Below are 72,089 nucleotides of genomic sequence, written 5' to 3'. Positions count from 1 at the left end.
ACATTTTTTACTTGGATGGCACCGTGCTCAAGCATTAAGAACAGCTGGTCTTTAAGGGAAGCCAAGCTCTTTAAAATAATGTAAATGCAATGGTTTGCATGCTTGGCTGGTTTAACATCAAGTGACAGCGTGTTGGGATCATGGAATACAGAATCCGAAAGAAGAGAAGATTTCTCTTTATAACTTAATTGGTGTGATGTAATAGTATGGTTCATAGCCTGGTCATTGGATTTACATGTCGATCCTGCTCTTTAGGGTATTCTGTTCATGAGACTTGCTCTCTGGCTTTTTTTTATTTAACTTTTACCATAAACTGACAACCCCGTTCAATCTAGAAAGCTGCCTTTTCATTGTATAATTACTAGGCTGAGGCACATATAAGATTTGAATGCATATATTTCTCTGAAACATATCCCCTGGTAGAGGACTTTCTTAGTTCCTGTAATTATAACAGGCTAAACCAGTAAATTTATTTCAGTCTTGCACAAGTCTTATATGGCTTATTAGGAAAGTTATTATTCCATGAATCCAAAACAGGATCTGTGACCTGTGTGGACATGAGTAAGTCCAGGATAAATACAGGATTTACAGCCAAAAACAGAACAAAATAAGGTGCTGATAGAGGCCTTTGTAAATTTTTGTGTCTGGGGAATGGGACTGGAGTCTCCCTTGCATGTTTTCCAGCTAAAAACAGGGAGTGATGGGGGGGGTAGTCATGTAATGGGGGTTGGTCACATACTGTATTGCCCCTAATTTAACTCATGGATTACTTGGGATTACTTTCAATAATTATTTGTGAATTATTTCTCCTTCTAAACACAGGAGTCTCTTTATAATTCAGCATTGCATTGTCAAGTTCCTGGTCAAATGCTTCCTGAAATTCTGGAATGAATGATGGATTCATACATTATATGATCATCCAGTTTGAAGCCTTAATTATGGCGTTTTCCTTTATCAGAACTGCTGAAATAGCAAGCAAGAGGCAGGCATGCTCGATGGAAATATTCTGCATTATCTTGGCATGTCAAGGTGTCTCTGTATAAATGGGGACCCTGAAACTTTCATGCTCTACTTTTGTTTGTCCCCAATGGCAGGAATTGGCACCAATAGTAGTGAACTCCCAGAGGAGTTCATTGAAAGCCCATCTAATGTGAACCAAGGATAGATCTACCTCTAGGAACAAATGAAACTTCATGCACTGAAATCACCAGGGATATCCACCACTAAAATGCTCAACCTTAAACCATCAGCAGATATCACTGGTACTGTTTTCTAGAATTTAAAGGGCATTCTCAAGCCTTGATAATTACATCGTAGTAGTGTGATTATTTGTTTGAAATAGAATAAAGCAAACATGAGACAGAAGATGAGAAGAAATTGAACAAAGATGCACTTATGGTTCAGAGAACTGCAACATTTTGACATTCCACACTGACCGGCTAACAAGTTTAGGAATTGAAGTTTTCTGTAGTGTTATTATTCCTTCCATTAATATAGTGCTTTTCTGGACACTCCACTCAGGTAATGGGGACTCTCCTCCACCACTACCAATTTACAGCCCCACCCAGATGATGCTATGGCAGCCAAAGTACACCATTACACTCACCACACACCTGCTGTCAGTGGGGAGGTGAACAGAGTGATGAAGCCAATTCATGGATGGGGAATTATTAGGAGGCCATGATTAGTAAAGTCCACAGGGAAATTTGGCCAGGATGCCAAGGTAACATCCCCTACGCTTTTCAAGAAACACCCTGGCGTTATGACCACAGAGAGCCAGGACCTCAGTTTTACCTCTCATCTGAGGGACACACCCTTTTACAGTGTAGTATTCCCGTCACTATACCAGGACACTAGGACAACACAGGCTGCAGGGTGAGCACCCCCTACTGGCCCCACTAACACCTCTTCCAGCAGCAACCTTAGCTTTCCCAGGAGGTCTCACATCCAGGGACTGGCCAGCCTCACAGCTGCTGAGCTTCAGTGTCAGATGTGAGATACAGGGTGATATAGCTGCTGATATCGGTATGGGTTCATTGATGTTTCTGATCTTTTTCATTCATTTCACCTACTTTTAACAAATTGTATACATCAACAGAAGATTGTCAACAGACTGTCAAAATTGTCCTAAAATAAATTTTACTATCGCAAGTGGCATGCACAGATCTTCTGAAAAGTCTCTTTGGAGACTGATACAATCATTAATATGCACAAATATAAATAAATTTGGTTTTAGAAAAATAAAATGTACATGGATAAAATTTTCTTTCAATCTGCTATTTCATGGATGATACCCGAGTACTTTGTCTAAATATGGAAAAAAATAGCCAAGCCTTTAGCATAGATTTCCGATTTAACCACTAGGTGGAGTAAAGAGACGAGCTTTGAGAAAACCAGGTTAATGATAGTCATGATTACAGTACCAGAGAACTAAAATGTGAAAGTGATATTGATAAAAAGTATATATGTTTGCATATACTTTCCTAATTCAAATAGAAAACTAATAATGTATACACTATAGGCCAAATCTGAAGGCAGAAGTGAAAAATTGTAATTTAAAGACGAGTGTTTTTTTAACTTTTGTTCGTTCTTTTTCAACTTTTAATTTAAGAAAATACAGACACTGTTAAGGCATTGTCACAACTGTTTCATTCTTTGCCTCGTATGCTTTCCTATTGAGTCTAATCCACAAGATCATGATAGATGAGACAGACCCAGGCACTTAAGTGGTCAGATTGCATTTTGCAGGACACTGTGGTTTTGCTTGTTTTCCTCACTGTCAGGGTATACTCTTTAGTGTGTGTGTTTTTTCTCATTTATATTTTTTTCTTTTAGACTTGGCCTGGGCTGTATGTGCCTTTTTCTCTTGGGACAGTAAAATCAAATAGCAATAGTGCACAACTCCAAACCTTCGGTTTCAATACTGTAAAAGGTCTCTGTTGCCTAACCTTTCCTATTATACTTAACTGAACAAATTGAACACCTCTAGGCATTAACCATACCTTTCATAGGATTATTTGGGTAATTGATTTCTAGTCATCTGAGATCAAACAGTCTTCAGCAAAGTGTCACTTGTAGTGTAATTTTTGTAATTTTAGAACACCATAACAACAACATCTTAACAACCCTTAAGACAAGATTGTGTTTGTTTATACATACTGTACAAGTAAGATACCATGCCTCTTCAGAAATACTACTGTGTGTTAATTTAAATAAGCACTCCTGTATAACAAAACCATCACTGAACCTTCTACTGCTTTCTCTCAAACTGCATATTGTTAGATATTTGTTTTCCATTTCCTGCTGATACTAACAAAAGTCTGAACATTTTATTTCTTTGATTGTACCGACCAGCAGGAACAAGGAAGGAGACAGCGCTGCTGGAGCTGGAGTCTGAGGAAAGCTGTGTTTATGGTGTCACGTGGTGGACTTACTTGTAGAGTCAATGGTAAGTGATAGAATTCAAGGTCAGAAGGAGCAGAATTAAGATGAGGTTCTTGGCCACAAAAAATACATTAAGGCCCTTTTAGTATGAAATGAAGAGTAGGATTCCCCACCCCCACACCCATGAATATACACCACCTTTCCTGTCAGGAAATGAAGTCTTCTGAAAGAATTCCAACATCTACTGGAGCGGTTCTCTGTTACAGAGCTCATTTGTATAACCTGATGTTTCCAGGGTTTTATGGACTGGGAGTCATTTTCAATGACAACATCTACAAAAAAATGTGCAGTACTGAGAAAACGTTTGTGAATCTTAAAGATAAATATGCAAATAACATAGTTTCACCATGATGGCCTTCTTGAATCAAAACCAGTATTTGTGGGAATATCCAATAGTGCTTTGAAACAAAATAATGTGTGAATTAAACACAATTGAACAATAAGTAATTAAGGAACAGGAGATGTGAAAACATTTTTTATTAGCTCAATTGAGGGAATAATTAGAATCGGGTGTTTAAATAATTAGGCAGATCTTGGCGGATGAGTTTGGAAGGGCCAACACAGATCAGAAAGGTTGTGAGTTTGTTCTTAATCAAGTGTGTGGAAACAAGTCATGTTACAATCTCTGAGGACCTGAGAAAAAGAGTTATTATTGCGCATCAGTCCAGAAAGAAATATTAAACATTTCAAGGCTTTGGGCTGCACCAATCCACTGTCAGATAGTGTTCAAATGTAGACCGTGAGACCACAGTGACTTTACCCAAGAGTGGTTGTCCTACCAAAATCTCTCTAAGAACAAACTGGAAAATTATTAGGGAAAGTATGAAGAATCGCAGAGTAACAAGTTCAAGGAACGCAGGTAACTCTCACAATGGCTAATGTGACTATTTAAGGCCCAACTATAAGAGAAAAAAAACAATGGTGTTCATGGAAGGATAGCCAAGAAAAAAACACTGATCTCCAAAAAGAACATTCTTGCCTATCTGAAGTTCACTAAGGAGCACATAGGTGATTCATGGAGCTTTTGTAACAATTTTCTTTGGACAGACAAGTCAAATGTAGAATACATTGGCCTTAATGAGAAACTTTGTTTAACAAAAATCAAAAACTGCTTTCAAACACATTACCTCTTTCAAACACACAAACTTAGTGAATTCAAGGATGGTGGTGGAAATGTGATGGTTTGGGTCTGCTTTGCTGTCTCAGGACCTTAATGGCTTTTCATCATTAACACAGCCATGAATTCTGGATTGTATCAGAAGATTCTAGAGGAGAATGTAAGGCCTTTCCTCTGTGACTTTAAGTTGGACAGAAAGTGGTTCTTGCAGGAAGAGAATGAGCCTAAACATACAAGCAGATCTACAAAAGAATGACTACAGAAGAACAAATTCTGCATTTTACAGTGGTGTAGTCAAAGTCCAGATCTAAACCCCATGAAAATGTTGTGGCAGGACCCAAAAACAGCTGTCCGTACAAGGTAGCACTCCTATGACAGAGTTGAAGGTTTCCTGTAAGGTGGAATGGGACAAAATTCCTCTAAACCGCTGTGAGAGTCTGATCAATGGTTAGGGGAAAAGTTATTCTGTAGCCATTGCTGCTCAGGGCTTTGTCACCAGTTACTGAATCTAAAGGTTCACATACATGGATATTGAATGTTGCATCATTTGAGGATAAACAAATGGTGAAAGTATCATTATTTATTTAATCACTTTAACACGATCTATTATTAAGATTTAGATTAAGATCTAATTTTAGGTTTCAAATCTGAAATATATGAAAATCCCAAGGGGTTCACAAAATTTTTCTCAACAGTGTATATCTTATGTCTTTATATTATGCATTGTATCAGGTTATCTTTATCTTTTACAAAGATTTTCCTGAAAATTATGTTTAAGGTCTAATATATAAGAATACAGACTAGCCAAGGGGGTTCGCAAATCCTTTCTTTGCACTGTAGTTACTGAAACCAAATGAGATAGGTAGAGTGAATGGTCTCCTGTTTTGTAGAAATATTGCCATGTTCTGAATAAATAATGGGTAGAATTTTTCAGTGGCCTGTACTAAATACCCTGCTTTTGGAGAAGGCTGTTAAACTCCTAGATTACAGTAAAGTCAGACTAAACTAAAGTTTAAAAAGACCTACAGAGGACAGAGAGTCACATATTGCATTTCTAAAATAAATTGTAGTGCAGACATTTGGTCCAGCTCCTTAACGAAATGCATACATTTTTTATCTTTAATAAAAAAGCAGAGAACTAGTGGTGCCAACATCCTGCAATGAAAGAGAATGGAACTATTGTGTGGGGATGGTTCTGCTTTAGAAAACATGTCAAATTGTTAGCAGAAAGAGGCCTGGTTTCAGAGACTGCAGTACTGAGATTCAGACCCATATTTTTCCTATCTGTAACTGTCACCCTGGCAAGTGGCCATACACATTCTGTCATTAATTCCTCAAGCTGTCCGTCCACCCCCCACAAATGTTTACAGCACAAGCCATGAGGCAGCAATATTTGAAATGCCAATGTTTAAAATTCTTGCTGAACGAATTTGGAATCATGTTGTCAATGCAATACTAGAGAATATTTTTTGGCACATTGTATGTTTAAAATATTAACTGAAATTGGTCTCCTTTCTTTTTGATCATAAATAAAATTCAGTAACCTACCCCTGCACATAACACAATTCAAATCAATTTAGTCTAAAACATGTTTTTGTCTGGGACTCAAAGAAGTGAGAAGAAAAAAATTAAGTCCAGACAGTATTCCCTGTGTTAAATATTATTAGTGCTGGATTAGGCTCCAGTTTCCTCAGGACCCTGTATAGGAAAAAGCTGTGAGAAAATTGATGGATGGACTTCTTTTCTTAATTGGGAGTTCCACTGGAATCATAACTTCCCTCATGGAGATGAGGGAAGGTTTATTGGTGCTCACAATGATGATAGGGAAGTCTGTGCAGAAGTGAAGGGTAGGTATCCATTGCAACAAATCCAGGGAGGTCCACAGGAGAATCAGGAAACAGTCCATATGTCCATTATCAAGAGATCCATCTGGAGACAAAACAGGAAAAAACAAGAACCAGGAATACGGGGCTTCATCCCAGGCCCCGGGCTCAGAAGGTCAGGGTGACTACTACTCGCCTAGGCCCTCAGACTTCCCCGTGAAGCCTGGTGATAGGTGGGCCATGAAACAACCATTTTCCAAAGCTGAGCATTGAAGGCTGGGGGAAGAAAACTTAAATAAGCGGCTTAACTAGGCACACCAGGAAGTAATTAAAAGGACTATCTAGAGAGGATAAGAGTGCCCTCTGGAGGAGGGGATGTTGACAATGACAATCTGTCCAGAGAATATTTTTCCAGTAGTCTTGTGGATTGTCCAAGTGCTCTTTGGAGATCTTGAGATCAGCAGAAGCAGAGATTTTTTAGACAGCAATGGTTTCTTATTTACTAACCTACCATGAAAATCACTCTCATTCAATCTTTTCCTGATGGCCTGATGGTGGACTCATGAACATTGATATCATTTACAGAGAGAAAGAGGCCTAAAATTCTCAGATTTTATTCTAGGTTTTTTTCAGTGAATTCCTGGATGATTTTCTAGGTTCTTTTGTGAAAGGTCCTTAGCAGGACAATCGGTTCTGGGTAGAGTCATCATGGTCTTTCGTATTTTACATTCTTAGACTATCTGACAGTGGACACTTAACAAGGATTTTTCAGTGCTTTTTCTCTATCTAATCCTAAAAGAGGATGAAAGAGAACATACAAGTCAAGTACATGTGACAGGTGATTGTAATTGAGTAGCCATTCTGTATGAGAAAAAAAAAATTGGATATAAGTCTGTTGTTTTTAAATATTTTATACATGTGTGATAGCAGCAGACTTTAGGCCTACATGGAAAAAAATGGATTGGACAAATGGAAAAGGCATTGAGAAGCTACTTTTGAGAATGAGCAAAATAGAAACCAATGCCCTCAGGCAGCGGAAGTGGGGCGACCTGGATGCTAGGCGGGTCTCAGGACATCTGAACGTCAATGCTGAGTGAAGGTGAATGAGAGACTTGGAAATATATAGCCCCAGAGAGAGAGACACCGGAAGGACAGCAAAGCACAGGAAACTAGGCACAGGACAGAGTAGGAGCGCCCTCTAGCTGCAGAGGGCGTGACACTAATGACCTGTGAACAACATCTGGTTGTTTCTTTATGTACAATTTGCAGGATAACATCAGCCTCTTCTATGCTCATATTATTTCTTATAGAACTCTGTCTTTCCTCAGCCTAAGGAATGTTATTGATTTCTTCCTTGATGAACACATAAGCGAAATATTCAATTAGTAATTTCCTTTTAATCTTTTGAAGATTATCATTTTCAAATCTAAGCACCTTACTTGATCCTTACTTTTCATTAGCTCTTGTAATGCTGAAAAAATATTATTTTATAATATCTTTATAATATAATATATAATTTATAATTATAATATAATTATTTTTTATATATTTTAGCTTTGGAATTTGGCTCTTCTTTAACTTGATCCTGATATTTTGTACTCATTTTATATGGTGATTTCTCTTTCTGGATATTTTTCTTTAATATATTTAAACAGTTACTGATTTCATGTATATCCTATCTCATTTTAGTTTTTTTTTACCAGCATAGTCTGCTTTTCTTGTATCTAAAATGTATTTCAAAATCTTATGAATGCAGTTCCTTAATGGTTCTCTCTGTTTTATTTTCTTTATTTAGTGTTGATTGTAAGTAAAAATGTCCAATTAGACTTAACATTAATGTCTGGCTTGTGTGGTTTGTAGCATACTCCTCACATTATTCTTTTTGAAAGGTTTTCTTTGTGAACCTGTATAGATTCTGATTCTCTGGATTCATCTGTGTTAACTTAATGTGCCTGAATGCTCATTTTTAAGTATAGTCTACATCAACATTTCTTTTATCATAACACTAATGATTTGTCACCACTTGCTATTAGCCATGTTTCATAGACTCCAGTTACAGCACACTGTGAATCCAGCATCTTCTGTTTCCTGTATTTGTTTCATACTACTCCTGGCATTTAGCTATAAGCATTAAATTACCTGGCCATTTATTTTATGCTTGGGTTTTGTTTTTGACTGTGCTCTGTGTTTATCTCTTTTCCATATTTTCTTAGGATAATGCTTCTCTTCTTCACTAATGTTTTTGAAACCACGTCATGTCTGTACAGATGACCTCTGCCATTGAAAGCTTTCCTTCTTCCCCATGTCCTCAGCAATGTGATGTACAGTATTCACGCCCATTCTTCACCTTTCTGGGAAAAATACAGACTTAGAGCAGCTCTTCAGTGATTTCTAATTTCTTTGAATGTTTTACATATTTAAAGAGTGCTGTTTATGTTCAAATCCCTTGTCCAGCATCAATTGTGTCTTCACTTGTATTTGCTACTGTTGCTATTCCCTTGTATTTGTCCAGTGTCCTCTGGACAATGTTAGCCACTTCAGTTGCAGGGAAACACACTCTGTGGTTGACTCAGGATCCTTTATGATATCTTAGTTAAAGTGTTCCTGAGAACAGCATAACCACAAACCACCACCTCTTAGTTTGCATTTTTGGCAGCACTGGCATTCTCTGAAATAGTGACTAGTAAATGAACTATTGTGGTGGTAGGAGTCTCTAAATTATAATTAAAGTTACTGTATTTCATTCCTTGCTTGTTACAAATCCATTAAGTGTTTAAAAAAAGATGACTCTCTTGTTTCATTTAATTTGCTATAAATACTACTAAGATATTGCTACAAAGACTTAATTTGCATAAGTGTTTATATGGATCACACAGCTTTTGAACTTCAAATGTCATATTTTACATCCATTTTCATTGCCACATACACTCAAAAGTTTTTTTTCCTCCAAAACACAACATTGCTTTGGAGCACGTTGTATGTTAAGTTAAAAAAGATATAAAGCAGCATTCCATAAAACATACTTCTCTTGTTTGCCAAATATAACAAATATTTATCACAAATAGACATTTGATTGTTGTTATTGAAAAAAAAGATTGCTTTTGTCCTTCTATAAGCTTATTTCCATGCTTATTTGTTCCACGTGTGAAGCTGCTCAGCATTTAAATAAAAAAATGACTGCTATTATGTAAATGTTTTTATTCTTATTTCAGGACCAGAATTTGTAAAAGAGTGGTCAAGCAGGAATTGGAGAAAGACAGCTGGGTAGGAAACTGGTTTGACCAGATGCATTTTGTCATTCCAGATAGAAAGATATATACTTTATAGTGTTTAGAAACTTCAAAGAGAACTTAAAGGTGTTATTGCTGTCACAGACTTTGAAAACTAATTATAGAACTATGTATGACATGCAAGAATATAAGGCATGTCTTTGGGAGAGGTTAGACAATTTTTCACGGTCGTCATCCCTCCTCTACCTTTCTTGTTGTGTTCCCAGTTTTATTTGTCCTAGCTGTGTCTTATACCTTTTTCCCTATTTAACCCTGGCGTCTCCATAGTTCTACACAGATGTAAAATATCAGCTTCTGTGCTACCTAAACTCTCTACATTTCAGGATGCCCCTAACACACCCAGGGTTCAGCATGCCAAGAACAGTGACAGACACCCTAGTACACACTTCTAACCTGGTGATATGCAGACTCTAGGTTACTTGTTGTCACTTGGTGACACATAGATCACCAATTTCTAAAGACTGGGAACAACAAATTGTGTCTAGTGCCAGGTTACACCATATCCGAACTCCAAAGTAAACTGTAAACTGTAGATTAAGTCATTGGGTAACCTAGAGAACAGCTGGATGTCATAAGTAAACCCATCCCCATACAACATACACTTCAAAATCCCACACCAAACTGTCAGGCAATTGTGGAGCTTGGTCATTTAGAAATGGCAGCCCACAATACATTAGTTTAAGAAAATTGGAACTGAACTGGCAGCTGTTTTTAGTCAGCTTTTGTTGTTGATTCATTTTGTCTAGTGAAAATAAAAAAAATAAAATTGAAAAGTAATTTTTGCTTGTGGTAACTGTTTTACATTCTGGTTAAAATTCACAAAAGGAAATACTGTTTCCTTTTTCATTAGTTTTTGAAAACAACAACTTTAACTTTCAAAAGAAACTGAAAAGTAATGATGCTGTTCTCATCTTCTGCTATGGAGGACAAGTGATAGGGATGTGACTGAGTCCTACTCCTGATACAGTATATTAGATCGTCCTCTTGGACTGCTATGTGTTTAGCCTGCTATTTTGTTACCTTAATTGGGCATTTTCCACTGAGGTGTCCACCTAATTGTTCCTTGGGTGGGCACTTGGAGGTGCCCCCCTCCAAGGAAGGAGTGTTAGCACACCGCATGTGTCCAGGGATGGTCAGCATCAAATTTCTATTTCTAGCTCATGACAGCTGACCCCTTAAGCCATTGCAATGTCCAGTCTGTCTCCTATCCTTCTGTATGATATTCAAATGAATGTGTGCGGGCAGTTTTCAGATATATTATTATCCACACATTTTCTAACTGTTTTATCCAATTCAGAGTTGCAGCCGAGCCAGAGCCTATCCCAGCAAGCAATGGGTGCCAGGCAGGGTACACCCTAGATGGGACGCCTGTCTAGTGCAGGACACTCACCAACAAAAACACGCACTCACACCAGGGCCAGTTTTCCTGGAGGTCAATTAACCATCCAGCATATCTTTGGACTGTGGGAAATCCATGCAAACATAGGAAGAACCTGCAAACTCCCTGATTCTCATTCAGTTGTGCTCTTCTTCATAGTGCACCAAATCATCAATATTTGTAATCATCCCATCTGGACACAGTATCTTTCAGCTACCTACATTAAGAGAATCAAACACACAAAACCTTCTCCTCTGATATATAGTAGATGCTGTCAGGCTGATTTCCTATTTGACATGAACTGTATATATAGAATGGTTGTAAAAAAGTGATACGGACCTCAGCAATGCCTCCCAGTAATGGTCGTGAACAAGAGCTGTTGTGCAACAAAGTGGCAAACCTCTAGTTACATACTATACATGTCAAGCAATTTGGCCAGAGTTGATTTAGTTTAGCATGGCCACTGAAGAGTTTTGTGCCTTAAGGAAGGAATGACAAGTTTGTGTCCGTGAGGGGTGCTATTCGATATAACACTGACTGACTGAAAGATGCAGTCTAGATTCAAACCAGTATGATCCAGGTTGCAAAACTCTTCCGGCCAAAGGCTTTTACCTGATAAATAGAGTGTGAGTATCAAGGACATTGTTATCAAGTCAAGTATTAGTGACAGTTTAACAGTACAGTGTACAACCATCGACAAATATTATTGAATAAATTAGTCATTATTGTGTTAAGTTCACTTTTATTATATTAAGCGAAAGTAGGAACCCAGTTACACCACTGACGTTTATGCATAATTATATAATTCTAGAATTAAATAGTATTCACTTTAAATTCATTTACAAAGCAGGAATATGTTTTCAAAACAACAAGAATGGAGAACTAACAGTTCTAGCAGTGCTAGTATATATTGTACTATAGTTCAGGTGGGTAGCTGCGTCAGCATGTGTAGGCTGCAAGGAACAAGAAATAGATTTATTCCATGCTTTCTTCTCTTTTCAGCATGGAATAAACCTATTACTTGTTCCTATGTTATACTCTATGTTATGGATAATGTAAACTACCGCCACAAAAGGTGGTCACTGCCTATGGTCCTATGTTCTGTGTATTTCATTCAACTATGTGCCCAGCTATAAAAAGCACAATCCATTAATTGGTCAGACTTAAGACATAATGTCAGCATATACTTACATCCTCATGATCATGCATTATAGTGATAAAGTTCAGTGTAACTCAGCTCAAATATTTGAGGCATTTGTTAAGTCCCATTTTAGCCAACCTGCTTACTCTTTCATACTTTAGCTCTGAACCACAGAAAATTGACATTGACAAATACAACTGACAGTCACTTCCAGACTGGTTGCTTAAAACTTCCCAAGTGTTCATGCGACACTCTGCGGGAAGGAAAGGATGATTAGAATGCAAGAATCCCACCCACCACTCACACACATTCAGACAGTGAGAGAAAAAAACAAAACACCCAAAATGAAAAAGAAAGGCTGGAATCGTTCTAGCAGTTAGCGTTCTACCTATACGGAGCAAAAGGCAAAACAAGTGCACATACTGTAAATGCAGGCTAGCTGCTGCACGCACATCCGCAGTCCCCTTGAATACACTACACTGCAACGGCATTGCTCAAAAGCTCATAGCATCAATTACAGTTCTTCGTCCGTGCTTATCGAACACTTCTGTTCTAATGACAGCATGAATGGCTAATAAACTTGTTTTCGCAACGGTTGACTAGCTTATGTTTTGGCAATGGGAGAAGGGAGTACGAAATAGTGCTACTCCACAAATCACAAATGCATCCCTTCAGCTTTCAGGTTGCAGTACTGCGGAATGGGAAGTATTTCCTTGCCTGGGAGCCGTAGTGAAGAGTGAGGGGAGGGGCTCCACGGAAGAACTGGCAATCAGAAACCAGCAATCGCTTCGGTCTTCTTTTTGTGGTATCTGCCACATTCAACAAGAGGCATTTCGCTGTTTCACGGGTCAGTCTGGGCTTCTTTTAATGTGAAATTTGCCTCGCCATCCGTGGGAAGGCACTTAGGAGCAAGGGGGGAGAAGAGAGAACGGAGGGGAAAGAGCCCCTGCAGCGAAGCATAAAAGTAGGCTTTTATCACCCAACGCTACAGGCTGCAAAGTGAGCAAGAACGTTTTTCTTCCCCTCTAAGACTAAATGGTTTAATTCTTTTGGGGTGTCTTCAAAGAAAGATCAAACAGCGGGTACAATGACTGAGAGAGAATCGGCGACAGACACCGGAACTGCAGGTAAAAACTATTCTATTTATGATTCAGACCTGTAAAGCTATGCTGTAGTACTGCGAGGACGGCCAGCGAAGAGATGGATAGGCGTGCACATCTGCAATAGCCCAAATGGTCTTCAAGACTGCATTTTTGTTTTTTATCTCCATTTTTTCTTTCCTCCTTCCCTAGATTCTGAAAGTAGGTTAGGTAATGTATTGCGAATCCCATGTAAACCGAGAGGAACGATGTACTAACTACAAGCTTGTGCAGTATGTTGTGATTTCAAGCTTTGACAGACCACTTTGAAGGCTTGAAGTTGGAAACGTTCAAACCCGATTATGCGTTATATGTGTTCCTTTAAGGGTTTTGATGAGCCTTTTATTGACGGAATGCTAATATGGCCACACATGCACTGCTCAAAACCTATTACTCAATGCTGGGAAAATTTAATTGGCGAACTTGGCGGTGGGTACTTTCCATAATTCCGTGATTCTGTTCCAAAAACCTGAAAACACAATTTTTACCAAGTAATACGGATTAAAGTGAATTATTGTTATTAGAACTACGTGAGTGGCTAACTCTGGACAATGGATATTTAAGGTAAAAACGAGAAAAAAAACGTGGTCCCTTTCCATAAGTAGGGATAAAATCTAAAGGTTAAGAAAAATCACATTTGAGTTTTGACTTCCAACATCCATGGCGGTGCGGAATGGAGTCACATGGCCGGTCCCTAGGGGATTCTGATTCAATGCAGCAAAACTGCATGCGCTGCTCCCTGCCAGGTAAAACAATACTGCGGCTTGGATGTTTCACCCATTTGTCTTTTTCTTCTGTGATTACTTCTACCACCAACTCGGCAGGGATGATTTGACACAGTTTCTACATTTAATAGTGTTTTTGTTGTACCTCAATGAGAGGATTCCTTTCACTCTGCTGTGGTTATTCCTGTTGCTCTAAGGATGGTTTCTGTGGCATACAGTACTGTAGCTGATGCCCTCCCCTGTTTAAGGAGAGAGAAAAGTTATGAGATGCTTAGATGAACATGTTTTTTCATTGGCAGTGTTGTAGATGAGATTTGCAATAGCTTACAAGGGAGTGTTCCTGCAGGAGTTTAGGGAAGAAAAGGCACTGTCTGCCCTTCAAAAGGACAGAGCAATAGACTGTCTGACATCAGCACTCATGACACTTGGGAGTGGTCCTTACATCCCATTCAAATCTCTTTTGCTGATAAACTAAACTGAATTATAATAGTGCAGCACACAAACCCAGACTAAGCTTTTGCATGAACAGGCATTGCTACATGGTAAAAGTAATACAGGCCTGCAGTATTTTTGTGCAATTCATGCCTTTGAAACAGTTTCCACATTGCCAGAATTTTCAATTTGGTGTTTTCCATATCTGTTGAAAACATCTTCATGCTTTCAGGTTCTCGCAGAAAGAATTGCCTCACTAGTTGTCAGATTTCTAAGCTGTCACTTGTTATCCCCCTGCAGTGAAGCTACAGAAACAGATCAAGTAGTATGCTGTAATGCGTTCTCACCAATCCATTACTGCAGCAGTTGCCTGGGATGAATGATGGATGATGGGGTAGAATAAATAGTCTGTCAAGTATGGGTGGATTAACACATTTATTTGTTATAACTGTGATTGAAGAAGTGTGTGTTCCAGCATGGGCAAGTCCATTTGACTGCTGATACAGGCCTTTTCTCTCTGTATATCACCAATCTATTTTATTTGCCTGTGGGGTAATGCAACACACATGTATGAGGCAGGGCCTAAGGAAATAGTAAATAATCTGCTATTCTAAATGTATTTCCAACTTATATAAATGTTTGTATAAGGCAAACATGAGATGAGTGAAGAAGCCGTGTTGCCAGCAGCTTTGTTTTAGGCCTTTATTTCTGTGTCTGCAGTGTTCTTGAGGATCTCTGTTATTGGTGTTACCTGTGTACTAAATGTTGCTTTACTGCGTAAAACTAATTAATATTGAAATTGAAATGGGCAAGATGTCTAAATGATATGCTTATTCGTGGAGATTGACCAAAAAATTTAAAAGTTTAAAGGAATTTTTATTGATTTGAAAATCAAGTTTGCCTCACAAATCTTGGATCCTGCGTTTGATAATAACATGGTGTGTCTTATGTCTGGCGTTCTCCCTGTATGCATGAGGGATTTCTGTATTGCTGTGGTTTTCATTAACCAGTTGGTCAATGGGTGTGTGTGAATTGTGCCCAATTTATAATAGTGTCATGCAAGACACTATTAACCTGCCCAGGATGTAGTCCTTCTATGTGCCCCATTTTCTTGGGATAGACTCTGAGACTCTGTGTAGCCAGTTACCAGTTACAAGAGGGTTTATGATGGATGGGAGAAATTAGACTGTGCACTACAAAGTATAATAATAATAATAAACTTTATATAGTGCCTTTAGGTGGCTTCTCAAAGCACTTTACAGAACAACAACAATAATAAAATATACACAAGATAAGCACAATGAAAAAACACAATGTGAGGAACAGTAGATGGGGTTACTGAATACGGTAGGAGCAAAGGGGGTAAATAACAGAACCAGTTAAGTAAAAGCCATTCTAAAGCAGAAGCTTCTGAGTCTAGATTTGAAAGAGTTTAGGGAAGGTGACTCTCTGATATCCTTAGGGATAGAGTTCCAGAACTTTGGGGCGTAACAGGAGAAGGCCCTGTGACCCATAGAGTGTAGATAGGGGGATAGGTGGGGAGTAAGGCGATTATAGTTCAGATAGGTACTGAGGTGCCAAACCATGCAGAGCCTTATAGTTGAGCATGAGGATTTTGATGTCGACACGAAACCTGACAGGAAGCTAGTGCAAGGACAACCAGGAGAGGAGTAATGTGATCACCTGCACTAGATCTGGTCAGGATTTTGCCTGCTGAATTTTGGTCATACTTGAGTTTGTTCAGTGTGGATTTAGAAACCCCAGTGAGTACAGCATTACACTAGTCATTTCAGGAGAAGACAAATGTGTTGATCAGCTTTTCAGCAACAGTTAGCAATTATTTCTGAGGAGAAAGAAAATGTTTTGACAATATTTTGCAAATGTGGGTTGAATGTCAAGCCTGAATCAAATATCACCCCCATTTTTTTAAAATTTAGACTGAAGTTCAAGTAGAGTACCATCCACAGATAGGGTTATAGCATTGGCTTCACAAAGTTGATGGGGGGTGGCAATAAGCATAACTTCAGTCTCGTCACAGTTTATATAAAGAAAAATTTGAATCATCCATGTTTTTAATGTTGGAGATGCAATTAGAGAGAATAGAGACAGCCACATCAGTGCCAGGTTTGGTATGAATGTAGATCTGAGTATCGTCAGCATATACAGTGCCTTGCGAAAGTATTCGGCCCCCTTGAACTTTTCAACCTTTTGCCACATTTCAGGCTTCAAACATAAAGATATAAATTTTTTATTTTATGTGAAGAATCACCAACAAGTGGGACACAATTGTGAAGTGGAACGAAATCTATTGGATTTTTGAAACTTTTTTAACTAATAAAAAAATGAAAAGTGGGGCGTGCAAAATTATTCGGCCCCCTTGCGTTAATACTTTGTAGAGCCACCTTTTGCTGCGATTACAGCTGCAAGTCGCTTGGGGTATGTCTCTATCAGTTTTGCACATCGAGAGACTGAAATTCTTGCCCATTCTTCCTTGCAAAACAGCTCGAGCTCAGTGAGGTTGGATGGAGAGCGTTTGTGAACAGCAGTTTTCAGCTCTTTCCACAGATTCTCGATTGGATTCAGGTCTGGACTTTGACTTGGCCATTCAAACACCTGGATACGTTTATTTGTGAACCATTCCTTTGTAGATTTTGCTGTATGTTTGGGATCATTGTCTTGTTGGAAGATAAATCTCTGTCCCAGTTTCAGGTCTTTTGCAGACTCCAACAGGTTTTCATCCAGAATGGTCCTGTATTTGGCTGCATCCATCTTCCCCTCAATTTTAACCATCTTCCCTGTCCCTGCTGAAGAAAAGCAGGCCCAAACCATGATGCTGCCACCACCATGTTTGACAGTGGGGATGGTGTGTTGAGGGTGATGAGCTGTGTTGCTTTTACGCCAAACATATCGTTTTGCATTGTGGCCAAAAAGTTCGATTTTGGTTTCATCTGACCAGAGCACCTTCTTCCACATGTTTGGGGTGTCTCCCAGGTGGCTTGTGGCAAACTTTAGACGAGACTTTTTATGGATATCTTTGAGAAATGGCTTTCTTCTTGCCACTCTTCCATAAAGGCCAGATTTGTGCAGTGTAAGACTGATTGTTGTCCTATGGACAGACTCTCCCACCTCAGCTGTAGTTCTCTGCAGTTCATCCAGAGTGATCATGGGCCTCTTGGCTGCATCTCTGATCAGTCTTCTCCTTGTCTGAGCTGAAAGTTTAGAGGGACGGCCAGGTCTTGGTAGATTTGCAGTGGTCTGATACTCCTTCCATTTCAAGATGATCGCTTGCACAGTGCTCCTTGGGATGTTTGAAGCTTGGGAAATCTTTTTGTATCCAAATCCGGCTTTAAACTTCTCCACAACAGTATTACGGACCTGCCTGGTGTGTTCCTTGGTCTTCATGATGCTCTCTGCGCTTTCAACAGAACCTTGAGACTATCACAGAGCAGGTGCATTTATACAGAGACTTGATTACACACAGGTGGATTCTATTTATCACAATCAGTCATTTAGGACAACATTGGATCATTCAGAGATCCTCGCTGAACTTCTGGAGTGAGTTTGCTGCACTGAAAGTAAAGGGGCCGAATAATTTTGCACGCCCCACTTTTCATTTTTTTATTAGTTAAAAAAGTTTCAAAAATCCAATAGATTTCGTTCCACTTCACAATTGTGTCCCACTTGTTGGTGATTCTTCACATAAAATAAAAAATTTATATCTTTATGTTTGAAGCCTGAAATGTGGCAAAAGGTTGAAAAGTTCAAGGGGGCCGAATACTTTCGCAAGGCACTGTAAGTGATAGTTGAGGCCATATGGAAACATTTAAATGCTGAAAAGTAGGGTGCCCAGTATTGAGCCCTGAGGAACACCAGACTTAACGAGTCCAGTTTCAGACCTAAGTCCGCCAAGAGAGACAACATGACAGTGATCAGTGAGGTAAGACTTGAACCATTTTAAGAACAGTGTCAATAATTCCAAACCCAATCCAAAGATGAGAAAATAAGATATCATGATTAACAGTGTCAAAAGCAGCACTGAGATCAAGAAGAATGAGGATCAAAAGAGAACCAAAATCTTTGAGCTATTAGAAGATCGTTAGTGACTTTGACCAGGGCAGATTCTGTGCTGTGAAGTTTTTGGAAACCAGATTGGAGAGGTTCGCAATGAGGTGGTTGTTTAACTGAAATGTGACAGCACATTCAAGAATTTGTGGAAGAAAGGGTAATTTGGAGGTGAGGCGAAAATTGTTTAGGTTTTCCAGAGTCATGTTTGACTTTTTTGGCACAGGTTAATGACTGCAGTTTTGAGGACAATGTATATATCCATGAAATCTGGATTTAATTCACAGAGTATCACAACCCCTCGGTTGTTTTTTCTCCATTTCTAAGATCAATGTAGGAGTCTTTCTGTACCAATGTAACAATGCAACAAGGACAGGTAATGTATTGCTTTGCTACATACAGTAGATTAGACTTTATGAATATTATTACATTTTTATGGTCTAACTAAATGAGTTTTCATTATACATTGCATAGATCATTAGTTTAGCTGCAAAGCTTTCCTGTAAATTACAAGGCATGGGTTGTTTTTCTGACATTTAAACCCACTCATGCCATTACGAGCATTTTCTGGCCTATTGCTGACATTACTTTAAATCTCTTTTCTTCATCAGGCTCGCCAAGGAAAAAGAAACTGTATGTCTTTTACAGCAGTAATCAAAATCTCCTAGTGACTTGCAAAGTACAGAAACATACAGGAACACACCCTCTAATAAGAATAGCAAATGTATGAAATATGAATTAGAAAAAACGTTTTAAAAGAAGCATGTTAATTAACATCTGTGTGTGATGATAAAGTGTGTGTTGGTATTGCCTACCAGATGGACTAGATGGGCCTTCTTTGTAAACTTTATTATGGTCTAATGTGGTGGATATGCTAAGATAAATCATTCATCCATTCATCCATCTACTAACCACTTCTTCCATCTCAGGTTCACAGGAGCCTATCCCAGCAAGCAATGGGTGCAAGCCAGAATACAGTGTACTTTTGTGAATTTTCTTAGGGTCGATTGGGTGGTTGCTAGGTTTTAATCTGTACTGAAGCACAAGTTAGAACCTTTAATCGTAGTTTGTTCAGCGCAACAGGCTTTTGTTTGTAAACACCATTACAAACCAGGAAAAAGCAACTGTATGTCAGGTGGATGTCCAGGTGGATGCTGCACATTGGTGGTGGTGGAGGGGAGTCCCCATTACCTGTAAAGCGCTTTGAGTGGAGTGTCCAGAAAAGCGCTATATAAGTGTAAGCAATAATAATAATAATAATTATTATTATTATTATTATTATTATTATTATTATTATTATTATTATTATTATTATTATTATTATAGCTAGAGTAAAATGTGCTGTCATACTTCATGTGTTGTTTGTAGGTAGTCTAATCTCTTGACTTTACAGTACAAGATGACTGGTTGAGGACTTTTAACAGTTTGGTATTTCGACATTTAGAAAGTTGCAGACTTTGAGCATACAGTATAATTGGGATTTTCCAGTATGTGTAAATTATTATGGATACGTGATTAATAGTTAAGGTCATGAATGATGTGGTACTACAAAGTGAGTTGACTTAAAATAAGCAGAAAGTCAAAAGTCTAAAAAATGTCAGTGGTCAAATGTCTTTCACTTTTTTAGAGAAAAGAAGATGTTTTTTCAGAGTAACGTTGAAAACTGTATAAAACCTTAACATCTCTCCTTGCCTATCATGATATATTTAGTTGCTCTTTATCATTTAATAAACATCATAGCAAATTGTACAGTGCAAATAGTCCACACTTCAAAACCAAGCCTGTAATATTCTTATATTTTAATGGTAAAAGTTAAAATATTTTGGCTTTGTGCCATTAGAACTGTGTTTCTGTTACATTTATTCTGCTCCTGTTCTTTATAGATGTGTGGATGTGGGTGAAGGTTGATTTCAAGCAGTCAAGCAGAAGATTAGTAAGTGTAAAGACATGATAGCTCCCACCCGGTGACAATCAGAAGAGACGCTGCTTCTTGAGGAGCTGGGTTGACCACAGTTGATTGAGGCCCTGCTCATGCACTACTGTGCTGACAATCAGCAAGCTCTTCTTATCAAGAATAATTTATTGTATTGCCAGTCTGTTTTAAAACAATAAGCTGCCTACAGTCTGGAACTCAGGTAACATGTAATATAAAAAGAGCAAGATTCAGAGGTGGCACCTAATGCTTAAGTCATGTGAAGATGTTAGTGAACAACTAGGAGCACCAGAAATCTTTCTGAACTGTTCCTTTGAACGTCCAATTGAGAACAACTCGTTGGTAGCTAGTGTTGGTCTTCCTGAGAAATGGAGACCGTAGTGGGTGTGAAACCCTTGAGCAGGATCTCTGTTGTTGGGTGTACTTGTCATGCACATTCCCATGGTGTCTGTTTGGGAATTTGCCACAAAGAACCTATTGTTCAGGCAGGGGAAACACATTGCTCCAGCTCTCCTTTCTGCAGGACAGTGGCGTATTCCCTTTCAAGAACCAGGGGAACTAATTTGACACTCTGGCAACGCAAAGGTTAAGCCTTCGCTCAAGTGGCTTCAAAGGGTTTAAACAGCATAGGGCTTGTCGGCTTATTCTTTACATGAATAGTAAAAATGTTGTTTCAGGCGGGTGATGCAGGATGGGCAGGAACTCTATTTTCCATTTTTCTTCCAACAGTGTTTAATTGGAAAGTCTATATTTAAGCTCACTCAATTATAACATAAAACACACTTTTAGGATCCTGTTAGACTTTTTGCAATGGGAGCTGCATTTTTACCAGTGCTGCATGCACAATAGAAAAGTGTAGTGCAGATATTTGTGTGTTGGAAGTTATGTGTCCCATCAGTGTGCAGGATGAGTCAGATGTAGTCAGCAGTGCCCTGCTTTCTCATCATGTTTGTTCTGTGCTTTTTATCTTACTTGGATGGTCCACAGGGAGCAGAGAGCAGCTCTTCCACTGTCTAAAGAGTCTGAAAAGAGTGTTCCACACAGCTTAGGCAGACATGCTATATTACAGTCAAGCCAAATCAAGCCAAATCAGGTTTCTCCGCACAATGTTTGTTTCTGCAGTTGTGTAGAATTTGGAGCCTTCTGTACATTTCGAGTCAGAGTAAATAAAAGGTGTTGCAACTATACATGAAACTATATGTGAAAATGTGTGACCCAGTTTATGGTAGAGAGCTTTTAGAGTGTTTTGCTTTCCTGGTTATGAGTTAGAAGTGCAGGATGTCTATTGAAACATGTCTTGAAGCCCTAGATCTTCACATATCTTGAAAGGATTTGCTAAATAGTCCTCTCCATCTTTATCAATAAATTATTGGAGCAGTTCATAGTTGTGTGGTAGAGAAATAAAACAACTTGTACCCGGCCAACATTTCAAGCTGTTATGGCTATTTTATTCCAGATCAATATTTGTGATTGCAGGTCCCCATTTAGAGAGAGGGGAATAAGTACATTTACCTATTTTATTACTAAAGGCAGTGCTTTTTAAATAGATACGGAAATCTTTAACCTTGACCATGATATTACAGTAATGTACCTGGCAACAGATTCTCTGTGTGTTAAAAAATGGTGAAGGATATAATAGTTGCATATTTGGCCTATTTGGTGTACCATAAAACTGAGAGATGGATTAGTAGGATACCATAAGGAGAAACGGTTAAAAGCTAGCATTATGGCACCCAAAGACTCATTTGTTTATTGTGTATTTGTTAAATATCTCTCTCCCCCTTTTCCAAATACAAATGTTTTCTTTTACTTTTTTGTAGCAATGTGCTATTTTATTTTTCAGTATAACGTTATGAAATGCAGAATTGGTTCTGTTCTTGATTATGACATGTTAACAGTGTTGCCTAGTGTTATTTACACCCCTTTTTTAGAATGGACTCATGTGTGCTCTTTTATAGGAAGTACCCAGTGCTGTGATGCGACTGTTCTAATACTGTATGTGCAAGGATTATGTGGAACTTAATCAGGGTCAAGTTTTTATTCAGGAAGGGATCATATTTAGACCTAGACATTGTTCTAACTATAAGACAATCAGACGCTAGTGTAAACCTTGACACAGGATGATGAAAGCATGATTTGTTTTTATTTGAATCTGGATCCTTTCCTGAACACTGGAAATACGACTATTTTCAAATGGCCAGGATGTATAAATCTGAGTACAATTAAATGTATTCCTCCTAGATATTTTTGAAAACTCGAGAAAAGCAAGTATACTAAAAGTAATTATGAGTACCATTTACAGAGATTAGAGCCGTGGTAGCTCAGACAGCAAGGCATCTAACTCCAGACCGGAAGGTCCCAGGCTCAATCCCAGGTATAGGCAAGCGATGTAGCTCTAATTCCTTCCAGACGGCTCCCAGGTCCACTCAGCCTGCTTTCCAAATGAGTAATAATAATAATTGCTTACACTTATATAGCGCTTTTCTGGTGTAGTGATTCATATTCGTTCAGGGACGCCAAATATGTAATGTTAGTGGCTCTCTGAAGGCACCAGTTCTGTAGGGTTTGGGCATTTACTGAGACAATTATTAATTGTAGCAGTAAATCACAAAGTTGATTCTTTTGATGGCTTTAGAGTCCAACCATGTGACATAACTCAAACAACGCACACACACAGGTACTAATACACGAGGATACATTTATTAATACTTAGAATATGCCTTAAACTAACAGATCTTATCGAGAGGGTTATCAGAATACAAAAGATATATATTCAATCAGTTACGAAGTGTTACATATATCAAGAGGACATACGTTCAGTATATCATTCATTAAGACCGTTTCATAAATGAACTTGGTTATAACTTCTACATTAGATACTCGAAACAAGTACATAACTCTTAGGAATTAAATTGATATCAACTGGTTGGGATAACAATTGAATTCTCGAGCTGTAATGCATTGAAGTTGAATACTCATCCAATCTTTGGGGATTCAGATCTCCTGCGGGCACAAAGAAACAGTTGCAGGCTGTTGCTGTCCAATCCGCGCTCTCTGGCTCGGTGCCAGGCTGTGCTGTGCGGCTTGCGACGGTGCGCTGCTGATGCTCACTGACCGGCTAGTTAGTGTTGGCTTTAACTAGCAAAGTTTGTGCACAGGAGAAAAGATGACTGTGGGTCCCAGCAAGTCAGGAAGAGGACCGGTTCGTTCCTAATGAAGAGCTAGTTCTGAATAGTGATTCAGCTGTCCACAGTTCCGACCTGTTCACGAGGCCTGCTGCTGGTTACTCTCTGGCAACCTCCACTCTAGACTCTTAGAACAAAGGAAAGTTCTGGCACTCGGACACACTGGCCGTTCCGTGGTTGTCCGGGCTGAGTCTCAGGATGGTCAGGAGGCACGCTGCGAGAATGTCCTGCCCTTGGGAGCCTTCTGCTCCTGGGCCGTCCTGCCCTGGAATTCTCCTTTGAATTCCCTTTAGAACAGTCCACAGAATCCTCTCCAGAATCCCCTTCTGAATCTGAATCTTGTCGAATCTGAATCTTGTTGAATCTGAATCTGAATCTCTCAGGCTCTCTGTGTTGCCTGTTTTTACCTGGAGGAACTTCAGCTCATTGATTGGCTGAAAGTTCCATGGGCATCAGAGTCCCACGTGGGTTACTTGGCCCTACCGGTCCCTGATTGGTTGATCAAGGTGAGATATGAGTCACTTAGTCCTGACACTTAGGAATGCAATCCAGATGTCCAACTCGCACTCCCTAGACAGATAGGCGCCAATGGATGACCATTGATCATGATAGCCAGGCTTAGCTAAGTGCATCCCCCTTTGGGAGCTGTCCTTGGACCTTAAATCACCTTGCATGAATGGTTTCTCTGTGGCTGCACCACAGAGATGAACAGAGAAATGAGGCCTAATTTGGGAAAGCTCAGAAACACTTAATTCTGCCTTATTATTAAGCCTCGCCGCTACACTGGACACACCACTCAAAGCGCTTTACAGGTAATGGGGACTCCCCTCCACCACCACCAATGTGCAGCATCCACCTGGATGATGCGACGGCAGCCATAGTGCGCCAGAACGCTCACCACACATCAGCTGTCAGTGGGGAGGAGAGCAGAGCAATGTAGCCAATTCGTAGAGAGGGATTATTAGGAGGCCATGATTGGTAAGGGCCAATTTGGAAATTTGGCCAGGACACCGGGGTTACACCCCTACTCTTTTCGAGAAGCGACCTGGGATTTTTAATGACCACAGAGAGTCAGGACCTCGGTTTTACGTCTCATCCGAAGGACGGCGCCTGTTTACAGTATAGTGTCCCCATCACTATACTGGGGCATTAGGACCCACATGGACCGCAGGGTGAGCGCCCCCTGCTGGCCCCACTAACACCTCTTCCAGCAGCAACCTTAGTTTTTCCCAGGAGGTCTCCCATCCAGGTACTGACCAGGCTCACACCTGCTTAGCTTCAGTGGGTTACCAGTTGTGAGTTGCAGGGTGATATGGCTGCTGATAAGTACCGGGGGTTAATCCTTCCAGGGGTGATAGACCGGCCGGAGTGTGATGCTGACCACATCACCTCCACCTCCAGTGTTGGATGGTCAAAAAAATAGTGGCCTTTGCCCCCCATTCCCCCATGGGCCTTTATGGCCTGAAAAGGGACCTACCTATTTACAGAGATTAATTTTTAGTGTATACATTTTTCCCACCTGTTATTCTTATGCTTACTCAGATCGTTAAGAGTTAACGTTTGGAGTTTTGGCACACCATGGTGGTCCAATCTTCACATTCCTCTGAAGTATGTGATATGACTGTTCACACATGTGGTCAGGCAGAGTAAAGACCAGCAAGAGCAGAAAAAAAGAACAGATGCAGGAATCTACCCCAAATGCAGAAGGAGGGGCCAAGCATTACAGACATTTCTTCCATTCCCTGCATTGCATTGCAAACAGCGCTGATCTTTGCATGAATGTAATCGGTTCTGTGGGAAGGGTCTTTAGGTCAGTGCAGTTCTGATGACATTGTTTTGGTGAATTTAAGGTAAATTTAACACACGTGATAAATAGTCCTGAAGATGTTTTTTCTGAGAGCTAGGAAATGATAAGTATCGTATTTCTTTAACTCCCCCACACCTCCTTCCACAAAGGCCTCCCAGAGCTGTTAAACTTGGCAAAGCTGATCATTTTGAATATTGGGTTTGGGTAGGAGATAAAATATATATTTAATGGAAGGATGTGTAATTAGGATATATCTGTTCTACGTACAAATGAGGAAACTGTGGAAGTGATGGAGAGGCCGAGGAAAAGGAATTATAAGTTAAGCAAGACTTGCTTTACATTTTCTGTCTCCTTAAACTTGAGGCCCCTCAGTGGAATGCGGTCAGTTCCTGGAGAGAGTGCTCCTTAAGGGCTAGACCACTGAGCTTCCTCTCCAGAGAGCATCAGCATGCATCTGTGAGGAGAGGAGTTCAGGTTCCCATGAGAGAGCAGACAGCAGAAGCACAACCAAATCCAGCTGTGCAGACACAGTCACTTCACTGGAGGAGACATCTCTCTTGCTTGTATGTTAAAATAGGTCTGAGTGATCAAAAGACATGCAGAGTATCAACTTTCTCTCTCCTGTAAGATGTTTGGAGTTGAAGTGAAGTGATAGTTGTGTTTTCTTTCTCTGTCTGATTTTTAATCTGGAAGCTGAAATGAAGTGTGCTTTGTGGAAAACTCCAAGGAAATCAACTACTTTTCCACCAGAATTCCAGGTTCTGATTGCGTCTAATCAGTTGTGTATTTTGTGCGCAATTAGTTGGCGAAATATTAAATTAAATTATTCTGGGAATGGATGTAAAAAGGTTGGGCTCTAGTACGTTTTGTTGGGCTAACAACAAAGCACATTGCTGCTCCTAGTGCTGTGTTTATTGAATTCACACAGTCTGGTATTGTGTAAAATTGAAGACTAAATTGAATTGTCCGTGTCTGCAGTGCCTTGAGAGAGACAAGTCGTAACAAATCTTGAGAATTACATCGTGCTTCCTGAATGAGTTAACTCCAGTGCGCTGACCAAAGTCCACGCTGGGCTTTCACAGTCTGACCTTTCAAAAACTCCCTCCTAAATCTACAGCGTCAGACATCTCCACCTGTGCTAATAAGTAGCAGGCCTGCCATGTATCATCTGTTTGGGTGCGGCATTTGTGATGGTAGTGAATGCAATTAAGTTGATTAATCAATCAAAAATATACTTGTAATACAACACGTTGTAATAATGGGAACAAAAACCCTGCATTAGCGCTTTACTAAATCAAGTGACGTCCTCCAGGAAGTCAAAATATCCCATAAATCGGTAATAATTCAGTTTTACCATAATGTGTAGTCTATATTTTATTGCAAAATGGATATGCAGTAACATTAGGGTTTCTGTCCATGTTTAGAGATGTCTTTGAAATATATAATCTAATTCTTATTGATGCTGTTTCATCTTTTAGATCCGTTCTTTTTACCTTGATTCAATCGCTCTTTCATACTGAAAACTGTTGCGGTAAAATAGACAACGTTGACTCAACGCATTACCAAAACCTAAAATCAAAAACTTATGTTAAGCAGTGTTTGTGATTTTTTGGTTTTATTTTTGTAAACCGGAGGGAACAAAAAACTCCTGAACAAAGGTCAAATGTAAGGTGTCCCTATGGTAAGACTATTTTATTGGTTTAAAACAGATTGTGCTGTTTCTTATTCAGGTCTTTAGAAACTGGAATTGAAATGCAAACTTAAAAAATTAAACAAGTAGAACTTAATTCTATTAATGTTATGAGCAATCAAAAACATTTTAAGTGCAGCCAAAATCTGAATACTTTTTCAATTGTGAAAAGAAGAGATAAAAAAATAAAAAAGTCAGCAATGCCTTGCAGTCTTCTGAAACATCTTTCCAATATGATTTATTTTATAAAATGAGCTTTGAATTTGCCTGTATTATCTAGCTTTGCTTCTTGTCAGTGTTAGAATTGAGAATGTGCTTCTCTGGTCTTTTTTCTTCTGGCCTGTGTCATGGTAGAATGCTGATAGCTATGCTCCAAAGTAGTTTTTAAATGTTAAAATGTGGTTTGTAGTCAATTATTAATTTCTATTGTTTTTAAATACAAATCTAAACCTTTTCCAGCATCTGCGAATTCAGCTTCCGTCATATTACATCTTTTCCCTGTCTGGTCTGCACTGCTCAGGACTGAGAATTTCAAGTGTCAGCTGTCAGCTGTTGAGATATTCTTTCTTTTGAGTTGGTATTCCTTAGGCTGGTAAAATAGAAAAAAAAATCCTTTCAAATATGGAATAAGCTTTATTTCTTTTAAGCATTTGGACATTCTTAACAGTTGCAGAAAATGAGTGTGGATAAAAAAAAGTGCAGAAGTTGCTAGAATGATTTTCGTAGGGATTTCCTAAGAAATAGCACTTGTCATGTATTATTATAACCCAGCATGTGAACTAGGTCATACTCTTTCATCATCCCTGTACCATGTGAAGGATAATACTAAAAGTTGTAATTGATTTAATACATTTCTTGCTTCAAGCACATTGGCTCAAAAGAAGGCAGATGTTATTTACAAAGTTGGATACCGATAAGATGGCACTTTCACTTGCAAGTACCATCATGGATATGTTCTGTAGTGGATTCATTATAATATTAAATACATGCCTCTCAAATCATTTAAACCACTGTTATATACTGAATTCTGCCGTCACTGCTCTCAGGGGAAGGGCTGCTGTAAAGGAGATGTGGATGATGGATGTTGGCTTTCTGCTCTCCAGACCAACTCAGCCAGCCACTGTGTAATATAAGTAATCTCAGGAGGTTTGATTGGGGTGCTGCATCAGCATGTGTCAGCTGTAAAGGAGCAAGCAAAGGTTAACTCCAGCAGAAGATGCAGAAGGAAGAAGGATTAAAGGCTCAATTGGATATAGTGTGGAATAAACCTTTACTTGTTCCTTACAAGTAACCTTGTCTAGCACGCACATGAGATTTCTGCAAAAGATAGGCAATATTATTTTACTACCTCTCAGGACTGACCCTATATTCAGTGTCAGAAAGAAAAAAAAAACATTAAAGCACTGTTTTAAACACAATCTTCTTTCTTTTTGCCTGCAGGTATTATGGCATGCAGGTGAGCACAATTAAGTACTGTACAATATCTAGATCAGGGGTCAGCAGCTTTTCAGAAGGAGCGTGCAAAGAGTTAGCACATGCACCTGTTTTTACGAATTTGTGTGCTATTGAGACTTTTCTAATGTTAATAATAGTCTTACTTATATTTTCATTAATAACCATGTAATATTAAAATATAATATCTAAAATTCATGAATTAATATGTATATCTCACCATGTCGTGTGATACTTGCTTTGCTTTCCCCTTGCTGAGTTCTCTAGTCCCATACAGTAGCTTGACACTGAGCAGCACACAAGCCTCTGAGTGTTCAGTTGTTTACCAACAACCGAAGGAACAAAGAACTGACTTCATATGTGAAAATACTGTACCTGTTCACTGAGGTATGTTGATCCAAATGCTGGGGGCAGTGAAATGTTTCATGTTGGAAAAACTCCCCGTTCATCTCTCTAAAACAGTTGAAATGGATGAACATCTGGCTTTGCTTTGTGTGTGAAAAATGTTATCAGCTGCACAGATTGTGAGCTTTCCGGTGAAAACAATAGGGTAGCCCTTCTAAATATAATACAGTAAATAAACCAAGTGAATTCTTTCTCCACCAAATACCTTTTTGATTGGATAGCATATTGTAGAGGATTACAGAACAGGCAAGCATGGTTTTCTATCATTTCTCTGACTTAATTTCCTTGTGGCTTGGTATTGCATGTGCCATTAGAGATGACGATTCTTGCCAATAATGGCATGCGTGCTGTAGGCTGCCGACCCCTGGTCTAGAGAAATTCTGACCCTTTGCTTTCAAGTTGGGCACATGTGGGTGGTGGAGATGAGTGGCCTACAGGTGGGCGGAAGCTCTGCTTGAATGATCTCATTAGTTCAAGGCAGGATCCCCTTGAGCCCCTCCTGGCGGGGGCTAAGCACTTGATTCCTGTTTCCCTGAACAAAGAGAACACTGCCCTGCCAACACCTTCAATGAGTCTGGCTTTTTCTCTGCATAAGGCTGAATTGTTCTATTGTCATGAACACACTGAGGAGTCAGCGGACAGTGTTGTTTTCTGCCAGGTTTAGCAATCCGACAGCTAATTGGAGATTCTCAAGAAATCATCATTGAAAAGATCTAAATGTGTGAAATATTCTGTGACGAAGTGGGGGAGGTATTTTACCTTACCAACATGTGTGGGTTTTAGGAGGAAAACAAAATATAGCCATTAGATTATTTGAATCGACCTTGGTTTGTGCTTTTATTCAACTTCAATAATAATCTATTCAAGCTACTGTACATTCAGTTTAATGGACCAGATGTCTTTTTGTCTCAGACTACCAGACCCGTGGCAGGTCAGTGTTACCTAGGCGTGCAGACACAATCAATAAATTGATCCTGGATTCCTGTGTCTTGTTCCTTTTGAGCCAAAGTTAAGAAAATTAAGCCTATTATTTCATATAGAATAAGGCTAATTTTTATCAATAAGTCCTTGGTTCTTATTTTGGTACCTTTCTTATAACAGCACTCCTTAGCACTTTTTTCCAATTTGTTTCCCACATCATGAAATGCTTCACGTTAAATACAAAATAACAGAAAGGTCTTCTTGTAAAATAAGTTAAATACAAAGTAAATGTTCCTGAATGAAACTAGATTGCACAGCATAATGCTGTGCATGGAAAGGATTATTTGCACAATTTGTTCAGCTGTATTCACATGCATTATTCTATAATAAATACTGTAACTGTTCTTCAGTTAAAAACAAATCTGATTTATTCTTGGAATAATGTTGCTTAAAAACACTCTGCTTTTGGAGATGTAAAATTTAAATACTGCAGTTAGAGCCTTTTATTTACAGACTCACTAATGAGCCTCAGAAAGCAGACAAACAGCTTGCTTACTGACCTAAAACTCCTTAGGTACTCAAATATTGTATAGCAAAATCTGGGGAATATGTTTTTAAAGCATTGCATTATTGAGCATGGGCCGTATTTCATGTATCTTCAAATATGAAAAGTCTATATTTAATGCTTAAAATGTGATTTTATTTTTATTATCTGGGTACATATTCCATATCGTGTGTGGGTTCTGGAGAAACAGGGATTACTTTTGTCGAAGTTCTAGTTTTAGGTCATGGTATAGGCCTGCATTGTAGCTTTGAAGCCATGCATTGGTTGTCATTTTATTGTATGCTCGAGCTAAGGGGATTCGGATGTACAGTTTTTTCCAGTCTCCAGCTGTTGCAACACATGTTTCGTGCTCTTTTTGTCTGGGAATTTGGCCAGCTGGAGGCAGTTGAAAAATGACCTCTTGGTTTTTACTGTGCTCACAGTTTACTACATAGTAGCATGAATGGATGTTCATACAGACTGCTGTAAGACAAGGAAAATGGTTTTTAAGAAAAAAGGTGATCAAGACTCACCCTACAGTTTTTGTCAATGATCTTTTATTTTTTTCTCACATAACAACTGTATTAGACCAGTTTTTAGAAATTATGCAAATCTTATTTTCATACATTTTCTTCGTGGATTTCATCTTGCCTATGATTTATTTATGCCTCTCAACTTCTGCTACTACCACCACAACAAAAAGCTTCAAATGTGCTTGTCAATCACCTTAACTGCTGGAAATGGGTCCTAAATGAATGTATTGCATCTGAGTTTGACCGGTACGAAGATGTAGCACAAAACAACAGTACTTTCTAACCCATAAAATAATTACAGAGTAGCTAGATCTTTCTATGTCATAATAGTAATAATAACGCTAAAATATTATAGAGATTTCAGCCCCTTAGAACATGTAGATATGGTTTCAAGACTTCTGGGGCTTTTAGACTAATGACGAAGGAAATGGCAGAGTTCACAGCTTTACGGTCTACTGACCACAGTGCACTCCGTCCGGTTGCAAAGGTTTCTGAATTCTGTATGTTATGTCCTTTGCAGGTAGACGATGATAAATGATGAGAAAAATGAGATATTGTGTTGCAATGAAAAAGCTTTGCAGTAGAAAACAATTAACTAAAAAACAACATTAGCATGAAATTATTGAAGCGCTTTCTTATGTTGATTACCGCATTTTTTGCCTTTAGGATATACAGTTGTGCTTAAAAATTGTAGTTTTAATCATTTTTGGAAGATTGAAGATCTTATGTTATTAACTTATACCTAAAGTAGATTTGTTTTAGTCCATCAGGTCTAACACTTCCTGTAAAACTGGATAGCCTGGTCAACCTATATTTAACTTCCAAAATGTTAGATTTCCTGTTTTGTGATACTGCTAAGATATACAAATGACCTATATTTGGCACTTTTAGTTCCAGAGTTAAATTGCCGGAAAGGCAAGTATTGATGTTTCTATTGTAAGGCCTTAGTATATTGTATGAAGAACAGCATTCCAATATTCAGTAATTGTATCCTTCTTATCCGACAAATTAGGCCTGGTTTCTCAGTATGCTTTGAATTTGTATTTAGTTTAAAGTACAATCTTACCAAAATAGTTTTGAAAATGTAATTATTCTTAATAATGGAAATCTAGTAAGCTTTTGATAAAAAGGGCCACATGACTTCCTGTGCCAACTTTTGTTTCTTGATTTTTCCTTTATTTTGACCACCTTCTTTCCCATTATACAGTAAATCTTACTGCTCGGGCTGGTTTCCCATTAGGCACACGAAGAGCCACCCTTGTCACCCTGGCCTGTGCTTCTGCTTTTAATTAATCCTTATTTTCTGTTACATGGTATACTGGTTAGTGTGCAGCACCTCTTTTTAGCAAACATTTTATTACATGTGCTCAGGTGTTGTCATCTTGAATTGTCAGCAACACCTTTGTGACAAATCTTTTTGCACTTTTGTTCTTCTCAGTCGCAATCATAGGATTTTAGAATGCCTTTTTGAAACTTGTTTTCTTTGGCTTCTTGCTTCCTCTCACAGAGTTAGATATATGACTGCAAAACAGGTTTATTTTAATCTCTGAACGTTTTTATCCTATATTCTTCTTCAGATGAAATGGGGATCTGTAAATTCCATCCATCCATTTTCTCATTTCTTCATCCAGTACAGGGTAGTGGAGGATTCATAAAATGTTGCATAGTACTTTCTTAGGCAACGTTTACAGTGACTCTGTCTTGAGATGAGCAGTTGAGCTTGTCTAGGTCTTAACAATGGCAAAGCAACATTTATGGAATATACAAACACTATACAGTGTGTCAGCTTATATTTATGCTGAAAGCAATAACGTCTGAATAATATTTAAGATATTGATATTAAGAGTTGCTTAATTTGTTGCCTTTTAAAAGGTTAAAATTTTGCAGATGTTTTTTGGGAGGAGTTACCTTAGGGAAAACAGTGTGATATAAGCCATACAGGCACTACAAAACTGGATATCTAGTGAAATTAAGATTTCAAATGCATTGAGCACACTCAGTTTCTTGGAAAACAAGGGGAATTCAGTGACTTGAAATATGGAAACTTTACAGTCCATGTCACCCTAATTAGAATGCTTTATTTAAAGTATAAGTTTTGATTTTCTGCAAGAAAGAAATTGCACTATATATTCTAAAATTCTAAAATTTTGAATAAGTTACAAATGTGCCATTTCCATAGCAACCTATTAATGTTTTGTACTACTGAAAAAGTGTAAAAAATAGTCAGTGTTATATCTTAAAAAATATTTAGATAATCTTTTTCCAGTGATTAGTTTTGTAACAGACAGAAAGGGATGTTTCTGAACATTCATAAGGAAACACTGTAAACACCCAGTGGGGTTCATTTCCATTAAAGGATTTTGCAGCTCAGTGAGTACAATAGGTTGTTTAGGTATTAAATCAGTTTCAGGCAATCATGTTCTGTGGATTTTTGTTGAATTATAAGTTTAAGGAACAAATTGGTCTTTTTTTTTAAAAATGTACCAAACAGCACTAAGTCCCTACATTTGTGTAGGTCATGAAGCAGTAATGTATCTTATTGACTAATAGCAAGCAATTAAAGGAAACCCAATAGCAAAATTACTGGCACAAAATTGATCAGTATTGAATGTCATCTCCACAGGGATTCTCAGAATCCAGGTGCTAGTTTGTGCATGATGGCCTTTTGCAGTAGAACACGTCATTTAGGGTATAGACGGCCAGTGTGTTCCCCATGGAAGTTATTTATATTAACTATTGTTTGTTTGTAGAGAAGGTAACTTCCACTGCATACAATCTGTTTTTCTGGCCTCTTCATTGACTTCATACAAGTACTGTATACATTAATCTGGCAACACTTTATTCATTACTGAGAGGTGCTACAGAAACTGCCCCATCCTCTTTTGATATTAAGAAAGACTGGAATGAATACCTATTTTGAAAACAGTAATTAAACAACAGTCTTAAAGCTCTAGCATGTGGATTTGACTTCAGGCCTTTTGACAGCTGATGTTCTTGCAGTTTTGTCTCCTTAAAGACTCAATTCAGAGCACCCATTTATGAGCAGAGATTGAGCTTGAGTCTGAGGATTTGCCTAACAGCTTGATTGTTAAGGGCATTATGTTTTAATAAAGCTGTTTTGATGATGCAGAAGATCAGTGTTCAATGTGTTGTGTAATATTGTGGTTTGGCAGTTAAAATGTCCCATTTCAGTAATCCACTATCTATTGACAGATTGCCAGTACAGTATGTATGTTTTATGCTTTATTTTAATATGCAGATCCCAAACCTGCTATACTACCTGATCTTTATGGAATATAAGAGTTGCCTTTCCTGTTTTTATTTTGTAACCCACAAGTACACAGTTATTTTAGACATTTTCATTTGTTTTTAGTATTAATTTACTCTTACCCATCAATATGTTTTCATTTGTTAATGATCTCATTCATTTGGGAACATGTCTCCATTGTTTATGATCTAGGGGTGACTTCCTGACAGTCCTCTCTGCATTTAGGGAAGATAAGTCTAGAAGAAAGTGGAAAGATAAACAAAATCTTCAAAAATTATGCAGATTAAATATCTTCAGCCTATAAAGTAGGAGAGCTACTGGAGTCTTTACAGTTCAGAGCCAGAATCTGATTGTAACAAAGTATTGTTATACAGGCAAAAATAATGTTTAATGTAGTCCAAGCATGACATTGTTTCTGCAGTTATTATGGCTGTGTGTCTGTTAAGTGTAATTCAGAATGGGTACAATAATGTGAGTTCAGACAGCTCCTTAAAATAATGCATCAAAGCTGAGTCATTACTGTATATTCCTGGTAATACATTTTGAGAACTACAAGGTTCTGTACTGTCATCTTACTCATATTCATTTCAGTGTTTTTATACAGAGAAGAATTAGACTATATTGAATTGACTGAACGGTCAGTAAATTGAGCTTCATGGAAGTTAAGTCATGTTTCATGTCTGTAGTCTGTATCCCTTTTTCTCTGTAATGGTTTTCAGTGTATTTTGATTCTTAAGTATGTCTTACTGCCATGCTCTAGATTCCTTCTGTAGTCAATGAACCTTCTGCTGGCACTGAAGTTGAAGTTCACTCCCTGAGAAATTCTCAGAGGAATTGCGCCCTGTTGACCTACCCAGCTTCCTGTGTAACATTCCAAGTAAGACGCAAGATTTCGTCTTGGAGGATGTTGAGGGAAAATGGATGTCGTGTCATAACTGTTTTTTAACAAAACTCTCTTCTCTTTTTCTATATAAAATACCTCTACTCAGAAAGTTGTCTCGGTTAAGATGCTATGAAGTAAATCGTGGATTCTAATTATTGTCAGAAGCCCATCCCCTTACTTTACAATAGGTCCTTTATTTAAGAGCAGCAACAGCTCAGCAAAAAAGGATTGGGGAAGAAAAGATTAAGTGGAAAGTTGTCTTTCATTTTCTTCACTTACTGTAGATGTCTTGTTTTTGTGCCGACCCTGGACTCCTGAACTTGCATAGCAAGCATTTATCATTATTGTACGCTATAAACCTTGCAAAGCTGCACCCTGATATTTAATGTGTTTTGCTATAAAAATACCTTAGCAACAAATTGGGAAGTAAAACATGAAATGTCCAGATAAACTGCAATGTAAATGAAGATTTATTTGTTTGTGAATGTGCTTCTTACTCTTACAATATTGTTTACATTCCAGTTCTGAGTATGAGGGCTTTGTTTGCAGGAGACTTTTGGGGAGTCTTTGCAAATCACTTTCAGAATAGCTCAATCTAGTCCCCCCCTCAACCCCTGTCGACTTTTTTTTCCTGCAAAGAGAGATTCATGTCTTTATATAACAGCATATGGTAGAATAGTGAGTAAGCTGTGGAAAATAACACAACTGTTGAGGTAAACTCCTATTAGCACCAATCCCTTTACACTCTAAGTATTGATTATTTTTCTTAGAAAAATGTTTTTTTTTGCAAAGAGGCTTTTCAAGGCATAAGCGAATTCAACAAAAAGGACAGAATTGATCTACAGGTGGTCTCTAATTCAGAGCTGTAATGGAACAGTAAGTGCATTGTGTTGGTTGTGAATGTTCAGTTTTCCCGTAGATGAAAGGCAAGCAATCTGGAAGACAGAGAAATAACATGCAACCCCGCTGAGAGGCAATCTTCAGCCATGGTTAATATATGGGCCTCGGGCCACAGTCTGTATTGTTAAGACCTTTCTTCAGGTGCTATTAAGTAAGGCGAATAAACCAATGATTGTGGCACTGCAAAATTCAATCCTAATTTTCCTCAAATGTCATTTAAAAAAATTTATTAACCATTTGAGCATTCTGGAATGTTAGAAATAGTTTTTTGAAATAGCACAAATTAGGGCTCAAGGCATGAAAGAAAAAAAAATGTGCAGTAATCTCTGACTGTTTTCTGCTCCAAAAAGGATTTTCTAAATTAGTTTTGTGAGCTGATATAAACCTACAGCACCCTTGCAATTGCTTTCTGCCTAAAAATAATGTATAATAATGGTTTAGGGATGCTGTATGTTCTTTTATTGCCCTTTGTATTTCTGCTCTGTAAAATAGCATTAATTTGTACTGTTTGAAGTTTCCTACTGATACGGAAACATTACATATTTATGTAAATTCAGTCCTGTAGTCTATTTCATATTTATCTTTTTACTTGGCCAAATTATCTTCCTTCTCAAATAAGCACCTGTTTAGAATTTTGTCAACGTTTTATTTTATTTGGTATATTATTTGTGAATGGTACAATTCCTTCTGTGAAGGTTGTGGAGTTGTACTGTGTATAGTGTTGATACAAAAAAGTATTTAGAAGGCAGCACAGGACATCATGTTGTTTGATTTATTACCTTTATACGTTTTGAAGCTCATGAGCGATGCAAGTAGAGAGCATTGTGACATCTTGCTTTCAGAAAAGCACTATAAAGGAAGGCTGAATTATAGCCTTGATGCTTTCTTTGTGGAGCAATGATATGATGTTAGCTTATTTCTCATTCAACTAGTTCTTCCAACTTTGGACAGTGCCCTTTTCATCTCATTCATAAAGCCATTGTTAGAATAAATGCCATGACAGTCACGTTGTGTTGTGTTGACAGAGATAGAAAATGAACAAGTAATAGGTTTATTCTATGCTGAAAAAAAAGAAGAAAGAAAACACAACGTTTCGGCCGTGGAGCCTTCTTCAGGTGTGAGAGATAGAAAATTACTTGCAAGTGTCATTCAACCAAGTCAGCATACAAGTCAGAATGGAAATTAATGCTCAAGTCTGACGTTTAAGCCGTTGGTAAGGGGAGTTGTGGTTGTGGGTTCTGGAAATCAAATTGGTATGAAAGAGAGGCAAAGTAAGTCCAAATCCAAAGTCCAGAGGATATTTTGAGAATGATCAAAAACAATCTATAAAATAGGGAAAATGCATTTGGCACACTCAGATAATCATAACTGGACATCTTAATTTGCTTTGAAAAATGAGTCAAGTTGGTATTAATATCAAGGCTTCATATGATATGGCTGCTTGCTAGCAGTCTTATCACCCTGTAACTCACAACTGGCTAAACCACTGAAGCTCAGCAGGTGTGAGCCTGGTCAGTACCTGGATAGAAGACTAAGGTTGCTGCTGGAAGAGGTGTTAGTGGGGCCAGCAGGAGACTCTCACTCTGTGGTCTGTGTGGGTCCTAATGCCCCAGTGTAGTGACGGTGACCTGTGTTCATTAAAAACCCCAGGGCATTTCTTGAAAAGAGTAGGGGTGTAACTCCGGCGTCCTGGCCAAATTTCTCATTGGCCCTTACCAATCATGGCCTCCTAATAATCCCCATCTATGAACTGGCTTCATTATTCTTTTCTCTTCTCCACTAATGGCTGATGTGTGGAGAGCGTTCTGGCGCATTATAGCTGCTGTTGCATCATCCAGGTGGATGCTGCACATTGGTGGTGGTGGAGGGGAGTACATTACCTGTAAAGCTCTTTGAGTAGAGTGTCCAGAAAAGCGCTATATAAGTGTAAGCAATTATTATTATTCATAGTTATTCTTTGTTCACTGTCAGGAAATAATGTTTTACAAAGGAGGCTATTCCTGAAAAGAATGACTACATGCATGTGTAAAAAAGTGTGCATTGTGCAAATTACGTATCAATACATTACAGTAATACCTGTTCTACCCTAAGTATGGTCAATTCATCATATAGAAGGAGAGGAAGAGTACCTCTTTTTACACTATTTTGTTGTCCTGCACAAAAATATAATTTTGTTAATTTAAGAACCATAAAAATCTCTCATCCAAGATGTCATTCGGCTCATTCTTGAAAGAAGGTAGAAGAAGGCTGTCTTTTCCCAGAGAAACCTGCAACACTTTGTGTAAAAAGAAGTACTAAAATGGGTCAGATGTAGCTCTGACACTTTTTTCTTTTTTCCTTTCAGAGTCAGTATCTTCTGTGTATTCGTCTCCTGCGAAAAGTGTGGGAGATCCTGGAATCACACCTCTTTCGCCCTCGCATTCTTTGGTAAGAGCTTGGCTGGGGATCAGTAACAATAAACCACTGATAAAAATGACACATTTTCTCAAACTAATCTTTACATTTTAATGTTTGTTAAGTTTCACATTTTTTAAACTAGTACTTTTCAGGGTATTATCAGCTTTGGTGACCTGTCCCCTTTAGAGGTTTAGTTTTTTACTCCTCATCGGTGTTAGTTTCTTTTCTACATCTATTATATTTTTGATGGGACTAGATAAAAGCACCACCATTTCTCCTAACTAGACACATCTTTTGATATCTGCTACAATTGTAACCTTTATTTAAGTCTTCCTTCTCAAGTCAAATCTGAACACATTTTTTTTATGTTTCTATCAGTGAATGTACACTATGTGTAAAGCATATGTTTTGGTGCCTGACCTAGAAGGAATCTGATTATGGAAGTGGAAAACACAGGTATAGTTGAAAGCCCAGGACTTCAAAAAAATTAAATTACTGAGACCAAATAACGAATCTGTTCGTGTTATAAATGGTACTTTCAAACTTAAGTTGCATAAAATCTCTAAATTAGGTTTTATGTTCTTTAAAACATAACTTTAAGCAATCTCCTCCCTTTCCTGCTTCAAGATATTTCCAGCTTAGTGGATAACCATTATTTTTTACAGGTTCCTGTGTTTGCTAGAATCACTTATAGTACCGGCTTTCTCTGAGATTACTGCTGTCCATGGGTTAAGTTATGATACAGACCTGCTTGAGACTTCAGCCACTTTTTTTCTTTAAAACTCTCTTTCAAGCATCTGTTTTATCAACTCGCAAGATTTAATGTGTAATTTAAGTTATTGTTGTTTTTCTCTATCAGTTCTCAAAGCATTTTGAGTCCTCTGAGCTGTTTGATTAGGTTAAATAAGAACACTTTATTGGCCATATCCAATTTCTTGTATTATGAATTTGTCTTTTTTCACATACCCCAACTTGCTCTCCATGAGACACACAGACAGGGAGAGAAGCTTGGGGTCAGAACGCAGGGTCAGCCATTTATACGGCACCCCTGGAGCAGTTGGGGTTAAGGGCCTTGCTCAGGGACCCAAAGGAGTAGGATTCATCTGCTGGCCGCGGGATACAAACCGGCCACCTTCCAGCCAAAGGCGCAGATCCTTAGCCACAGAGCCACTGCACCGCTCAAAACTTCTGCCCGAAGCGGATTGAACTCGGATTGCCTAGACAGAGCCCCTGTTGACAAACCCGCTGTACCAACAGGCTGCTCTCCTGTGCAAAGTGTTGAAGCTGGCCTTTTATGTTCCACTTCAGCTTTTCTGAGCTGTGTCATTAGGTCGTGCATGTTTCACTTTTGTTCATGGTAGCAAGGGATTTAGATTGCACAGTGTTATGCTGTTTCATCATTAACAGTATGTTCATTTTTTCTGTATAGTATTACATCTCACTTGGCTTCTTTTTCGGACCCAGTTATATAATATTTTTAAGTATCCCATGTCTGACATTTCTTCATTTTGGCTCCAAAATAATAATAATAATTAATAATAATTGCTTACACTTATATAGCGCTTTTCTGGACACTGCACTCAAAGCGCTTTACAGGTAATGGGGACTCCCCTCCACCACCACCAATGTGTAGCATCCACCTGGATGATGCGACGGCAGCCATAGTGCGCCAGAACGCTCACCACACATCAGCTATCAGTGGGGAGGAGAGCAGAGTGATGTAGCCAATTCATAGAGGGGGATTATTAGGAGGCCATGATTGGTAAGGGCCAATTGGAAATTTGGCCAGGACACCGGGGTTACACCCCTACTCTTTTCGAGAAGCGCCCTGGGATTTTTAATGACCACAGAGAGTCAGAACCTCGGTTTTACGTCTCATCCGAAGGACGGCGCCTGTTTACAGTATAGTGTCCCCATCACTATACTGGGGCATTAAGATTCAGATGACTAAAGATCAAGATTTTACTCTACAAATGTTTTTGTTGCTTTACATTTATGATTTCTACACTCACTTAATCAGGTGCATAAAATGTTAATAAAGGTTTTATACAGTATGTACTGTACATTTTTAAACTAGCACCCTTTAAGCATATAATCTACCATTAGCTTCTTTTTTCTACATTATAACTTTAAATTGGAAACTCTTATACAATCATAATTTATCATAAAATACTGAAACAGAGAATATGAGCCTTAAATGATTGGGAATATAATTTTTTAAGATCACTTTATTAGCCATATACAATTTCTTGCATTAGGAATTTGTTTTTCCACATATAATATTTTTTTATTATAAAAATATTAATGTTAAGTAGAATACTAATTGTAAGGACTAGCATATACAGTAAGTGAGAACAAGAACACTGGTGGAAGCACAAAACAAGCTATAGAATTAAAGTTTTTTTGTGAAGAACTGAACATTTGAAACATACAAAACCGGTATTTGGAGTTTTATCACATATTTGCTTACTAACCTTAACAGCGACAAAACGGCAAAATTTACATGCAAATATTAAATTGCCGCACCTCTTTTCATTAATATTGCCTGTCATTATTAGGACAGAAGGTTACACTAAAGTTTTTACTGCCTATGTACTGTAACTTAACAGCCTTGGTCGTTAGTAATTATTCATGGCGATATTGTAAAGACCACCACTCTTATCTTGCAGAAAGACCCAGACCAGAATGTTGCAGCGGGGCCGCTGTACATGGTGGTGGTGGCCATTGATTTTGGGACCACGTCCAGTGGTTATGCCTATGCCTTCACAAAGGAGCCGGAGTGCGTCCACACCATGAGGTGAGCACTGCAATGCAGCAGCAGTGGGGCTCTGGCACAGAGCCTGAGCAATCTGTCAGGATGTCTGAGGAGCTGCAGAGATGGGCTGTGCTAGAGGAGTCTCCTTAAAAGCATGTCTGAGACGAGACTGAATGGAGGGAGGTTGGGTAGAGCAGAATCTCTTGTTTTTCAAGCATTTTGAGGTTAGTTGTTTTATGGCTGACTCATAATAATGGTGCAGTGAGTCTTGTGTTCACAGCTAAAATAAGCACGTTTAAAATACAGAAACCCCTTAAATCATCTCTGTAATCTTTATACTGTACATTTGTTGTACAGTATTTTCAATTTGTTCAAAAACAAAGTAGGAAATGGTATATATTTACAGTATATGGCATTAAGTGTTCAGATTTTATAAAATGTATGCATAAAAGCAATTGTTTAAATGCTTAATATATTATTTTTTGTATTTTGATGGTATATTAGTTCATTTCAGATAAGGTAAACATTTGTCAAATGTTATTACAATAAAAGCTAAAGTTCCCTGAGAGAAAACACTATACATTCTACCTGCTATGGACATATTTGAACTTTTTTGACATCTCACCACAATGTGACAGAAATGACATTTTCCAGCCTGAATTGTTTGTAAGATTTGTACTCTATTGTCATAACAATATAATGAATGGAGCCCTGATTGTTTAAACATCCTGGCAGGTGAAAGAAATGGTGGTTTTAGTTGCTGTTAACCAATGCTATGCAATGTGTATTTTTATTACCCTACTTTTTTATTACCCCTTGCATCATTTGAAAAAATCCTTTTGTTACGACTCCAGCTGTCTAGGGGTAAAGGGGTGTAACATTTAGGATGGGTTTGAATGCAGGTGGATTTCTGGTGAGGGACTTAGGAAGCATGAAAACAAAAGTTTGGTGCAAAAGTGATTATTTTTAAAAAGTGAATAAGTGACTGGTACGTACAGTATACAGGACATAAGCGGTGCCAAAGGAAAGAAAATAACAAAACCAAACGGATCTAGCTAATACAGTGTGGTCTAACCTAACTAACCCAAACAAACAAAAATCAGAAGGTCTTCGGCGTCTTCATGTGCCCTAACTTCCCTACACTGAACTAATCAGAACCAAAATACACGAGTGGCACACGCCCCTAACCTGGTGTGTCTAGACAGAAAACAAACCTACTTGTGCAGAATGTAACCCGATAACCTTACCTATATGTTTTCCCCTGGTGTACAGGTTCACAGTTAACAATAACACAACACGGGTGAACCAATTGATGGGAACAGGTAATACCGAAGAAAACACACAAGCAAGGAATAGGGTAACAAATGAGCACAAGCAAGGTAAAAAGGAAAGTAACAAGTGCGGGCAAGGTAATAACAAAACACAGGTCATCAAAACAAACGAACGAAGCCGAAGCTACAATGAACAAACACAAACACTAGCGAGCAAAATGTGAAAACGAGCCGAAGCTAACCCGAAGTTGAGACGAAAGCTGACCGAAACTGAAAACTCCCGAGGTCGGAACTTCTTCGGTATTTAAACTGTGGATTTAGTTGCTGATTGGTTGGGAGTTGATGGATGATGATGTCACAACTGCAATGATGGTGTAGTGATGGACCAATTGGTGGGGGGTTGGTACCCAAATACAGGAAGCGGAAAAAACACAAGCAGAAGAAAATGAATCCAAGACTGTAGAACATGGAAATGTATTGTTATGCCCACCAGAGAAGTCAGAAATGCAATTGTCTGCTTTGGCAGAAATCACCTCTTGTAGGCGTTTCTTGTAATTGTCTATCTTCAACTTTTTGCCCACTCACCCTTACAGAACTCCTTCATTTGTGTGATATTTGAGGGCTTTCTTGCAAGTACTGCCTGCTTCAACTCCCTATACAGCATTTATATGGGGTTAAGATCTGGGGTTTGACTTTTACCCAGAAATGGAATAACCCAAATGTAAAAGAATAATACTGTAGATACTGTAGTTGGTAATCAGTTTTCATAGACATTAAGTTTGACAGCCATTATCACCAGCAATTTTATTTACTAATTGCTATGCATAAGAAAAAATGTTAAACTACACTTATTTGATAATGATAAATCTCATAACATTGGTTATTCATTATGAAAAGCTGTGATTAAAATTTCTTGCAAAATTAATTAGGTAGACTTGTATAATAATATTAACAACATACAGTATGTCTTACAGTAAGTTTAGTAGTTGAGTACAAACCTTAATTATAGCCTTTTAAGGATGAATGTGTATTCAATAAGTTTTGAAGAGATACTGTGAGATAAGTAGTAAAACAAGCAATATTTGTAATTCTTAGTAAATATTTGCTTAAAATGTTCATAGATTTGGGGGTAGGGGTCCACATCTATGCCAGTGACTGTCCAACTCACCTTTGGAATTGAAGCAAGGACTACAAAAATGATACAGCTTGTTTAATCTTTTTTATATTCCATGAATCTTATGTTGAGCAAACATAAGTATAGGGCTATGTTGCCCTATACATTTGTATAGGAAATAATGCATTTGATATTAAAAAGGGTGGTCATTTTAGCTGGTCAGGCACAACATCTGTCTCATGAGCTTGATACTGTTTCAGATATTTCTTTCCTTCACACTGCAACTTAAATGCAAAACCTGTTTAAGTTACTATAGCTGGAGCACAAGCCAACAGAGTGTACAATAAGCAATTGGTTGCTTCCCCCCATTTTAAAGGAACATGACAAACACAGCTGCATGTATACAACAGCTTTTCAATTTGCATTAATGTCATGGATTGATGAAATGGGAAACTTTGGGTTGCCTAACATATTTCCTGGATAGTGTAAGCATCAATAGAAATGGCACTTCATCACATGGTACATCATTCCAGATAATACATTTTCTGAATATACATTAATAATTTAATAAATAAAATCAGTTCTTTACCTCAATCAGATCACTTAATTTCTTAAGATTGCAATACATCTTGTGTTTTATTTCAGGGAATGCAATTTAACATATCTGCAACTGTAGAAATATAATAGCAAGGTCTCGTGAATATATCCAAATAACTGTTTTCCCACCTGGAAAGTGTAACAGCTGCTGTTCTCCTGAGCTGGTTGTGATTAAACTAACAGTGACATCCAGCATCTCCTGGATGACGCTGTACATGTACTGTCAGGCCACTCATGTCATTTCTCACTGCCTGCTGTCATAAAATAGTGATGCTGAGCTGCAGTGCAAAGGACAAGCTCTGTTAGCAGCAGTGGACATCGGAGAATTCTCCGTTTAGAATCTCTTAGCTAGACATCTTACACAAACCAGAAGAGAGACTGTGTTACAGAATACATTTGAACTAGCAGTCTTTCTTATACTGTAGGTCTAAGAAGATTGTCAATCTGCTGCTTGTACCTACTATAGTATAAGAGATTCACAAGGCATCTAATTATGTTGGAGGTAGGTCAGGTGAACTTAATGAGAAAATAGTATAATTTTTTGTGTTTTCTTTCTTCTTTTTTCAGCGTGGAATAAACCTATTACTTGTTCCATAGTATAATGTGGTTTGACTTCCATTTATATTTAATTTACTGCCCCACAATATGCTCTTCCCTATATGAGCCCTGTGTCATAAATTCATCAGTGTCATTCGTGCTTGAAGAACATATGGCATACTATATCACTGTGGGAATAGAGCTATTTATAAGCCCTGGCCTATCTCTGCAGAAAAGCATGCTTTTCCAATAGAGTAGTATTTCACTCTTGTACCACCTAATGTGATTGCAACTGTCACTCAGGAGTACCTGCCAGATGTCATTTTTGAACAGCACCGTCCTCATAATTCTTCTTTTAAGTCATACACCCATTACAAAGCATGCGTGAATATTAAGGTTTCAAATCCTTTTCTTTTAATCTTGTATTTTTTGTAAAGCTAGCATCATCACTTTTTTCTCTTATATGATTCCAAGATGGAATGCACAGGTTAACATGATCTGATTTACCGACAATAATTTTGTCTCTAGACACCAGAATTGCAAATGCATCATTTGCCCATTATAAAGTACTACATTGAGGATTTGCATGGATCCATCCCGTGATTATGTCCTTACTGGATGTCAAATTACTTTTGAGATGTGCTGTGTTGTATCAAATATAACTTTATTGTCCATCCAAAATTATATAAGGATATAAATAAAGGATGGAAATTTGTCTTTGGCATCACTATATTAAAAATGCAAAAAAGTAACACTTTACATAAAATAAATACATATAAAAAAACAACAATAGTTCTGGAATACATATATACACAAATCTCTCTGCCCAAACTACATTACCATTACAAATAATTTGATAGTTCAATACAGGAAACAGTCACTTACTGTAGCTGCGTTTAATATACCAAATGATTTCTTGTATACTTTCCTTGGCCATAGGCATTCTAAAACTGAAGGCAGCAGATGGAAATGGGAATGAAGAGGATGAGAGTGGTCATCAGTGATAAGCTGAGAGTTTTTTTTAACTGCAATATAATACTCTAAACATCTTATATATACTGTATAATTTATATATCTAAAAATAAATGTAGAGATATATTTGAACAGCTCTTTAAGCTGTTGCTGTGGTCGACCATTTATTTGATTTAATCATTTAATCATTTTTTTTGTGCCCTGGTTCTTCCAGTTTCTGAAGCTCATTTTAATGTATAGTTGGATTAGTTGGAACCAACATTTTCACTGGAATTGGAAATGAAAGCCTTTCCTGTACTTGTTGCTAAATCTTGGCTGTTCTTTGTACTGTGTGCACCAGGCGTTGGGAGGGTGGAGATCCTGGAGTGTCCAATCAGAAGACCCCCACTACCATCCTGTTGACTCCAGAAGGGAAGTTCCACAGTTTTGGCTACGCGGCCCGGGACTTCTACCATGACCTGGACCCTAGCGAGTCCAAGCACTGGCTGTATCTTGAGAAGTTCAAGATGACGCTACATACAACCGCTGTAAGGACACGAACCTTGGCATCCACTATCATAGCATGAGAATTCAATAACAATTTTAAAAAATATCTTGAATGTATATAACTCTAGCACTCCTATTTAAATATTGCACCACTCACTTAAAATATATTTAACACTCCAAGCATGTATGATTTCTTTCCTTATCCCCTTAAGCTTTTGAGTTTCTAATCATTTCTTTTTGGATGAAAGATTTTTTGCATTTTTTTTCACTGCTGCGATCAAATTTTAAGGTAACAATTATGTTGCATTTGAGAAAGAAACGTAAAATGCTGTCTTTTTTACTGTAATTCGAGAGGATATGTAGCAAATTAACAGGTAAACTTGTGTTGTAAAGTAAAAAGAAAAACACTTTTCTTCCAGTGTGTGAATGGCATCGTTTTGTTTATTCCAGCCCGACACACTGAAGCATCTCCACACCTGAACCTCTATGTAACAGATTAGTGTATGGCAATGTAGCTTGTGGGCAATAAGAATTGAGAAAGCTTTTTAGCCACAAGTGGTGTTTGTGAATCTCTGCATAATCTATCATGTCATTTTAACAAACCTGACATTCTGAAATTTTCTTAACTTTTAGTACTTTTAAAGTTATTGTTACTTTGGGCACATATACTGTATATACTTTGTGACACTTACTGTAACATAGCAAAGAATGTTTAAAAGCAATACAAAAATATTAACGATAGCAACAATTTGATTAAGTGAAATGTAATCCCTGGTGTGTTTATAGAATAGGTTAAACAGGTGTTAGTTTATTCTTTGGAGAGTTTTGTTTAAACTGTAGAAGGCTACCAAATACAGGACATCTGTCCCCATTAACTAGACAGGTTTGAGTCTTAACAGAACTGAGAGTTTGGCAGCATGGAGTTCATGAGGACCTCTTAGATATAAATCAAGGAGCAACATGAATGAGAACTCAATAAAAATATTGAGCTAACAGTCAGACAGGGCAGGAAACTGTGACTCACATTTAATTGATGAGCACCTGAATTTGGTATACAGGTAGTTCATCTGTGAGTCCAGGTTTATTGAGTGATCAAGAGCATGCCATTTCTGAGCCCCATGAGGTGACAGGAGGATATACATATTTATACAGGTATGCTTAATTATATTAGCTGGCAGTACGATAAAAAGGAGAATCAGGTTGTTGGTTGGGATGTTCAAATAAACAAATTGATTGATTGATCTTTTCATATACAGTATGTATGTTGCTGACACAGAAAGACAGACATTGCAGTGCACACAGTGCAGTGAATAAACAAAATCCTGTACACAGTGAGTTTAGCTACAGTGAATGTACAGTAATTGTCCTCTAGTGATCCTTGTTCAAATTCTGCTAGAATTGTGATCTATGCTTTGGACTCTACTCTGGATTCTAATATTTGTGAGATACATTTTTTACACATACACAAAACATCTCTAGAGCAGTTTACATGTTATGCATGCCTGTTTCAAAGGGACACAGCTAAAAAAATGAATTACACATTTCACAGGAATCCATACGTTATCATTGTTTGCCTTGAACAAATAAAAAGATGGTATTTTCACTTGCTAATAGTGATGGAGACTAGGTTGTGGTGCAAACTCAGTGATATCCCTTGTCTTATTATCAAACCCCTTTTGATAACAGGCCTCTTGCCTTGTCTCTACAGAACCTGTCAGTAGAGACCGAGCTGCAGGCAGCCAATGGAAAGAGAGTAAAAGCCCTGGACATCTTTGCGTATGCTCTGCAGTTTTTCAAGGAGCAGGCACTGAAGGTATCTAGCCAGTGAGATAATGTTATACTGTGAAAAAATATCGTTGCTAACTTTCTAGCTCTAGTGTTTGGCAAATGTTTACCATTGTGTAATTATATTTATTTTTACTCGTAGAGCAACATTGAGTGTAAGAAGATATTTGCTGATAAGAAAAAAATTCTGAATTATAGTGAATTAATTTTTAGAAAATGCATCTGTTTTTCAAAGACTCTAGCTCAACTTTCTGGAAAAAAAACAGTCATACATTTTGTTTACAGGTGCTTTAAAAAAAAAAAAACTATACGCTTCCCAGCAGTGCATGTGCAATATGTATTAGAGAACAAATACAAAGAGGAGAAAAGGCACAAAGTAAATTGCCACAATAAAGCCACAGTTGCACATTAAAAGCTACAGTGAAAAGATTGGCTTTAAGAATGTCTCTCTGTTGCAGTGTTTTATGGGATTTGGGCAGTAAGTTCTACAGACGTGGTGCTACAGATTGGAAGGCTCCGTTTCCAATTATAAAAAATATACAATTATTTTAAAAGCGTCTGAAACGAAGACTAGGTGTTGGATTTATGACCCTTACTGTAGTAGCTACATAATGGGGGTTTTCAGGGACGCACGTGTATTACTAAAAAGACCATGACACGCTATCTGAATGGCTTTTGTCACATGTTGTGTTGTCTACTTCAGGAGCTCAGCGACCAAACGGGCTCCGAGTTTGACAACGCAGATGTGAGATGGGTGATCACTGTGCCGGCCATTTGGAAGCAGCCGGCAAAGCAGTTTATGAGACAGGCAGCTTATAAGGTAAAACCTTAAACAGTAGAGAAACAAAGGACAGGTTGGCTTGCTAAGAAAAGCTTTTGACTCTGTGTTTTGGCTCATTTAGCATTTATAAATGCACAGTAAATATACACTGGAAAGTGTGACTTCTGTGACTGCAAAGAAATCAGAACCCGCTGAGATTGGCCCACTGCACTTCTTTTTGCACTGGCTTCCAAAAGAATTGCATAGAAAATGTATTGGAATTCGGGAATACTGATGATGCCCTCAGCCTCACCACAGAACATAAGAACATTAATTAATTATTAACATTAATTATTCTACATTGATGACTAGTCTCTGGGAAATAAATTGCCTAGTGACGGGTAAACAAGAAATGAATTCTTGCTCAAGCAGGTCTCTTAACCTTTCATGATTCCAAGCTGCTCAAAAAAGGCTTCTGACAGGTCAAGTCCAGTCTCCTTTGGTTCTTTGGATTCAATAATTTCCCAATTTAAATGGTTTGAAGGGTGTTTTTATAAATAGTACAAACATTATAAGAGAAAAAATAAAATTAACATGTTACCCATTTAATCATTTTACAGGTAAGACAAATTGGAAAGCAAAACTAATGACAAGTTATTTTAGTGTATTTAAATGCTTTAGTTGGATCAGGTCAGATGAATTATCTGTGGACATTCTATGCTAGTTGGTTCTTTTTTGAGATTCTTCTTTCTTACCTGAAAGTTAAGGACAAAGTAGGTCACAAAATAGTCAAGCTTTATGTAAAGATGACAAAATGTTCTAAGGTCAAAAATCTACTATTTTGATTGTGTTGTAGACATATTTTGATTAAAATGCAAATACTATACACTGAAATTGTCCTGTGTGACTAGTGTTTAGAAGTTAATTATCTATTGTGCTAAAAAGGGACAGCATCTTTGGCTCATTTATCTTTTCTTTAATATCTTTGATTCTGTGAGCTTTTCATAAAACTAATCTCTCAGCAGTTCCTCATTCATAATGTTTTAGTTTTACAAATCTAATTTTGCTGTAAGGTTTACTGCCACCAACAGGCCAATAAAAAAATTTTGCCCCCCAAAATACTGCAGGACTCACGTGTCTGTGTCGGCATAAAGCAATGTACAGTACATATCACACTAAGTGTGGGCCCATTCTATACTGGAGGACTCGAGAGGATGTGCCTGAAATGTTTGTCTGGGAAGGTGGGGAAGGCAGTTTTCCTGCAGAATGAGCTCATCATGTTTCTGCATCATTGTGCCACACCCCCTTCTCCTCAGCCAAAAACTGAGCAAGAGCCTGAGCAGTGCCTGATGCTCTGAGTCATCACAACAGTATGAGCTTCCAGAACTCTCTTAGGATTGCTCTCACACCACTGCCCTTCAGACAGTATACAACTGCTGTAGATATTGTGTGAATCAACAGCTGTTGCATACTGTAGAAAGAGTGGTCTAACAAAACATGTAAGAAGAACTTACTATTATTATTTTTGAACATACATGTTCTTTTTCTTCAGCGTTTTTCAGATACATTTCTGAGCTGTGCAGAATCCAAGAGAAGAGTGAGCTAGAAAATCGTTTTTTGTTGGTTTGGTTGTTTAGCTTAATTGAAATTCAGACTAACTTTCCCATAATCGTTTGGACTAGTTAAGACTAGTGGACTCCTAGAACTGCTCAAGGGCTCATTCATTGCAGTCCTGTGCTTGAGAGCCGAATGGATCCTGTGATCTACACTTGTGCACAGCTGGGCAAATGCCACTGTTATTAGGTGGTTTGAAGCTTGTCAGACAGTCCTTGGCTTGTCAGGGCTCCTGGAATAAGGTCAGTGACTGTAGCCCAGTCATCCAGACACAGCTGTGACAGCTGTCACATACTGTAAGCTGAACTGACATTTTCCAGAAGGTGCTGACTCAGTTTTAATCTGTTCTGGTGGCATGCACTAAAAAAGATAAAGGCAGCAGCAGATGTAGAAACGAGAGAAGAAGAGATGCTCAGAAAGAACATTTGCAAAAGAGATTTCCAGCTAAAGCTGTCTTTTCTTTTTGATAAGCTGTGTAAAACACTCCCTTCTCTTTTGACATGATAGGGTTTTTCTTTTATATGGTGATTTCATATCATTGGCATTGCATACATTTGTCTTAAAATACTCACTTTGAAATAAAGGCACCCATTCGTTGCCTTTTTACATACGTTGTTTGAAAATAGGGCAAGACTTTTTATGAATATAAAAGCCCCCAACCTGAAGCAGATTACACATGCGCTTTTAAAATAAAACACTCATGGACTATTCTGCATTATGTCATTCTAGGACAAGAACTGCATCACTGCGTCACATGTTGTTGTGGACACTACAGAACAAAATGAAAGCCATAAAGAATCTGTCATTATTTTGTGGACTACTCCTAGAATTCACAAAGCTTTCCTGGGTTCAGCATCAATTATAAATCCTTAAAAAGTCTTCTGCAAAAATGATCATCACTCACATTACCCTGTACTCAGTTATAATGCAGTTTATTCTGCACAAGACACATTTTATACATTTATCTTTCCGAAACATGACTTCATCCTCCGCACACTAATTAAGTGCTACGGCTCTTCATTATGGGATCTGCAGTGGGAAGCCAGAGTGCCCTGTGGTCACTGCAGTGTGTTTCTGCACTGACTCAGCGTCTTTGCTGTCATGCTTCTACTCCACAGGGGAGAATTGCAATCCTCTTCTTACCTCCATGAACACAGGCAGCACATTAAGGCATGATTCATTTTTATACTCACAGGCAAAAGTTTAGAAAGCTCTGGAATAAAAATGAGGAAAAAAAGCCTTTTTTTCCCCAAACAGTAATTGTATTGCTTGCCAGAGAGTAAATATATCTATGACAGAAATTTTATGTGTATTAATAATGACAAGACAAACACTATGCTACAGACAACAAAACATCCACACAAGTTACTATACATACAGTGTTTACAAACAAGGTGTTTTAGAATCCTAACATTATAATCACCGTGAAAAAACCCCAGACTTACCAAGTATTAAACTCTTAAATAATGCCTACAGAGGGCAAAAAAGCTGCTTTCTAAATACATGCAATACAACCTGCAGTTAAATCTCTTTCTCTGCACCCCAGATGACACAAAATAAATGGGAGCCTATCTCCATATTCTAAAAATGCACCCACAGGCAGGAAAGAGGTCTCTAACCAAGTTATCTTTTACCCAGGAAACCAAAGTTCCCTAAAAAAACAGAAAATAGCACGCTCTCTCTAGCAAGATTCAGATACTTAACTCCAGTCAGGTTTGGTCTGGATGATCATGAAGTAGGGGCTCTCGCCTGGTGCAAGCTTCAAGTTCCAATTCCTCTCTTGTGGTTTGACCTTCTTTCTTTCCTCTCTTCTTTCTTTTCTTGTTGTCTCTTCTCCTCTCTGTGGTCTTAATGTGATCTTATATGGTGTGTTTCTGGGCTGCTCATTGACAGTCATTAACCCACAACTTAATTATCTAGGTATACCAAGGTAAACTTTACTTTTTTTTTATCAGGGGAGCCCCCCACATCTCAGCAAACATCCCCTCTGCTTTGAAACTAGAAGTGTTTATACTGCCAGGTATAACGCTTAGAGACACTTCCTAGTCACCTATAGCTGTAACAGTATCATATTAATTTGGTTTGTTATACTGTGTACAATGAGAAGTTGATTTACCTATCAAAGGTGTTACAGAGAGGGCAAATTATTTTTTTAATTCCACTCTCATTGTGTAAGTATGGAGGATATGACGTAGACGTATACTGAACTCTGATAATGACAACCACTCTGCACACTGAAGGTCTGAGGTGACAGGTTGCGTGGGAGAAACAATAGTTATGATGTGTGTTGAAGTGCCTTGGGGCTTCAGGTATGCCCTGCAACTCTCCTTCACAGCATATCCTATACACAGACAATTCACGTGTTCAAAAAAATCCCAGTGACACTCATGGAATCTCATTTTCAATCCATTTCCAATCTCAATAAATCATAGCCATGTTCAATGCAATTACGTCTTCGGGGGGAAAAAATGAAAAAGAACTGAAAGAAACAATTTGTATTTAAATGTTTAATTATAGTAATTATTATGTCTTTGTAGTTACTACTGTGTGAATGATAAAAGCAGTTTTTCAAGATGGACAGCAGCAGGTTTTTTCCTTTGTGTTCCCTTTTCTATGCCAACCGATTGATGTTGACAGGATTACAGAATGAGATTGTCATGAATGATTATTTCGGTAGTCAGAAGATAGACAATAGGGGTTCATTTGTTTCCTCAAAATAAAACTATGTCATCAGACTCTTCACTATCTCTCACATCTGTACCTCATAGCCATCAGATATTTATTAGATATTGACTTAATTTTTGTGTTCTAGAACATCAGTTGAGAAGTTGATTGAATAAGTATTAAACCCATATTTATGACGTTCAAAGTGAAGTGTAGCTTTAGATTCCTATTAGTTTCATCAGTTATTCTGACAGACAAACAATTTACCATTCTGCTTTGGTAAGTGGGTATGAATACAGAATTATGTCATGTTCAACTTAATGCGTGCTCAGTTGGACTGAAAATGAAAATGGGAACGAGCACAGTCCTGAATGTCCTTGGATGAAAAAAAACTTTTGTTAAATTACTGTAAAGTTTCATGCTTTGTTAAGATTCCTTAGTACGTCTGGACATTCTTGGAAGTATTGCAATCTAAATTATATTTCAGTAGGGTATTAACTGTATGTAAAATTTACAAAAAATAGAACTAATTAAGAGAATTTCAAAGTATTATATCTTGCTTTTTACAACAGATTCATCAATACAGTTGGTAGGCATTGAGAATCAGTCATATGTATATGATATAGAAATGGCAAAATATGATTATTTATAAGTGTGTTAGCTAAATAACTTTTCAAAAATAATTTGTTCTGAGGAGCTCATTACTTTGTAAACAATTGATATGTAATGAATTATGTGTCATGATAATTAAATTGTTAAATTCTTCAAATACTTCTATTTTTGTTAAACTGGACTTTATTGTGTTGCAGTTTCCATATCGAGAGGATTAGGATTTGGTTGATGAAAACAAGCTTTAAATGTTGAACCTGTTTTGTTTAAAATTACACTTAAAGCAACTGAACCAGAGTGTACACAGAGGATTTCTTTTGAGCTTCTACACAAAATAAAAGTACTGTTTTCCACATGGATCCAACCTCTTGTTTTCCTGTTTTCCTCCTGTTCAGTCTGGCCTGGTTACCCCTGACAACCCTGAGCAGCTAATCATAGCCCTGGAACCGGAAGCTGCTTCCATCTACTGCAGGAAGCTCCGCCTCCACCAAATGATTGACTTGAGCTGCAAGACGGCTGTGAATGGCTGCAGTCCAACAGAGAATGTGGGAGCTGGGATGACACAGGGTAAACTAGTGTGTGGGGCATTGAATAATGACTAGATGATGATGAGATGTTTTTGTAGACTTCACAGTCCAAATCGCAGTCAGCACCTGGGGCGCCCACTAGATAAATACCATTGTGGAGCAAAGAACAATATCCATATTCCAGTTTATGCTGAGATGAGATTTGCATGAGAGCTTGCATCTTACAGTGAGAAGTACCTGTGATGGAAACCATTTTCAGAATGATTTTAGAATGGGTCAGTCACTTTTCATAAAGTGGGGCTTTTCAGAAAATATTTTTTGTAATTTGATTGTAGGGATTTATAGTAATATACCCAATGATGATCCATAAAGGCATCATTGATGCTTTCTATGAGGTTTGAATTTGCAACATCTTAATACAATCAAATTTTTTTGTTTGTTTCCATAGTCCTCTCTGACTAAATAACACATCATTCTCAGTATTACAGCTTAGCAGTCACTGGATACAGTAATTAACAGGATCCTAATACCTTCCTGTATACAATATCAACTGTCAGACTTCCATGTCTGTTTAGTTGCCTCTAGAATGTGTATGTTTTTGTGAATACTAGCTTATGAATCAGTTGCTAAACAGTGCATATGCGTATTAGTGCATTGCAGGTGTTTGTTTTACAAGGTGGGTATAGAAGTACAAATGAATCATGTTGTATGCAAACCTTGTGTTTGCAGAGGAAATGGGAAGCAACCATTGTACATTGAGACTTGTAAAATATTATAGCCCCCCTAGAAAAATAATTATTATTAACATTTGCATCATGTTTTATAAAATAGTTGTACCTATTATTTTACTTTAAACTTGCATGATTCTTACTTCATTAACACTCCCAGTTTTATTGAATGATGCATGCTTTCTGCTGTGTCAACAGCTGCAAACCTCTAACATACTTACCAAATAAGTGCACCAGTTGCTATATTCCAAAAGTTCATAAGTGAAGCTCCATGTGCCTCCTAACATTTTCTTTCGGTCTTGTTCATTAAGAGTTTAATGAGAATAGGAGGTCAATTGAGGTTCATCCGAGTTGCAAAGCTCCCTTCAACACTGAAATTCAATTCATGTTTTTGCCAGCAGTGAAAGCAGCAACAGCAAATCCATATGGGAAGACTTTTTCTAATAGTTGTCACTAAATTGTGATTTAGTTTTTAGGATGTTGTGGTCATAAGACATTTTCTATGACCGGACAAAATAATTTAAAAATGTAAAATAATAGTTGTATGGGCAGTATTTTGCATTTGAGGTTAAAAAGATAATGCACTTGTGTCATTTTGCTCTGAAATGTGGCCTAGTTAGTGACTGAATTGCACTTTTATTTGCAATTAGTCGCATGTGTTTTATTTGTTACTTCTGTTGTTAGTTCAGAAGTTTGCAAGCTATCCCAATACCCAATAGTTCTGCCATGCTTGCAAGTAATAATGCTTTTTTATTTGCCTGCAAATATTTTTGCATGCTTAGTTTATTTTAATCACAGTGGTCTTTATTTTGATGATTGCTACATTTAAATAACTATGAAATGCTTCTAGATTGCATTTATTAATATTATATAGGAAAAAAACAATAGATTGAGATTAAGAAGAACTTTTATTTTGGTATTATTTCCCGGGTTTGGAGCTAGATTTATAAAGAATATCATGCAAAAGAAATGTTGCTTTTGTCTTTTTATTAATTTGGAATACTGTGTTATACTGTGGAATGTATGCTCGTGTTTAATATGGTGAAACAGAACTAAATTATTTATGGAATGAAGCACAGTGTCTTCATAAATAATATCTTGCACATGAGGTGAAAATTTGAACTGAACTCCAAACTCCAGGGCTAAACTGAGTTGGTGCAGTTTAGCCCTTGAAGGTTCACTTCTGTACATCACATTTTAATGAAATAACTATAACATCATCAAACTGCTCCAAAGTGTACTTACAGTCTGTGGTAGAAAGGTTGCCTAAACTGACAATCTGAGTAGTTAAAGATTATATAGCCGGTAGAATTCTGATGCTTTTATTATTCTTTAGATTCATTCTCTTATTGGTTTATCTAAATTCATTGTTCATCAGTAAGATGTCAAAGATTAGTGTCTAATCAAAGAATACCAAGAAGTGCAAGTTAATAGGGTTGTAAACTTGCCTTTGTTCTTAGAAAAGATAGTTACCAGCCTCAGATTAAAAGTAACGACAGAGAGGATTTGATAAGACAACAACCACTGTCTGAATGTTGTGGTTTAAGGAGGTGTGCTCTGGGTAGAGAATTGATTATAGAGTGGCATGTTCAGAACTCCTCAAGACTAAAAACATGAAGTTCTGCCTTAAGGTACAGTGCAGACCTACGTGTGAGGAGAGTTGATGCAGACTTAATGCTGCCTGAGCCGCCGACTGTTGTTCCCTGCATGGGAGAGCTGAGCAACCTTGACATGGCAGTGATGGCATTCTCACACTGCGGCGCTCTACATCGAGGACTTGAGGTTACACAGCACTGTTATTTAATTCCAATTCCAGTACACTGAGAAATTGATCTGTATTAAATTTGATATTTTTGGCCACATTTCCAATTACTCTGGTAGCAGGAGGCAGAAGCGTGGAGTCGCAGTTTGGACTGTAGATATAGAACCACAGTACAAGCTAATGGGTTTCAACCCTGAGTGTGGCAGTGCTGGTGTACCCGTGAGCATGGCATTTCACTCAGATTGCTTTAGTGCGAAGCCCAGCCATATAAATGAGTAGAGATGTAAAGTGCTTTGGATAAAAATGTCAACTGGAGTAAATTAATATCAATCTGTTACATTTCACTCTCTTGCCTGCTTTTTTAAAACACAGCTTTTCAGCACTTGCCATCTTGCATTGAGTCATGTTCTTTCTATCAATAACCAGCTAAGGAGCATGTCCGGCGCAATCGGCAGAGCCGCACCTTTTTGGTGGAAAATGTCATAGGAGAGCTTTGGTCGGAGCTGGAAGAAGGTAGAGTGTTCCTTTATTGCTTTTTACATCACTCATCGTTTGCTCTTGCTGGTTCTTAACTTGCTGGCAATGACACTGTGGTCTTTTCATAAATGACCACCAGTCACCCTGCTTAATAACACTTGCAGATTAACAATCTGACAAAACCACATTCTTTGTTTCTCTCACATTTCTGGTCTTGTGTGACTTTGTGTAACTGCAGTCCGATATGGTCAAGGGACCATACAGTACATGGTCGGTGGATGTTCTTTATTACACTATAGTGTCCAGCATGTTGTGGAGAAAGGATGGCTACTCATTAAATAAAAAGTTCCTTGTTGTACTGGTAAAATTATAATGTACATTTTACTGTAATTGGATGAAGTGATTCTTATGATGAGGAGATGGCTGAGAAGCAATTCCATTACATAATGTTTCAAGATAGGTGGTGAGGACACATAAGAAAGCACTAATATACTGTATTAGCCCTCAGATTATTAGAAGAAAAAATATCTGGGGAAAAATGTTTACCACACCAAACTAAACTGAGTGCACTGCCAGGAAATATCATTACAGATTTTAATGGAAAAATGTTCCCGATACTTTGTGAAATCATCTACAACTGGATTTAACTGCATGAAAACAATCAAATGAAATAAAAAACAATCAAAACAAAATATCAGCTGGAATGTTGATGGGATGGAAGCAGGTTTTCTCTGAAGTGTGATAGAATGAAAAATTATAAAGTATTGTTTAAACTCCCCATCTTTCTAAAATTCTACTCTGGTATAAATTTGTACATATGTGAATACAGTTCACTTGATTTAATTATGAAGAAAGACTCTGTATGGTAGAGCCTGGCTCTTTTGTACAAATTGACATGTTTTCAATGGGTCAGTGCATGGTACAGCTGTTGTGATATTCAATTTTAATATTCCAAAATAGGTAGAAAATTGGTTTAATAAATGACTTTGTTCTCCTTGTGTATACAGATGTAGCAGTACAAGAAACGGTATCTTTTCTTTGTTGGTTTTATGCAATTCCTGGAGCTGTATTTATTTCTATAAAATTAAATTGTGCATTTATCAAGGGTATGAAATGAAAGATCCATGGATATGTTTTGCTTTGAGCTATATACTGTATTTGGTGATAGGTTCTGTTTTTAAACCAGTATTATTATAAAATATTCTGCAAATTAAAAATTAAAATCTGGTGAGACTTTTAGCGTGCTATTTTTAGGTTTGTATCATCAGCAGTTGTATTCTACTTTATCTCTCAGTATTCTGAAATTTAGTAAGAGGAAACATACTTATAATTAGAGGAAGGGTGTCAGAGGAATCATAGTATGGACCTGTTGCGGGGTCTCATCTCCATTTAAACAGGAAACTCCAGTCTTGGACTGCATGATACACACTAGTGTGTCAGTTTGACCTGGATAATCCCAAATGATTCCATTCTTGTATGTATTTAGGATTATTTGATACTAGGAGTCTAGTTCTGATCAGGTTATAAAACGGCTTGATCTCCATACACTTATTACTTTATTATTTCATGCATAGTGTGTTATTTAATGTCCATCTAGAAGAGAACACAGTAAAGAAAGCTTAATGTACTGAGAGGAGAAACCCCAAACAATTCTCTTTTAGAACTCCAGACAAGAGGTAATAACTTGGAGGAAATCCTTCAAGTGTGCTTGGGCAGTCCAACTCTAGTCCTGGTGCGCCAGTTCGTCTGAAGGCTTGCTAGGTCTCTAAAGCAGTACCAATACCTAGTCCTACAGCATTAATCTGAAGAAGATTAGTCTGAAGTTACATCAATTTATTGGTATAAACTTGCTTTCTCCTCTTTTATATGTTTGTTGCACTTTAATAATACAAATAAATACCAATGTAAAGACCTATTTGTGCCAAGTAGAACTGAAATCCATTAGCAGGATCTAGTTTGAAGACATATTCGTCTTTGGGATGCTTTCAGATAGAAAGCTGCCACTCGGCAATCATTTTATACCAGATCGAGCAAGACTTTTCTTTGTCTGACTGTATGTCTGTCTGCTTTTCTATAGGCGATCGCTATGTAGTTGTGGACTGTGGAGGAGGCACAGTGGATCTGACAGTTCACCAGATCAGGATGCCTGAAGGTCATCTGAAGGAACTTTATAAGGCTTCAGGTAAAGGATGCCTTGGGTTCTACCATTTTTCAACATGCAAACGAGATTTGCAAGTCTCAGGTTTTTTGCATCATCACAATTACAGCTCTTGTTTTTTTCTAATACAGTGTTCTACAGTGTTTCCTGGCTTTTTACACTATAAATTTCAGCTGCCTTGAATAAGCATCGACTACAATATTTGCATCAAAAAAGCTTTCATGGGCACTGCTCTTGATTTTCCAGAGTCCTTTGGTACTGCATTCTAAACCCCCAAACCCTGCAACAATGTCAGAAAAGACCCAACCATGTGCTGGGTGGAGGGGTGTAGGGCATCATCCTCAGCACCCCATTTCTAATTCCAGTTTGTTTTTCTGTTTTATTTGCAGGGGGTCCTTATGGCTCTATTGGTATAGACTATGAATTTGAAAAGCTACTGTGCAAGATCTTTGGGGCAGATTTCATAGAACAGTTTAAGATCAAGCGACCGGCAGCCTGGGTGGATTTAATGATTGCGTTCGAGTCTCGGAAGAGAGCAGCAGCACCGGACAGAACCAACCCCCTGAACATCAACCTGCCCTTCTCCTTTATTGACTACTACAAGAAGTACCGGGGTCACAGTGTGGAGCACGCACTGCGCAAGAGCAAGTGAGTGTCCTGGGCTTCGCTGCTCGTCTCGGGAAGAGCTCAGAAAGAATCACCGACCGCATATGCAAATTACTTTCATAAAACACCTCAGGGATGACTTTAGGATGTGTCCTGCTCTCCAAAGACCAGCTTCCTTAATCCTTAGCATGACATTTTGGGGTTCCTGCCTAGCTTTCACTATTTTCTAAATTTTTTGACTTGTTCATTGGTGAAATGCTTTAAGAGTAGAACACACAAAATGATTAGCTTGTTATCTTCCGTCCTTACTTTTAGTTTACAATTGTAGTTTTTTTTATAACTATTCAGATTGTGCCTGTAAAGATGGGGGGGGGGTTAAATACATAAATACACTTATATATTAATCAAACCTGTCTTGTATAGCTAATGTCTTAAAAGTGAACTGTCTGTCAGCAGCCAGTCTGTGATTACACATTGGCTTTATGAGACCTTATCTGTAGGAATAATAAAAATAGCAAATAATAGCTCCTTCTACATGGTGTTAGTTAGATTGTTAGATATTGTTAGTTTAGAATCTTTGAATAGAGAATCAATCCCTAAAAGCCTAGCTTTTAAGTTCTTCCCCAGAGCTGTGAAGACACCCTCCACCTCCTAGTTTTATGTTTACAAAAATATCGAATGGAAGCTGTAATGAGAGCTCAGTACCCTGTCAGCACTAATACAGAGCTTTCTGGCTGTGTCAGATTTCATGGATGTTGCCAGTGATTCCATCAGAGCCTTCACAGATGCTTAGCTTTTCAAACAAAAAGCGTTTCTTCTTATTTTGGCACTATGGCATATTAACCTTTTGCTATTGTTATGGTACCGTGGATTAGATTTCCTCTTCTCAGCCACCCCTTTAAATACAACTTTGGAGAATCTGTACTTTTGTTATTTAATATCTGACTTGTTAAGCATGTTATTGTTTGTGTGTAGCTCTCAATATCTACTGTTAGTAGACATGAAGCGTTTCCGACACAAAAGCTTCTAAAAAAAGCAAATTAATGGCTTGTGGTTCTATGAATTGTTGAAGCACTATGCACGGAAGCTTTTGCTTGCTTCAGTATTTTGACTTTTTTTACACAAAATATTCCAAAATTCTATTTCATGAGCTTGCAACAAGGATTGTAATGACAGGTGAAGACCAATTATCTGCTTTATACATAGAGCAATAATTATAACTCTTCTCTAGCCAATAATATCATATATTATGCTAAACCTGTGGAAAACTAGGACTTACATTAAAGCAAAGACGGATGTTTCAGCTGTGATATTCAAGAGATGTCAGTGTGTGATATTATCAGTCTTTTGGCCAGCACTATATGAAGTGTATGCAGCTGGATATTTTAATATCTTTCTGTTACCTTCACCTCTTCTGTTCATTTATTTTCTGATATTCCTTATTGAAATATTAATGAACATTTACTACACTGAGTTAAGCCTATCTGATATCCCTGTCTTGTGTTTGCTGACTGTTGTGTAAATCATTATACTTTTGCCGATTATTGATCCTATGTTAGTAGAAGGGTATCATTTCCAGACATTTTGCACAATAACTGGAAATGCGCGATCTGATAACAGCACTTTGAAGTAGCTTGGGAGATGAAGAAAGCCTATAAAACATTAGCCAGACTCCATGTCATGTGATATAGCATTCGGATATGGAGTTGTTCTTATTAATTCATTGCATGTTTATCAAGTTCATTAATCCTGCTTTAGTTTTAATTCCAGGTAATATTTACAATGTATTTGCCCATTTTATTCATATTTTATTTTTTTTAGATATAATTTCCTTGTGAGCACTGTGTTAACATATATGTGGTAATACCGGAATCTTTAAACATGCTGTTGAACATTAACTTATTGATAAATAGTTCTTTTTATAAAATCGACAATATGTAACCTTTCCGAGAGAAGGTGTTATTCAGAACGCAACCCTAATTTCCGATAATTAAAAACCTAAACAATGTAGGATTCTTGTATTGTATATGTTTATCAGCAAAGTGCCACTTGTTTCTTCCCAAAACATTGTCATTTTAATTTAATTTCTTTTATAGTGTGGACTTTGTGAAATGGTCGTCTCAAGGAATGTTGAGAATGAACCCAGATGCAATGAATGCCCTCTTTAAGCCCACCATTGACCACATTATACAACATCTCAGTAAGTACTCATTTTGAAGGAACAGTGTAAACTCTGAATGCAAGACTAAAAAATCTTACTCCTAACTGGTCTGCATTTATCCTCTTAGAATAAAGAAATTGTCACAAATATATTGTTATAGAAAATGTAACATTGCAAATATGCTAATTTTATATTTTTATATAGTAATTTTAATTTTCTTAACACCCCCCCCCCAAAATATTTTCTTCGTGTTCTATACTTTTTGTACGTGAAAGTATATCTGTCTTAGTTTTCAAATTGCATCTTGGCCAAAGGATGCAAAGAGATTTTCTGCAGTACAGTACTCTACCTTAAAATTGAAAATGGCAAGTCTGGGTAGAAATTCAAACAATGTAATCTGTAGGTGGTTTCCCTCTTTCCCTACCAAATATAAACCCTTCTGATGTATTAAATGTCTAACACATTAATGAAGTGTGATGTACATCCAGTTTTGAAATCCAGTTCTAAATAATATGTGAAATTTGAATTTGAGAGATGATTATATGGCCCAAGTTTGTTTTCACAAATTTGAGCAAATAGTTATTTTTTTTCTGTTTACACAAGTCAGTCTAAATTAAATGTACTTTATCCATTAGAGGATATCTGAACTAACAACTTCTAAGAGAATTAAACCATGCTGGACTGAATTGAATTAAGCAAAATGTTCTCTGGGTCACTTGTGGTATCATGTCAGTCCTTTTGTTCCCTCTCCCAAGACAAGGTTGGCTGTTTTCATACACGTCCTTATTTCAAGCAAAACTTGAAGCTCAAAGATCTTTGTTGTCGTGTGTCGTCTCAGCTCCAGGTGTTTGTGTTTTGTACCCCAGGTGAACTCTTCCAGAGAGCGGAAGTTTCCAACATCAAATTCTTGTTCCTTGTCGGTGGCTTTGCCGAGTCTCCCCTGCTGCAGCAGGCCGTTCAGAACATGCTCCAGGGGCGCTGCCGCATCATCATCCCGCACGACGTGGGGCTCACCATCCTGAAGGGCGCCGTGCTGTTCGGCCTGGACCCCAGCGTCATCAAGGTGCGCCGCTCTCCACTCACATACGGCGTGGGGGTCCTGAACCGCTTCGTGGAGGGCAAGCACCCCGCGGAGAAGCTGCTGCTGAAGGACGGCACCCGCTGGTGCACCGACGTCTTCGACACCTTCATCTCCGCCGACCAGTCCGTGGCGCTGGGCGAAACGGTCAAGCGCAGCTACACGCCAGCCAAGCCCTCCCAGCTCGTCATCATCATTAACATCTACTGTGCCGAGCAAGACGAGGTCGTCTTCATCACCGACCCCGGGGTGAGGAAGTGCGGCACCCTGCGCCTGGACCTCACCGGCACCGAGAGCCCGGCCGCACGCCGTGAAATCCAAACAATTATGCAGTTTGGGGACACCGAGATCAGGGCCTTGGCCGTTGATGTGGCCACCCAAAAGAGTGTCAAGGCCAACATCGACTTTCTCAACAATTAACATCTGCCAACTCCGCAGCCTCCAGCTCGTTGCAAAGCTTGCAAGACTTGTAAGGTTCCAGCCATTATGGGGCGGCAGGGTGGGGTTACCCATTAGAAAGCTATATTATTTGTCAGTAGTCAAACGGTTAAGACATTACACTCCCTTTAGACATTGCAATCCAATAGGTTTAATTGTACCTCGAGTTTTCACAACAGCCATTTTTAATTGAAGCATTTACATGGGAATGTCTGAGACTCACTGTCCCCTACTCTTGGACCAAACTTTTGCTCATACTTAAACACATTCAGTTATCCAACACTGTTAATTATGAGCCTTGATGTTTTGTTAAAGGTCATGCTGACACAAGCGCCCTGAAACACCTGTTTGAGATAGTTGTAGGCTGCTAAATGTGATTTACTGTGTGCAGCACATCAGATTACGTGTTGGACTACTGCATTGATTACTGCACTGATTGTGGGGATGGGTTTGTTTGATAGCCCTTCATTTCAATTCTCACAATCCTCCTGTAATATTCTCAACATCACTGGTATGCATATTGTTCAGAAAACACACGCCTTCATGAATCCTAGAATGTGAAATGTTGTTTAAGACAATACGAAAACTGAAAGCTAATTAGAGAATGCTGCTAGCTGTACTTGTTTTCAACATAGCCATAGCAATATGTTTGCAGTCTTTGTTTCTTTATGCCTGCCACGCGAGGGAAAAAAAGACACTATTTGCTAAGCAATTACTGCCTTTTTATTTGGAATTCCAGAGCCTGTTGTAGTGACGACCTTGGGATCGATGATTAAAAAATACTTATTTTTGTTTATTAGTGTATATACAATGTTTAAAATATTGTAATATTTTTTTAATTAGTATTTTAGCAGCTTTAGAATTTGATAGTGCGCTTGCTTCTGTGGATACTGTTATATTAATCTCACCAGCCTAGTATGAACCTTGAAGCTGAAATGTATTGATTGATGAAATGAAAGCATGAGTGACATGGGCATTGCTTTGGGAATATATGTTTGGAGCTTGAATACCTGTGCCCTTAAATTTTTTACGGTCTTTTTTTCCAAAAAGAAATCCTGCTGAACTTGAGGTTGATTTTTAGGGAATTACATTTGTAATTTACCACACCTTTTTCGCCTGGGAGTCCACACATTTTGGGGGTATTTATGTTAATCTCTTATGCCAAAATATAGGATCTCACAGCTTTGTTCTTGAAAGAGAAAATAACATCAAGAAAAAATGCTTCACCACTCACAGGACAACTGTCCAAGCAGATTGATAAATGTCTTCTAAATATAATGTATAATGAATGTAACATAAAATGCTAATAATACAGCTTTGGTAGGTAAAACACATTTTTTCATTCTTTTTTATAGTTTGAACACAAACTGGTATTTGCACTGGATTACTTTTGAAGGTATACAAAAGATAAAATCATTATTTTTTTTACTAAATTGTTTAGTTTACCTAAAAAAACATTTTTTTTAAAGATTGCGGTCAACTTATCATTTATGAATCAATGGGTCCTTCATTAGATATTAGACTTATGTGGTAGTGTTTGGCACAGGTACCACAACTTGGCAACAGCATTTGTCCAGTTGCATTCAAATGAACTTTGACAGGTCTTGTTATACACATTTTCAGGTACCATGTGTGCACTTGTACTAAATAATGGAAAAGTAGAGAGAAGAGAAGATTTTGTTTGCAGAGCTGGCTTGAAAATTAATGGTTACAGCCTCTGTGATTTAAGCAGCACCAACTAGATTTACAGTTCATGTGCTAATTAGTGGTGCTGTTGCAAACCTGTGAACTTGAGGTACATTTGGCTCTGAGACAAAACTGGACATTCTCTTTGTAAGTTGTGAGAAATATAATAACAAGCAGTATTTATATTTACTCCAATAAGAAATTTAAAAAATGCAAACATTTAAATGAATTTCTTGTCTTAATTTGGACACTTAAATGTGGTTCTGTTTCCAATAACATAGGAGTAAGTGCCAGTACAGTATGTGCTGTCTTTAAACTTTCTTATTTCTTTACACTTTTCTTTTCTTATTTCTTTACATATGTTCCTCATGGACCATCTACAACTGATAAACTTCGTATTGATAAAAAAATATACACTCTTTACAAACTACAAAACGAAGACTATGCAGTGTAACAAAATGTCAAAGTCAAGACCTTGTATTGATACAGAAAATAACAAGGAATGAATTGAAAATAACCTAATATTACATATAGAGTAAAGATTCCATTTCTGAGAATGTTGTCCTTACTCATAGATGCAAACAGCCTTGAGTCTTTTCAGATTGCTGGCAGTTATAGCCATTATCTACTTTGCCTAGTTTCTGTATGCTTCGGGCCAGTCTAGGATCAGGGTTTTCAGTCTTGACTTTTTCATCTGTAGAAATTCAGTTATTGGCTCGCCTCTGGGGTGAAGCTATAGTCACTGAGCCTGTAACTACTAGGTATCGTATCACATACCTAAGGAAAAGCACCTTCGCTTCTGGGTTTCCTGTTCCTAAGCAGCTCAGGTAGGCCCACGCCACAATAGCGTTATATCATGTTTGAAAGTATATGTAAAGAACTAAAATTGTTTGTCTTTTTATCTCCATATGATGTTACTAAGCATTCAGTCTGTGAAGACAGCAGATTACAGAGTGGTTTTTTTTCCTTTTGGAAATCAACTGTGATGAGTTGACAGTCTGGATTAGTTTGTGTGATTAATTATCTACCCATGTGTAATGACTTTTTGTAGGACTAAAATATATCACAAAGGTGTACACTTTAGTTTCATGAGAATTAAAGCCTAATGAATCCATAGCATCAGTTATTAATGCACCTCACATCTTTAGTCACTTTGTCTAAATTATTTACTGTATAAGCTGATATCAGATTTTTCAATTAAAACCCGTTAAAATGTTACTGTACATTTAGTAGATGAATACAAGTTTAAGCATTGCATATTGCTTATTTTTTCATTGTTTTAAAAAGTGTATAACCTTTTCTCCCCTCCCCCCCACAAAATTGGATTTTTTTCTACACAATTTTAGATGGTTCTTGGGCTTTAAGATTGTTATTCTTTAAAGATTTATTTTAAATTCAATGTGCATATGCTTTTATATACATTTTACAATTTATTACAGTCTTTCCACTGGTACTTTTTGTGAAATCTGAATATTTTGTTTTGTTCTGCTAAGTACATTTTCTCAGTATTTTTACTATAGGTTGTGCATATGTCTAGTCATAACATTATGGTTTTTAAGAATAGTCTCTTCTTAAAAACTGCTAAGCTATTATTTAGATCAATTTACAATTTAAAATAATGAAAATGTCTTCAGAAATGAAGCTCTAGGCTTTGAAAGGATTGTAAACAAAATAATTAAGAAGTCTTGAATTTGCAGAAATGTTTTTTTAATTGAGACACTGCACTCTATTACCTTCAGTTTTATTGGATTAAAACCTAATGGGATTTTGTTTGAAGATGTCAATACAGAATGTTTTTTTATTTTTTATTCACTCATAAAAATAATATAAAAATCATCTATAATTGTGTTTTGTCTAGAAATTGCCTTTTAAAATATCATCAATGGTTTATAATGCTGTAGTTTTTAGTTCAGCATTAGAACTCTCTATATATAGTAAATATGTAACTAAGAGGTGGACATTAATGCCATATTAAAAGAGCAGAGGTCCCTGAGTTAATTTTTTTAATTCTGTTCCAAAATACACGAGGTACTGTACACTGAAATACACTACCAGATGTCTTATTGAGCTATCATATAAAAAAGCTTTATTTTCATAAAATTGGCATTGTAATGATGTATGGATTTTGATAGCAAAGCAAAATAAGTCTATTGTAATTATTTTGAAAGTTATATCGTTAGAATTTGAAATGGAAATGCTGCCTTACCTATACCATAATTTTTTCAGGGACGACACTTTTGTTTACCAGATAGTAATGAAGCAAGAAAATCAAACTATAAATGCATCACATTTCCTTGCACGTTCAATATCTAATTCCACTTTCTGCCTAGTTCAAAATTAATTTAGTCCGTGTGTGCCTCAAAATGTCATTTTACATCTGAACCTGTCCCTTTTAATGGCAGGAGATTCCAGGGGTGTTGCAGAATATAAATATATACAGTCTGTTTAAGGTATTTATGTTATTCATAGAACTGTTGGATGGAAAATGTAAGAGTACAGGAAGAAGGATTTTTTTCCAAAGCTTTAAAAAGCAGTAACTGCCTCACATTTCTCTTTTGCCTGACTTATTGGGTGTTTCTCATGCATACAGTAATTGCCAAATGGTGAGGTTATGTGGTGGAGAGCATTTAATAAATGGTAAACCCCACAGATGCTCCTGTGCTTTCTTGTAAGTAAATCTAAGCAGTGTATAGCAGCTTCTGTATTGTGATTATCAGTATACAGTATATAGCTGGAGGATTCAGAAGGAAACAGAACATCTCTTCCCAGTGTTTGTGTAGGCACTGATCACTATAATTCAAAGCTTTTGTTTTTACCTCTGTGTAATGGTTGAACCTCGATTCATATTTCCTCATTTATCTATTGTTTTTGTTTTTCGTTTCATCAGGATTATGTAATGCTGGAGCATGAGGTGTGTGGCCTTCATTCCCTTAGTAATGTGAAGCAAAGAAAACTGTTTCAGCTCGTAATTATGCAAAATACATGAGAATACTATACAAGAGCTTTGTGACTTAGAGCAGTAAAAAAAATCAAGCTTGTCAACCAAGTCCCTGAAATGAAAAACAAGTTTATAAAAAAGAATGTCTGTCATAGGCTAAAACGATGTTACACATCCTTTTGCAAATGTTACTTTGGAACACCAAAGTACATATATCATGATGCAGTACGCAAGTCAGTACTAAAGGGTTGTAGACCCCAGCCTCAGCCAGAAGCCGAGGAAGAGTGTGGTTTTAGTCCAAACTGCCACGCATGATAATCATGACAATCATTTAGATTTTTTTAATCACTAGAAGTGAGTGACATACAGCGGTGTACTGTAATTGTGTGTGAAAAGGGGACTCCAATCTGCATTCTAAAGCTGCTCTATAGTCACTGGTTTTGCTGTTGGTACTAAATGTTTTTTTCCCTGTGCTGCCCTTTGTGAAATGCTATGCTGTGTCGAAAGGAAAAGGTTTACGCACTGAATGGAGTTGTGGTGCATAATTTCCATTTTCTTGTCCAGTGTGCCATGTTTGTCTTTAATGCATTCAACGACTTTTGTTAAAACACATTTAAAAGGACCCATACCACTAATCTGCTAGAAATATGACGCTGTAATATGGAATAGTTAGACATACTATTACAATGTACGATAATACATATAAGTTAGATATAAACCATGACCATGATAACAGAAAAATAAATTAAAACTGGTCAAGTGATTGAATCCAAAGAAACCACATATTTAGCTTTGGGTACAGTTGCATTGCTACGTAATTAAAGTCAAAACGTGCTCAACGGCACATTTCTTCATTCCTGCTTCCTGAGTCGGATAGTATTCGATTTTATTCTAGTATGCGACTAGTCAAGAAGCATGCAATTTCTTTCTTTTACCTAGGTGCATTTCTACAGTATCATATTCTTTAATGTTTAGCAATTCCTCGAGATCTTTTTTTAATTCGCTTCGCTCCTTTTGAATTACAACCCCCGAGGAATTTGACAGGAGAACTGTGACAAGTCAATGAAAATGGTGCGTGACATCTCTAAAAAAAATGTAAGCAATACAGAGAAAGTTGATCAGTATGCAGTGTCTTGTGTTAATAATAATACGATTAAAAAGGCTCTTTAATTGGAGCTTTCAGAGTTATAGACAGAATATGCTTTAGCCCTAGAAAATGGTGCTTTTGCATACAACATGCAAGCTTTAAAAGGTGAACGCATATACGGAGCAGTAGAGGTTGGTAACGCTACATAGTTTAAACTGCGAAGTGCTTTGCAGATTAAGCCCGATTTTGACACTATACTTACTTGCCTGGAGTCTTCCAAATGTAACAATAAACGGAAATACAATCACTACTGAGTGTTCTCCAATTACTTTGTTCTTGTCTTGTTTTGGGCTCTTAACGAGCGAACTTCGCGATTTCCTTGGTTATAACCTTGTTTGGGAATGCGTACAGGAGCCCTTGATTAAGTGCTATTGATGCCTCATTTATGTGCAAGTGTCAACTTTAAAACCGGATTGAATTATTATTACAATTACTGCCCAGATAATTGCAGTAGTAATGCTGTTGTTGATGTGTTGATCGTTATGATACGACTATTTTAAAGATTTTACTTAAGGACGGAAACAGAACATTTACATCACATATCCTAAAGTTATACAAAGTTGTTTTAAACATGTTTCGAATATCATTCTATTTGAATATTTTTGAATACTAAACAGAAATACCTAAATTTGGCATATTGTGGGCAATAGTATATTCTCCACAAATACAACTTCTTTAAAGATTGTTAATATAGTTTTATCATTTGATGACTTGTTCCACTTTAAGATTCTATAAAGAAAAAAAGCAGTTCGGCGTAACCTTAGAACCTATTGTCGTCAACAGGCTGAAACACCAGGAAGAAAATGTAGAACACGTGTATTAATACTTAATTAGGTTTGAAACAACTGCTAGATTAAGCAAAGAAGGAGGAAAACCGTTACTGCAAACACGTCAAAACGTCTATTGTTCATCTGCTGCGAAATACAGTACAAATTATGAATGATTGTGACGTCCGCCCGACGAACAATGAATATCCTGTAGATGCTGAAGATCCGGCAGACTTTACCACCCTACAATAAAGGTAACATCCTAAGGTGTTTTTCTTTCCATGTACTGTATGACAAAAGGTCAGTCATGTTTTGTGAATTGTAGCCATTGTGAAGTTATTATTAAAAGCATTAATATAACATTTCCATATATTAATCAAATAGAAACGAATTTGGGATTTCAATAACATTTAGACAGTTGCTTCGTTAGTACGTAAATTGTAGATAATAACAGTTGCATTGATTGAAATGTTAAATTGTGCAATGTGCTATTGCTTTAACCTTGTGTTTGTACTATATGTGAAGCTTCTTTCAAGGCGAAATAAATAGGTTAAAATATAAATTATAGTCGTGCCTGTCAGAGATACAGAAGGTAAACCTCTTTGTGGGGGAGGGTGTTAATGAAGAAAGGATTACATTTCAATTTTGCAGTGAATACTGATGCAGTAATACAACTGAGAGCCAATTGCTAGACTTCATTTCTAATTCTAGCAAAAAAAAACACCCCGAGTCAGAAAACCACTGTAGAAAGACAGCTCCGGAAAGACTCATTTTATATTCCATTGCATAAAATTGTAATATCTGACTATAGAACCATTTAATGTCCAATAATGTAGTTATCTTTCTTACTAGACCCCATATCCATATATTATGCATGGCTGTCCAACGATCTGCACGTGAGACTTTTGGATTCAGAGAGGACTGCAGGTTCAATACACTGCATTCTAGTTATACAGGTACTGTATGAACTCAATTTTCAACAGAGCAGGCATCATCACTTCTGTGTGATGCTAAAAACTGTCAACCAAAACGTCTTTATTTTCTATCTTTGTGCAACTGAGAATGAGTAGCTTTCCTTTGTAGCTTTCATTCATCTTGTCATCTCCCACTGTGGAATCTTAGCCCTTTTGGTACCTGACATTCACAACAGAATTTAAAACAGCACCTAGAATCGATGGATATACTGCATTTGTTATAGCAAATTAAGTTCAAACACAGCAGTTAGTGAGGCTACTGTTCTTTGGCGCAGTATTGCCCATTAGGCCAAGATCTCCAGTTGTACTGCAACAGGCTCTCCTTTCCATTCTGCTATAGCAGGTTTGGTAGGGAGAAAAGTTAGATTAGAGGGGCCCCTGCAGGGCAGTAGCAGGGCTGCATCTAGTATGAAGGCAGAGCCATTGCAGTGTTCTGTGTTTTATATTGTTTGCAATCTTTGCTAATTTTGCTTAGTTGTTAGTAAATTGTTTATGTTATATAATTTGATCATAGACCAATCCTGTACATAATCCAATTTATTATTTATCATTATTACCATGCTACAGTGCTGAGAAAAAAGTTTGACTTTCCCTTAGGATTTTCCACATATTTCCTACAGTATATTTAGAATATAAAATCTTATTAAATCTTAATCTGAGTCCTATTAAAACAATAAACCTGATGAAACAGATCACACAATACATGGTGCTCTTTCAACATGTATTTATTTTCAAACGATGCAACATTCGATATCCATGTATGACATGCAGTATGTGAACCTTCAGTAACTGGCGACAACCCCCTGTGGAGCAATGACTACAGCTAAACATTTTCTGTAAGTATTGATCAGTCTCTCACAGTGGTTTAGAGGAATTTTAGGCCATTCCTCCTTATAGGAAACCTTCAACTCTGTGACATGTTGCCTTGTAAGGACAGCTTCCTTTGGGTCCTACCACAACATTTTCATAGGGTTTAGGTCTGGATTTTGACTAGACCACTGTAAAATGC

At 37.6% G+C, this 72,089-nt stretch overlaps 2 protein-coding genes across 8 annotated transcripts in view; both read left to right on the top strand.

The window, feature by feature from the left end:
* The first annotated feature begins 12,588 nt into the window (after positions 1-12,588).
* hspa12a (heat shock protein family A (Hsp70) member 12A) lies at positions 12,589-64,617 on the top strand. Of its 2 annotated transcripts, XM_088635452.1 has the most exons (12): positions 12,589-13,320; positions 38,417-38,499; positions 41,139-41,266; positions 46,056-46,242; positions 47,910-48,014; positions 48,690-48,806; positions 54,029-54,200; positions 57,077-57,163; positions 59,205-59,309; positions 59,675-59,933; positions 61,988-62,091; positions 62,919-64,617. In XM_088635452.1, the coding sequence occupies exons 1-12, from the start codon at positions 13,281-13,283 to the stop codon at positions 63,548-63,550; spliced, it is 2,019 nt and encodes a 672-aa protein (XP_088491578.1). In that variant the 5' UTR covers positions 12,589-13,280; the 3' UTR covers positions 63,551-64,617. The 2 variants fall into 2 exon arrangements, with proteins under 2 accessions (XP_088491578.1, XP_088491579.1); XM_088635453.1 differs by lacking the exon at positions 57,077-57,163 and having other exon boundaries at positions 12,590-13,320.
* Positions 64,618-69,982: 5,365 nt separating this feature from the next.
* LOC148661545 (sperm-associated microtubule inner protein 5-like) overlaps positions 69,983-72,089 on the top strand; it is a 10,887-nt gene continuing 8,780 nt past the window's right edge. For 3 of the 6 annotated variants that reach the window (XR_015939555.1, XR_015939556.1, XR_015939557.1), the window contains exons 1-2: positions 69,992-70,406; positions 70,959-71,062. Coding sequence is in view for 2 of the 6 variants with exons in the window: in XM_088635455.1 (XP_088491581.1) it covers positions 70,321-70,406; positions 70,959-71,062 (190 nt within the window). In the remaining 4 variants the exon portion in view is untranslated. Of the gene's footprint in view, positions 70,407-70,958; positions 71,063-72,089 lie in introns of all 6 variants that reach the window. The other 3 variants (XM_088635455.1, XM_088635454.1, XR_015939558.1) reach the window with 2 other exon arrangements.

Source organism: Lepisosteus platostomus, chromosome 6 (genome assembly GCF_059453375.1).
Source record: "Lepisosteus platostomus isolate fLepPlt1 chromosome 6, fLepPlt1.hap1, whole genome shotgun sequence".
Taxonomy (NCBI): domain Eukaryota; kingdom Metazoa; phylum Chordata; class Actinopteri; order Semionotiformes; family Lepisosteidae; genus Lepisosteus; species Lepisosteus platostomus.
The sequence above is the reverse complement of the archived record's forward strand: the minus strand, read 5'-3'. Positions and strand labels throughout refer to the sequence as shown.

Excerpts from the sequence above, each read along its gene's own strand:
- hspa12a (XM_088635452.1), top strand. The coding sequence starts at position 13,281 with ATGACTGAGAGAGAATCGGCGACAGACACCGGAACTGCAG. Across the intron at positions 59,934-61,987 it reads CACGCACTGCGCAAGAGCAA|TGTGGACTTTGTGAAATGGT; the intron begins GTGAGTGTCCTG and ends TTTCTTTTATAG. Across the intron at positions 62,092-62,918 it reads CCACATTATACAACATCTCA|GTGAACTCTTCCAGAGAGCG; the intron begins GTAAGTACTCAT and ends TTTGTACCCCAG.